Raw genomic sequence first — 72,089 nt, forward strand, 5'->3', positions numbered from 1 at the left:
CATATATACCACAGTTTTTCATATCTCTGTTTGTATATAAAGTAGGTTGACACCCAATTCGTGTCTTCATACATGTACTTAAGACAGTTGTTAAGGGTTGCTATCCGGTCTTTCTCAGGGACTGCTTCTGTAGTTTTTTTTCCTTCCTTAAATGTACACTATAGATCTGTTTCTTTGTGTGGGCATAATGATTTTTTTTTGAATTCTGGGCATTTGATTCTAACAAGCAGGTTCTCTCCCTTCCCCAGGTTTGCTGCTGTTTGTTTTGGTTTTGGTTCTTATGGACTGTCTCTGTGCTGATGATCAGTCTAAGATCTAAATTTAAGGTCTTCTTAGGTCTTTTCTGTGCCTGCACCTTTCCCTGCACGAGCATGTAACTTTCTATTTCTTCTCTCATATACAGCTGCTTTTAAAGGTCTTAGTCTTTAATGTCTAGCTCCCAAAAGGGGCTGATGAAGAAATGAAGGGGTGTGTGGGCACCGGTCCTGGAAGTCACTTCAGCCAGAGGAAGAGGGGCTTGCAACAGTGAGTGATGGTGTTGATAGGGTTAAAAAGTGGCTGGCAGCCTCTGCATCTGCCCCTGTGTGATGAGAAGCAGCCATTAGCCAAAATAGAGGAGCACTCAAGTCTTTAATCCTTTTATCATTTATTTGTCCAGTATAATCTAGAGTCTAACTGGAAGAAGCCTTGACTCCCCTCTTCTCTTTTACCCCATGGGAAACCGTGCTGGTGAAGGTCAGGTAGATCCTTGCAGATCTCCCTGAACGGGGGAGCCCTAACAAAAGTCTCCTGCTATTTCATGGAGAGGGGATGCTGGGGAGGGTGTGAGAGGGCTGGGCCTGAAAAGTGTTGAGGCCTGAGTGAGAGCAGAGCGTGGTGGGCCCCAGCAATATAGATGGAGAGAGAGAGAGAGAGAGAGAGAGAGAGAGAGAGAGAGAGAAGGGGAGAGGGAGAGGGAGGGAGAGACACACAAATAATTATCATCCCTTCTTGGCTGAAAGATTCATTAAGGCTGGGTTTTCTTTTGAAGAAAAGGAAATAAAAAGCACAGGAATTGGGCTGGGGTTGTGGATCAGCGGTAGAGCACTTGCCTAGCATGTGTGAGACACCAGGTTTCAATTCTCAGCAACATATAGAAATAAGCAAAATAAAGGTAACATTGACAACTAAAAAAAAAAAAAAAACAGAGGTAAATAAAAGGAAGCACAGTAATTTACCCAAAAAGTCAAGAAGGAAGAAAGATACATTAGGTAACAAATAGGAAAATAGTATTAAAATAGCACTTTTTTTCCGGCTGTTAAATATTTTATTTATTTATTTACTTATTTTTTTTAATAATATTTTATTGTTGGTTGTTCAAAACATTACATAGTTCTTAATATACCATATTTCACAGATTGATTCAAGTGGGTTATGAACTCCCATTTTTTACCCCGTATACAGATTGCTGTGTCACATCAGTTACATTTCCATTGATTTATAAATTGCCTTTCTAGTGACTGATGTATTCTGCTGTCTATCCCATTCTCCACTATCCCCCCTCCCCTCCCCTCCCCTCCCCTCCCCTTCTCTCTCTCCACCCCCTCTACTAAAAATCGTTTCTTCCACTTATATAATTTTTATCCTACTCCTCCTTTCCTCTTATATGTAATTGTGTATAACCCTGAGGCTCACCTTCCAATTCCATGCAATTTCCCTTAACGCTCCCTTTCCCTCCCGCCTATCATCCCTGTTTAATGTTAATCTTCTTCTCCAGCTCTTCCTCTCTACCCTGTCCTTGGTTACTCCCCTTATATCAAAGAAGACATTTGGCATTTGTTTTTTAGGAATTGGCTGGCTTCACTTAGCATAATCTGCTCTAATGCCATCCATTTCCCTCCAAATTCTATGATTTTGTCATTTCTTAATGCAGAGTAATACTCCATTGTGTATAGATGCCACATTTTTTTAATCCATTCATCTATTGAAGGGCTTCTGGGTTGGTTCCACAATCTTGCTATCGTGAATTGTGCTGCTATGAACATCGATGTAGCAGTATCCCTGTAGCATGCTCTTGTTAGGTCTTTAGGGAATAGACCGAGAAGGGGAATAGCTGGGTCAAATGGTGGTTCCATTCCCAGCTTTCCAAGAAATCTCCACACTGCTTTCCAAATTGGCTGCACCATTTTGCAGTCCCACCAACAATGAACAAGTGTACCCATTTCCCCGCATCCTCGCCAGCACTTGTTGTTGTTGGACTTCTTAATGGCTGCCAATCTTACTGGAGTGAGATGGTATCTTAGGGTGGTTTTGATTTGCATTTCTCTGACTGCTAGCGATGGTGAGCATTTTTTCATGTACTTGTTGATTGATTGTATGTCCTCCTCTGAGAAGTGTCTGTTCAGGTCCTTGGCCCATTTGTTGATTGGGTTATTTGTTATCTTATTATCTAATTTTTTGAGTTCTTTGTATACTCTGGATATTAGGGCTCTATCTGAAGTGTGTGGGGTAAAGATTTGTTCCCAGGATGTAGGCTCCCTGTTTATCTCTCTTATTGTTTCTTTTGTTGAGAAAAAACTTTTTAGTTTGAGTAAGTCCCATTTGTTGATTCTGGTTGTTAACTCTTGCGCTATGGGTGTCCTATTGAGGAATTCGGAGCCTGACCCCACAGTATGTAGATCATAGCCGACTTTCTCTTCTATCAGACACCATGTCTCTGATTTAATATTGAGCTCCTTAATCCATTTTGAGTTAACTTTTGTGCATGGCGAGAGAAAGGGATTCAGTTTCATTTTGATGCAAATGGATTTCCAGTTTTCCCAGCACCATTTGTTGAAGATGCTATCCTTCCTCCATTGCATGCTTTTAGCCCCTTTATCAAATATAAGATAGTTGTAGTTTTGTGGATTGGTTACTGTGTCTTCTATTCTGTACCATTGGTCCACCCGCCTGTTTTGGTACCAGTACCATGCTGTTTTTGCGACTATTGCTCTGTAGTATAGTTTGAAGTCTGGTATCGCTATACCACCTGATTCACACTTCCTGCTTAGCATTGTTTTTGCTATTCTGGGTCTTTTATTATTCCATATGAATTTCCTGATTGTTTTATCTATTTCTACAAGAAATGCTGTTGGGATTCTGATTGGGATAGCATTGAACTTATAGAGAACTTTTGGTAATATCGCCATTTTGATGATGTTAGTTCTGCCTATCCATGAACAGGGTATATTTTTCCATCTTCTGAGGTCTTCTTCTATGTCTCTTTTTAGGGTTCTGTAGTTTTCCTTGTATAGGTCTTTCACCTCTTTTGTTAGGTTGATTCCCAGGTATTTTATTTTTTGGGGGGATATTGTGAATGGAGTAGTTGTCCTCATTTCCGTTTCAGAGGATTTGTCGCTGATATACAGGAATGCATTTGATTTATGTGTGTTGATTTTATATCCTGCCACTTTGCTGAATTCATTTATTAACTCTAATAGTTTCTTTGTAGACCCTTTTGGGTCTGTTAGGTATAGAATCATATCATCTGCAAATAGTGATAATTTAAGTTCTTCTTTTCCTATTTTTATGCCTTTAATTTCTTTCGTCTGTCTAATTGCTCTGGCCAGTGTTTCGAGGACTATGTTGAACAGAAGTGGTGAGAGAGGGCATCCCTGTCTTGTACCAGATCTTAGAGGGAATGCCTTCAATTTTTCTCCATTCAGAATGATGCTGGCCTGTGGCTTATCATAGATTGCTTTAACAATGTTGAGGTATGATCCTGTTATCCCTAATTTTTCTAGAGTTTTGAACAAAAAGGGATGCTGTACTTTGTCGAATGCTTTTTCTGCATCTATCGAGATGATCATATGGTTCTTATTTTTAAGTCTATTGATGTGGTGTATAACATTTATTGATTTTCGTATATTGAACCAGCCTTGCATCCCAGGGATGAATCCTACTTGATCATGGTGTATAATTTTTTTGATGCGATTTTGAATCCGATTCGCCAGAATTTTATTGAGGATTTTTGCATCTAGGTTCATTAGAGATATTGGTCTGTAGTTTTCTTTCCTTGAAGTGTCTCTGTCTGGTTTAGGTATCAGGGTGATGTTGGCCTCGTAGAATGTCTTTGGAAGTTCTCCCTCTTTTTCTATTTCCTGAAATAGCTTGAAAAGTATTGGTGTTAGTTCCCCTTTAAAGGTTTTGTAAAACTCTGCTGTATACCCGTCCGGTCCTGGGCTTTTCTTAGTTGGTAGTCTTTTGATGGTTTCTTCTATTTCCTCTATTGTTATTGGTCTGTTTAGGCTGTCTATATCTTCCTGACTCAATCTGGGCAGATCATATGACTTAAGAAATTTATCGATACCTTCACTATCTTCTATTTTGTTGGAGTATAAGGATTCAAAGTAAGTTCTGATTATCTTCTGTATTTCTGAAGTGTCTGTTGTGATATTGCCTTTTTCATCCCGTATGCTAGTAATTTGGGTTCTCTCTCTTCTTCTCTTCGTTAGCATGGCTAAGGGTCTGTCGATCTTATTTATTTTTTCAAAGAACCAGCTTTTGGTTTTGTCAATTTTTTCAATTGTTTCTTTTGTTTCGATTTCATTAATTTCAGCTCTGATTTTAATTATTTCTTGCCTTCTACTTCTTTTGCTGTTGTTTTGCTCTTCTTTTTCTAGGATTTTGAGATGATATATGAGATCGTTTATTTGTTGGTTTTTTCTTTTTTTAAGGAATGCGCTCCAAGCAATGAATTTTCCTCTTAAAACTGCTTTCAATGTGTCCCATAGATTCCGATATGTTGTGTCTGTGATTTCATTTAACTCTAAGAAGTTTTTAATTTCCTCTTTAATGTCTTGTATAACCCATTGATCATTCAGTAACCTATTGTTCATTCTCCAAGTGATGCATGATTTTTCCTTCCTTCTTTTATCGTTGATTTTCAGTTTCATTCCATTATGATCAGATAAGATGCATGGTATTATTTCTACTCCTTTATATTGTCTAAGAGTTGCCCTGTGACATAATATATGATCTATTTTTGTGAAGGATCCATGTGCTGCTGAGAAAAAAGTGTAACTACTTGATGTTGGGTGGTATATTCTATATATGTCAATTAGGTCTAAGTTGTTAATTGTGTTGTTGAGTTCTATAGTTTCCTTATTTAACTTTTGTTTGGAAGATCTGTCCAGTGGTGAGAGAGGTGTGTTGAAGTCTCCCATGATTATTGTATGGTGGTCTATTAGACTCTTGTACTTGAGAAGAGTTTGCTTGATGAACATAGCTGCACCGTTGTTTGGGGCATATATATTTATGATTGTTATGTCTTGTTGGTGTATGGTTCCCTTGAGCAGTATGCAGTGTCCCTCTTTATCCTTTTTGATTAACTTTGGCTTGAAATCTATTTTGTTTGATATGAGTATGGACACTCCTGCTTGTTTCCGCATTCCATATGAGTGGAATGATTTTTCCCAGCCTTTCACTTTCAGTCTATGTATATGTTTTCCTATCAAATGCGTCTCCTGTAGGCAACATATTGTTGGATCTTGTTTTGTGATCCATTCGACTAGCCTGTGTCTCTTAATTGGTGAGTTTAAGCCATTAACATCTAGGGTTATTATTGAGATTTGGTTTGTTCCTCCAGTCATATTTGTTTATTTATGTTACTAAACCTGATAGTTTTCCTCCTTGATTACTTTCCCCCCTTTACTGTCCTACCTCCCACTGATGGTTGTCAATGTTATTTTCAGTTTCCTCTTCCTGTAATGTTTTGCCAAGGATTTTTTGGAGAGCTGGTTTTCTAGCTGCGAATTCTTTTAACTTTTGTTTATTGTGAAAGGTTTTAATTTCATCTTCCATCCTGAAGCTTAATTTCGCCGGATACACGATTCTTGGTTGGAGCCCATTTTCTTTCAGTGTTTGAAAAATGTTATTCCAGGATCTTCTAGCTTTCAGAGTCTGTGTTGAGAGATCAGCTGTTATCCTGATTGGTTTGCCCCTAAATGTAATCTGCTTTCTTTCTCTTGTAGCTTTTAAAATTCTCTCCTTATTCTGTATGTTGGGCATCTTCATTATAATGTGTCTAGGTGTGGATCTCTTATGATTTTGCACTTTCGGCGTCCTGTAGGCTTCTAGGATATGGGATTCTGTTTCATTCTTCAAGTCTGGGAAGTTTTCTCGAATTATTTCATTGAATAGATTGTTCATTCCTCTGGTTTGGAGCTCTGTGCCCTCCTGTATCCCAATGACTCTTAAGTTTGGTCTTTTAATATTATCCCATAATTCTTGAATGTTCTGTTCATGGTTTCTTAGCATTCTTGCTGAATTGTCTATGTTCTTCTCAAGTTGAAATACTTTGTCTTCATTGTCTGATGTTCTATCTTCTAAGTGATCTATTCTGCTGGTAGTATTGTCAATTGAGGTTTTAAGTTGGTTTATTGCTTCCTGCATTTCTAGGATTTCTATTTGTTTGTTTTTTATTACTTCTAACTCCCTGTGAAATTGATCTTTTACTTCCTGGATTTGTTTCTGTAGTTCCTTGTCAATATGATCTTTCATTGTCTGATTTTGCTGTCTCATGTCTTCCTTGAGAGTCCAGATCATCTGAAGCATGTATATCCTGAACTCTTTATCTGACATTCCATCTGTTGCAGCTATTACCTCTTCTAGAGTTGAGTTGACCTGCAATGCTTGTGGTCCTTTCTTTCCTTGTCTTTTCATATTGCTTGCGTTTCTTTCTGCTTGGTGGAACTGTTGTGTTTTTGAAATTTTTCCCCCTGTTTATTTATATTGCTCTTGTATAGTTGGGATATCTCTCTTGTAGGGCGGGTAGTGGTTGTGCTCCTCCTCTAATCAGGGTGATCTATCCACTACGCTGGTTGGTCGTAGGTCTGCCCGCCCTGCGGGCACGGGTGGCTGCTCTACTCTTCTCCCACTCCAATTGCGGTGACGTTCCTACCACGTCCTCGGATCGTTGGTCCTGATCCGGACGTGGGCAGCAGCTCTTCTCCACCCCTACTCCAATTGATGTGACGTGTCTACCACGCTGGTCGGCCTCCAAACCTGTTCCGCCGGTGGGTCTCAGATCTGCCCACCCTGCGGGCCTGGGCGGCAGTTCTGCTCAACCCCCACTCCCAGTGGGGGTACCTAACTGCCTCTCCAACGGGTCTCTGGGCTCCTTCCGGACGCTGACGGCGGCTCTGTTCAACCCCCACTCCAACCAGTGTGACGTGACTGCCTTGATGCTACTCGTCCACCACACTGGCAGGCTGCCGAGCCTGTCCTGCCAGTGGGACGTAGGACTGCCTACCCTGCAGGATCAGACGGCAGCTCTTCACTGCCTCCACTCCAAGTGGGTTGACTTGGCTACACTGCCGTCTGGTCGCTGGTCCTGTTCCAGGCGTGGGCGGCTACTCTCCTCGGCCCCAGCTGCAGTTGGGGTGTCGTGATACCACACCGGCGGGACCCTTAGCCTGCTCTGGGCGCAGGAAGCAGCTCCACTCTGCCCCCCGGGCCCCCGCAGCACCCAGCAGGACCCGGACCAAGAAGCAGACCCTGTAGGATCTCCAACCCTGAGCCTGAGCCGCTTCGGGAGCCAGGAGCCGGTCTCTCCGATCCCCGCCACGTTCTGCTAGGCGTAGGCTCCTCAGAGCAACCGCCGTGGGTTCCCCAAACCCAGGCCAAAGCAGTCCCGGGAGCCCAAGCCTGGCTGCACCAGACTCTCCCTGCTCGGTGCCCAGGCCTGGCCGCACCAGACTCTCCCTGCTTGGTGCACGCTCCGCTGTGGGCAGAGTCTAAGACGCACTTCCCACGGGTTCCCCAGCTTCAGGCCAAAACTGTTCCAGGAGACAGAGTCTCGCTGCCCCTCGTCGCAAGTTTCACTTGAGGCTGGCCTCAGCTCGCGGTCCCCGCAGGCTCCGCGGCCCTGGGCTCAAACCGCCACGGGAGCCAGAACCCAGCCTCTCCGATCCCTGCCTCACTCTGCTAGGTGCAGGCTCCACAGAGGAACCCCAGCCTCAGGCCCAGACGGCCCCGGGAGCCCGAGCTTGGCAGCTCCAATCTCTCCCAGCTCAGTGTACGCTCAGCCAGGGGCAGGGTCAAAGACACAGTTCCCTCGGGCTCCCTAGCCTCGGGCCAAACTGTTCCGGTAGCCCGAGCCACGCCGCCCCTCAGCGCACAGTCCCCCTGTAACTGGCCTCCGCCCGGAGTCCCCAACGGATCTCCCGCCCTGGACCAAAGCAACCCGGGGAACTAGAATCTGGCCGCTCAAAGTCCGGCGCCCGCCTTGCCAGGGGTGAAGCCTGAAGAGTATTCTCCTCAGGTATTCCTGTCCCGAGCCTGGGCGATCTGTCTGCGCGACGCAGGCAAATACCAGCCTGGAATCACCTGTTCCGTAGTTGAATGAGCTGAGATCAGTAGAAAACAGGGATGATTGCATCAGCTCTCCATGTTGGCGGCTGCTGTCTTCCTCCGTTTTCCGACCGGTGTCTGGTATCGAACTGGACCGGTTCTCTCCTCTGTTTCAAGGCTGGAACTCAGCACTCAGCACGGCCAGTGCGCCACTGGCAGGAGCCCCAGAATCCGCTTCGCTGCAATCCCGCTCTGGAACCTCGCCGCCGATCATCCAGGGCGCGTCCCAGACTTCATCTGCGGGGCTGCCGCCGACAGGCACTGCTTCTCTCCGTGCGGGGGAAATCGCCTGTGACCAAGCCCCTGCAGCCGAATCCTGCGCGCTGGAAGTCTGTTCTCTAGATTCTGGAGCACCTCAATTTCCCTGGGGATTCCCACCAAGGTAGCCTTCAGCCGTTTCACCACGTCTTTATCCCTCACAGTGGCGCAGTGCACTGGGGAGTTGTACTCCCTTCGCCGCCATCTTCCTAACCTCTATTTATTTACTTATTTTTGCAATTTATTTTTATTTTTTAAACATCTGACCATTTGAACATATGACTATAGCCCCTTGAAGCCTGGAAAGAGCCCAGGCAAGTGAGATACCTGAAGCTCAAGCTTATTAGCTTCCAGGTAAGCCCTTCCATGAGAGGAGAGAGGGAAGTGGGTGGGAGGCAGAGGTTCCATGGACATTGCCAATTACAATAGGCAGGCCTTTGGGGGGTCAAAATGAAAATACTCTCTCATATCTGTACAGTGACCCCTCAGTGTCCATAGGTTTGGTTCCTATATATATATATCTTGGTTCCATCCCCAAGATAAAATAGCACTATAATCTTGATGTTTCAGTAAAATCGTGAGAAAAAAAAACCAACTAAACTCAAACAGGATTTTAGTTCATAGAATTAGTTCATAATTGCTATATAATTATGTTTCCGAGAAGTCCATGTGATTCTATTTGTGATTGGTAAAATCATGGTGCCTCATCAACACACTTAAAAAAAAATGAAAGAAGAAGGGACTGATGGCATTCAACATCCAGATCCCACAGGTGGAGCACACACTGCAAATTTTGCTTTTAAGCATCTATGTTTTGGGAGTTCAGAGAATTCAGTGAGGGTTTAGGTTTATAATCACTTAAAAGAGAAGACACATGGAAAGGGAAACCAGGGGGAAAATCTCTGTTCATGAGGCTGTGAGCGATTTCCTTTATCCTGGTGTTCATCCAGACGTGTGTTTGATCTGGATTTAGTTCAATAGCTACTCTATAGATCTAAATAAATAAGGGATACTTTCAGGTTAGGAATGAGAGCCCATCTTTAGCACCACAGGGTTGTGGAAGTCATTCTCTTCACACACTAACATTTACATGGTTAATATAATTATCACTATTATTTTTTATTATTTCCAAATTAATAGAAAACCAGACGTTATTATTTTCCAAAGTGCTGTGTATCACAAAAGTTGTTGCTTCTAAAGTGGAGGAAACTGGAAATGTGTAATTTCCCTGCAGAGATAATCTGGTGGACTTGAAGAGACTGAAAACATCTGTGGGAACTCAGGTGATTTCTGTTATCAGGCATCATTTCCTGCTGGCCTTGACCTGTGAGAAAACTGTTTTTTAGTTGTTGTAAAAACTGCTTCTGTTGAATGAAATTGGCAAGAAAAGCTTTTATTCTCCCAGTTTTTTCTTGTGGTAAAATACACATGAACTCTACCATTTTATCTGTTTTTAATCATCTAATTCAGTAGTATTAGGTAATTCATATGGTTGAGCAACCATGATCCATCTCTAGAATTCTTTTTATCTTGCAAAAGTGAAACTCTGTACTCATGAAACCACTCCCCATTTTCCCTTCCTTTTCAGTCCATAGAAACTATCATTCTATTTTCTGTCTGTGATTTTGACTTGTCTAGGTACCTCGTCTAAGAGGAATCATACAGCATCTGCCTTTAAGTACTTATTTCACTTAGCATAATGTTCTCAAGTTTCATCTGTGTGGTAGCATGGGCCAGAATTTCCTTCTTTTATAAGGCTGAATAATATTTCACTGTATGTGTCTACTACATTTTGCTTATTCATATTCTGTTGATGGGCACTTGGGTTGCTTCTGGGTTTATGAATAGTGCTGCTATAAATGTGGGTGTACATACCTCCCTTCCAGATCCTTCTATTGGGTCTATACCCATAAGTGGAATTTTTGAAACATATGCTAATTCTTTTTTTAATTTATTTTTTAGTTGTAGTTGGACACAATACCTTTATTTTATTCATTTATTTTTATGTGGTGCTGAGGATTGAACCCAGGGTACCGCATATGTAAGGTGAGTGCTCTACCACTGAGCCACAACCCCAGCCCTGAAACATATGCTAATTCTATTTGTAATTTTTTGAGGAATAGTTTTCCACAATAGCCACATCATTTCACATTCTTCAAACACAGTTCACAAGGTTTCTAAGTTATCCATATCCTTGCCAATACTTGTTACTTATTTATTTAAATGCAATCATCATACTGGGTGTGCAGTGATATCTCACTGCAGTTTTGATTTGTATCATCTATCTTATAGACCTTCTATCAATGTATTTATGTATTTAGCTAATACATATAAAACTTTTAGAATAAGGCCTGTCAAATGGTAAGTACCCAGAACATTTTATCTAGACTAAATGTTCATCTTCCATATAATGACATTTATTTCACTGGCCAATCAGCAAATATCTTTATTTAAAAAACAATGCCTTTATAATCTTAGCCACATGTTTACATATATATGTACACATGTAGTAAATGCCACAGCACTAAGCCCTGATGAATCCAAATTTTAAAAGTTTAGAGTAAAAAGGGTTATTTTAAGTTTATCTTTGGGGAATATATATACCCCTTCCCAATTCCCTCTTTTTGCTTTAGTAAGTACATTTTAAATAGTTTGATGAGCTCTTTCAACTATGCCTTGTCCCTGTGGATTGTATGGGATTCCTGTTATATGAGTAATGCCAAATGATGTGCAAAATTGTCTAAAAGAGGTAGAAGTATAACCAGGGGCATTATCTGTTTTTAACTGTTTTGGAACGCCCACAATGGCAATGTGCCAACTGGCAGAGTCCCTGAGCTTTTCTTTTCTATTCTTTTTAAATCGTCACCATGATGGTTCCATTGTGATATATTTAACAACTCCTCCTTAAAAAGCCATGGGCTACATTTTTGTATTGTATCAACGTATGCCCTGACTGCTCTTGATTTTACTGGGAGGCCTCCTTCCTCTAACAATTTACTTAACACTCTTTCAGTTTGTTTTTTACTAATTTCTGATCCCATATTTCTATTATAACTATAATACAACCCAACAAGATAACGCCAAACAAAACCAAAACAGAATGAAACAAAAATGGAACAACAAAAAATCATTATAATAGCCTTTCTATCCTCCTGAAATGTCCATCTGTCCTTTCTCCCTATCTGTTCCTCAGACACAGATAGTTTTTCCTCAGATGTGAGCGGCTTTCCTTCCATCTTACACATCTCCAGGGACAGGCAACTTAAAACAAAAGAGAAACAAAACAAAAGAAGAATCTTAAAATGGCTACACATCCTCTCGCCCTGCCCTCAGGGGCGGAGAGTTTACCTTATCACTTACCCTCAGTTGTTCCCCATACGGGCCACCAAATGCCAAAGTCTGGCTGGGCACAATTCACAAGCCACTTATCAAGCAGAAACAAACTTTATTCTTAGAACACACACACACACACACACACACACACACACACACACACCACATCACACGAGCTCTTCAGGAATTCCCTCAGAGCCCAACTGCCACCACCGGCTTTCCACAAGCCCCTCAACCCCTCCCTCCTGCTCTTGAGGCCTATTGGCTGGTCACGAGGGCGGAGCCAAAAGAGTACCCCAATGAGCAGCTCTGTGGTCTGAAAGGGTGGGGAAACAGCACAAGGAGCATCACCACAGAGGGGCCAATCAACTGGCAGCTGGAAGTTTGCTGGGGCCGCTGTGAGCCAATCATAATAATTATATTATTATAATAATATAATAATAATTATATTATTATTAATATAAATTAACAATAAAAATTATGTTAGTAAAAATAACTGAAGAAGGCTGGTGTTGAAAATGTTTAACAGATAAAAGAATATTTAGATAATTTCCATCTCAAGTTTAGCAAATTAATTTCTCCAAATGTCTTTGCACTTGCTTTTCAATAATATTTTAAAAGTCACTTTTTTATTTTCTGACAAAATTACGTCACTTGGAATTTTGTCCAAAATATAATTGATATTAACTGAAGATGTTACAGATTCTAACCAGTGGCTTTGCCAGATAAAAGAAAAATATAGTGTTTCTTTTGTAAATGTTTACCATTGAGCAAGCTGTGTATACTTTTAATGAATGATGTAGATATTAAACACCTATTGGATGCAAGACACAGTGTTATAAATTTGGAAAGAAGCAATCCTTCCCCTTAAAGAACTTTCAATCCATTAGATGCTGTAAAGCATATTTATAAAGAGACCTAATACCACAATTTAACAGACTGTGACTTTCAGATGACAGGTATAGACAGCAGGTGTCCAGGTCAGTGTGACTGTGACTGGGATATCAGGGAAAGCTTCCCATGAGAGGAAGAGTCAGTGCATCTTTTTTGGGTAAGTCGTACTCAAGTCAGGGTGGGATGAACTATTAGTTTTCTGTTGCTGTTACAAAAATACCTGAGAAAACCAACTTAAAAGGAGAAAAGATTTATTTTGCCTTGTGATTTCAGAGATTTTAGTCCAAGGTCACTTGGCTCCATTGCTTTGGGCCTGTTTGCAAGGCAAAACTCGTGTCAGGGCACATGGTGGAGCAAACTGGCTCACTTACTAGCAGCCAGAAGGGAGGTTGGGGGTTGGGGAGAAAAAGAGGTGGGAGTCCCAATATACCCTTCAAGGTCATGCCCCCAGTGACTGACTTTCTCTAACTAGTGCTCACTAGTGCTCACCTCCTAAAGTTTCTACTTCCTCTGTGTTAGAAAACTTTTCATCATGAAGACAAAATACATGAGAAAAACAACCTAACGGAGGAAAAAGTTATTGTGGCTGATGGTTTTAGAGTTTTCAATCTGTGTTTGAAACAGCCATTCACTTCATGATGGTTGGGAAGGAGAGAGGTAGGGGGAGGACCTGCGCAAGGTGCTAGGGACAAGAAATTTCTTCCAAGTGATGCCCACAGTGACCCACTTCCTCCAACTAGGCTCCACCTCCTACAGTTACCAACATCTCCCACTAATGTGATCAAATTATTGATACATCAATGAATTAACCCATGGACAAGGTCAGAGCCCTCATGATCCAGTGACTTCCCCAAAGCCCTGCTTCTGAATATTGCTTCACTGGGGACAAAGCCTTTGGCTTATGAACCTTTGGGGGACATATAAAGGGGTCTATTCCAAGGACACATACAGGCAAGAGGTATAAATGCCCTAAGCATATTTAGGCATTAGTTGAGCTGGAAGAGAGGATTTTGTAGTAAAACAGAAAGAAAAAGGCTAAAAATAATAACCCAAAGATATTGTGGGACCCTTGAAAATAAAAAATTGAAGGTTCAATTATAAAAAAAGAAACTTAAGACATCATGTCAATTAACCAAAGATTGATTAGATAAACAGTCGTAACAGTGTTAGACTTTACTGTATTTGCTTAAAGACTGAGGGGTAGTAGTATTAATTCATAAATGTAATGCCTGACTCAATGTTCATACTTCAAGAGCTGTATCGAGTTTTTGCTTTCTTAGTTTCTTCTTTGTGAGCCAAAGCTTAGCTGTAACTTCAGGGTCCTTTGGTTTCAGCCAGAGTGCCTGCTGAGGCTGAAAATCAGAATGCAAGTATATTAAAGGAAAACATGACGAAAAGGTAAAATCAATAATCCTACTCCTCTGCCTTAGCCAGCATGGTGCATCAAACTGTACGGTGGTGTGAGTCAAATACATTCTTCATTCTTCTTGACTTTCTCATTGAGAAATGAGGTAGCCCTGACGAAACAGTTTTCTTCCATTTCCTATTTATGCCTTGGTGACAACAAAATGTCCCTGCTCACTTTGCAGAAAGGTCATGTGATGCTTTGGAATGAAAAGAAGATTTGGGGCCAGTTTTGGCTTCATCTGGACCACTTCAGCAGCCTCCTCAGAGGTCCCTGGGGCCCACTCTGCCCCACTACCCACTGACCACACCACAACCAGACAGCTCTTCAAAGCACAGTGCTGGCTGTGTTTCTCTTTAAAAACACTAAACAAAATAAGGAACAAAATCCTTGGTTTGGCTCAAGGGGTCTAGTCCTTACCCAGTTCTGCATCTGTATCTCACACAGTACCTCTGCTGCCTCCTGCCTGTCTCCAACAGGACACTCGCTGCTGCCGTGGGGCCTCTTATGTGATGTTTCAGTGCGAACTATTCATCACTCAGCTCCTGCACATCTCTCCACGGGAACACCACCCTCCCAGACCGCCCAGGTCCCTTGATTGCATGCTATTTAGGGACATGTCACCCTATGACATCAGTGAGCACAGCTGTGATCCTACATTTGTTTCGTATCTGTCTCCTTCTCTGGACAATATGCGCCATGAGAAGAAGGCAGTGTTTTCCATCTTCTCATTCAATTCCTGGTCCCCACAGAGTGTCTCGTACACAAGACCTTCAGAATGTTTGTTGATCCGAATCACAGATTTACTGGTGGTGTGACTTTTAAAGAGATAAATGATAACAGCTCTATGGAAAGCTGTTCACTGTTTTGCAGGAGTGCCATCAATATTCAGTGTATCACTCTGAGGTTCGCAAAGCACACTGTGCACAAATGTTGGTCTTTATTTATTATAGAGATCGCTGAGAACAAGATGAGATAATACCATGCAAAATCTTTAGCTTGAAGATGAGCTAAAAAGATCCTACCATTTAGAAAGGAAACCTAAGATTGATGGTATTTTGGTGACATAATTTGCCAACTGACAATATTTAGGTGCCTCAGCCTTTGCAATGTGCAAATTTATGAATTATTTATCCTCACATCTTTGTCTACTTTTGAGTCCAAACATAACACCAAAGAGAGGCTTTCTTGTTATGGTGTCCCTGCTTGTGGTAGATTGCGGGCAAGAGGCAGTAGCATTCAAGCTATCCAGTCTCCTGTGATGTCGCTCTTTTTGTCTGAACCATCATAACCCCAAACCTGAGTCTGCAAAACCACATGAACCTTGGCTTAGAAGATAGTTTGTTATTCCTTATTAAATAAAGCATCCCTGCATAGGAACATTGGGAAAATGCCTTGGGAGCACCATATTACATTATAGTATAATGTTTTATATATTTTTTACTATATATATATATATATACACATATATATATATATATATATACCAACATTATACATATTAATATAAGTACACACATTTTATACAGTGCATTTCTTTTGTTCTCCTCTTAAAAAGCCTTCAGTTTGTAGGTAGTGCACACATCTAGGGTTACATATGCTTTAGTTTACAGTGTGTGTGTGTGTGTGTGCGCACGCGCACACGTGCTCATGTGCACACATGCACCTGTGTGCATCCATCGACAGCTAGCAAGGATGGCCAAAAGAAACCCACATAGATGATTTCTTCTTTTAAATAAACTGTTGACTAAGTATGACAAATCATGACCCAGAGCCACAGAGCTGAATGGTTTAGGTTTTCCACACAATTGTGTAAGAGAAGCTTCACAGATTGCATTTCTAAGGAGAAGAGTTGTTTTGTGAATTTTTTTTTAGATAAACTATATACTTTTCTGGTCACTGTGATCTTGGTAAATGGATGTGATGGGGGGGGGGTCACATGAATCTCACCCCATTTTGAGGTCATCGAAGCCTTCCCTGCTTTTCGTGCCAGGCTCCCTCTTCCTCCTCTCTCCTCCTTTGTTGGTGTGCTTCTCATCAGTGCCAGGTGGAACTCCTGTGGGCAGGCTGAGGAGCTCAGCTTCCTGGTGAATGGCACGGCCTCTTGACCCCATCAGTGTTGTAACAGCACTCCCAAGGGTGGCACTGTCGTCCTTTGTGCCCCCGGCAGTGCACCAAATTCTAAGAACAAAGCGTCACACTTCATTTTTTTAAAAAGTACTTTTCCAAAGGTCTAAATTTAAATTTAAGGAGGAATTTTATTCTTGAGCTAAGAAAAAAATTTTAAAAATATTCTCATGCCTATTCCTTTATACACTAATGCCTCCCTCTAACTGAACCACACACGATATGGAACCAGAGCCAAGGGACAGTCCCATCAACCGGGAGAGACTTGTCCTCTCTACACACTTTCATCTGCTCCACTTGTAAAGTTACTAGTTTCCATGGAAATTAATTCCACTTTTGACTTCATTAACTTCATTTCATAACAAGTCATTAATTAAGATACCATTTAAATGTCTAATCTATTATTCTTTTAATTTTTTTTAGTTGTAAATGGACACAATACCTTTATTTATTTATTTATTTGGTACTGGGGATTGAACTCAGGGGTACTCAATCCCTGAGCCACATCCTCAGCCCCATTTTGTATTTTACTAGAGACAGGGTCTCACCGAGTTGCTTAGTGCCTCACTTTTGCTGAGGTGGGTTTTGAACTCACAATCCTCCTGCCTCAGATTCCCAAGCATCTGGGATTACAGGTGTGGGCCACTGTCCCCAGGTTATTTATTTATTTTTTATGTGGTGCTGAGGATAAAACCCAGTGCCTCACATATGCTAGGCAACTGCTCTACTACTGATTTATAACCCCAGCCCCATATTATTCTTTTTGAGAAAGAAATTGGTACCATTCAAGCTGAGTATATTAGTACATATCCTACAAACACATCTCTTCCAATTAATGGAAAAGTAAGCTGGGCACAGTAACCCCAGCTACTTAGGAGGCTAAGAACTCTTTCAAAGGAAGGAAGGAAGGAAGGAAGGAAGGAAGGAAGGAAGGAAGGAAGGAAGGGAGGGAGGGAGGGAGGGAGGGAGGGAGGAAGGGAATGAGGGAGGGAGGGAGGGAGGAAGGGAATGAGGGAGGGAGGAAGGGAGGAAAATATAGCACAATGGTAGAACACCCCTGAATTCAATCCCCAGTACCCACCCTGCAAAGTGGATGGGCAATGCTAGGGTCTCTGAGCAACTGTCAAAACAAAAGAGAGATACTTTACCATTTGTACCATGTTCTCCCCCAGTGACCTGCAGAGTCTGCCCAGGTTTGCCATGACCCTGTGGTGGCTTGGGTTAGGCTGGATGGCCAGATGATTATGCATTATTATAATACATAAAAATTAACACCTATTGCTTGCTTTTTGAGGTGTTTTAGTAAACATTTGTGTGGGCCAATCCTAGCTTATTATGATATTTTGAGATGATCCAGAACATTTATTTATTCAAATATCTCTGCATCCTATAATATAAATTAAGGAATTGAATATTATGCAATGGAAATCATCCTGTAGCAATTTCTCAGGGACTTCAGGGACTTTTTTTGTTTCTTTTTAAGACTGTAGCTATTTTTCATTGAGACATACATTAATGATTTTAGCCAAAGTATGAAACAATGCCAGTCTCCTTAGTAATTTTTTTTTGTTTTGGAAAATAGAATTATCTTTTAATAATCATGCATTCTTTGTGTCTATATATAATGGGTTCTTTATGCCATTTTTTAAATGCATAAATAAATATTTTAAAAGTTCCAAGTTTTACTTTATACTGCAATAGGTATTGATAGTTGTACTTAACCTAATCGAAAGTCCCTTGGGTTCTCTGTAATTGTGTTGCAGGGTCCTGAGACTAAAAGGAGTTTGAGAAGTTTCCTTCTAGACTCTAGGCTTGTGGGCAGAGGCGGTGTCAGTCTTATTCACTGCTCTCACCTCTGTGGGAAATCTATGGAAAATGGCTGACAGTGTCTGTTGAAAGAGTGAATAAATGAGTGGACAACATTGGAAATGGACCTAACAAAGCATTCTTGACAGAGGCAATACTCTGATAAGAAAGGATCAGAATCAAGTAAGGATTTTAAGAGAATAGTGAACAAAATTAAGTGTGCAGAGCAGACTAGCATACTGGCTTAAGACTTAGGGAAATAGGCAGCTCTGAGCTCCCATTCTGGCTGCCGTCTTTACTAGCGAAGTCACTTTGGGCAAATCAGTTATTCTGACCTGTAGCTTGTTAGCTGCGTGAACTAGTACAAGTCACTACATCTCTGTGCCCCTATTTCCTTCATAGTAGAGCACTATGAAGTACTGTCCAACGCAGCAGCCACAAGCCACAGGTGGCTAATGAGCAATTGACATGTGGCTAGTGCAACCGAGAAACTAATTTTTCAATTTTATTTAATTTTAACTGCTTGAAGATGAAATTAAAAATTTTTAATTGAAACAGTTTTGGCAATGTGGATGAGAACAGAAAAGGAAATTATTTTTTATATTGATTCAGTTATTAGAAATCTTCTAAGTATGTTATGTATCCTACAAACACATCTCTTCCAATTAATTGAAAAGTAAGCTGGGCACAGTAACCCCTGCTATTTAGGAGGCTAAGAACTGTTTCAAAAGAAGGAAGGAAGGAAAGAAGGGAGGGACGAAGTAAGGGAGGGACGGAGAAAAAGGGAGGGAGGGAATATATAGTCTACTTTTTTTTTTTACAACACATTTTATGAAATCTAAATACAGGCTCAAGTGTTTTCAATGAAAATTTAGCATCCAAATTGTAGACACAAAATATGCAGAGTGCTTCAATGACTTCATATTGAAACCATTGATTGAGAGGGCATTTTGTGTTCCTGGAAGAGTGCTGGTGGGTGACAGAACTGAAAACCATGAATGTGAAATATTTTATATTTCATGTATACATTTTATATTGATTACATGCTCTCTGACAAAATATTTTTATCTAATTAATGTAATTAATTTGTTTTTATTGTAGTTACACATAGTAGTTGTGTTCATCCCGACAAAGTCATAGATGCATGGAATCCAATTTCAGTTCATGGTCCACCCTTTCCCCTCTCTCTCCCTCTCCTGTCCCATTCTCCTTCCTCTACTCTACTAGACTTCCTTTGCTCATCTACTAATTTATATTTGGTTGATTCTTATGAAAAAAGATGAAGTTCCCTGTGGTATATTTATATATGTATGTAACATAATTTTTAAAGAACTCCCTCTGCATTTCCTCCCCTTGCTCATTCTTTCACATTGCTTCTTCTTTTTAATATTTTTTAGTTTTTTATAGATGGACACAAAACTTTCTTTTATTTATTTATTTTAATGTGGTGCTGAGGCTCGAACTCTGTGTCTTCCACATGCACAGTGAGCACTCTACCGCTGAGCTACAACCCCAGCCCTCACTCTGCTTCTTGGTCTCCTTCTTCTACATTACTGATCTTCCTTTTATCTTTAAGTTATCCTATCCTTCCTTCTCTTATTTTTACTTTTTAATGTGGCTTTTAAATATAAATTATATCTGTGGCACACATTATATTTCTGTTGGACAATGGTTTAGCACATTGTAAGCACTGTATGAAGTATTAATGATCATGGCTTTATCATTAGCTATGTTATAGAAATAATGTTTACCTTACAAAATCTTAAAAAGATAAAATCAGAGATTATGTAAAGCTCTTAGCACAGTGTGGGGCATGTAGGAAGGGCTCAGAGCATGGTAGCTGGCATTGGTAAATAGAGAGGGCCCCATGTGTTCCTGGAATAGAGCTGGTGGGTGACAGCACTGAAAGCCAAGTGGGGGTGTGAAATGCAGAAAGTTTTGAAAACCATCCTGAGAAATTGGGGCTTAACTCTCTATGCAATGGAGAGCCACTAATGCACCCGATCCAAGGTGTGTTTTAGATAACTCTGACAATGTGTGTCCTCAGAGCGGGGATGTGGGTTTTGAGAACAGTTCTCAGTCATTTGGAGCTAAGTCTGCTGAGCAGGTAGGATGATTGAGCTGGGAGATGCTGTCTGGAGTCCCAAACCAAATCTCAGTTATGAAGAGTCTGGCTTCGTGGGAAGCTTGTAATCCAGCCTCACAGGAGAGCCCCGTTGCCTCCCTCGGCAGCTGTGAGGGTTCACCAGAACTCTTTCTGGAGCCTTGGTGCCTGAGTCCAGCTGAGCATCTACCCTGACCTCTCCAGCAGGGCTGACTCAATGCAGTGCTTATGCGGAAGCTCAGATCTGGTCAGGTCTTTAGTCATGCCCAGGCTCCTCTGCTTTGTAGGTGGGCTGACCCAGTAACTCATCATTGACCTGGCACGTGGTTTCAGAGGACTCAGGCCACGGTCAGCTGTCTCCAAGGCAGAGACATCATGGTAGAAGGGCAGAGTGGAGGAAAATGTCTCAGTTATGGCAGCTGGTGTTGAGAGCCATCTGTGGACTGTGTGGACTACTCTGGCATCGTAACCTAGTAAATAGGAGAATCTGGTGTCTGGGAACTTCCAGTGGAAATTTCCTCTGGCCAAGACCACCCAAACACATGTGACCCTATTCAAGCTCTGCCCCAGGTCCCACACAGCAGCAGAGATGGGGTGACCCCCCTGCTGCAGCCACACAGCCTCTCAGAGATGGGTGTGACCTGCCAAGATGCCAGTCAACCTGCTGACTGTAAGACATCAGCAGCAAGGCTCCACCCCTGAAGCCTTACCCCTGCCTTTGATGTACCCTCTTAAATAAACCATGGGAGCTATTTTCTAATTGTCCAGCTCCAGCTCCTGTGTGGGCTGGGCCTATCAGGTGCTCCAAATTTCCTTTGAAACTATTTTCTTTTTCTGACTGTGTGTCTTTTGTTCTTCACTGATTATTTCTGACTTATCTTCTCTGGTGGCTTACGCCCTCTGCAGGCAGGAAGAAGGACCCCTTATGGAGGCGCTGGCTGCCTCCCCATAAGCTGGGAAGTAGAAAGCATCAGGGACTTTCTGATTTGCTACACTGAAACAGCATTTGAAGATATTGCTTTAAATCAGTGTATATTAGGACTTGAACATTTTTGGAGGACAGGATACCAGGGATTGAACTCAGGGACACTCAACCACTGAGCCACATCCCCAGCCCTGTTTGGTATTTATTTAGAGACAGTCTCACTGAGTTGCTTAGTGCCTTGCCATTGCTGAGGCTGGCTTTGAACTTTGGATCCCCCTGCCTCAGCCTCCTGAGCCACTGGGATTACAGGTGTGCACCACCACACCTGGCAGGACTTGAACATTTTTAAGATATAATTTTATCTTAGTGTTACTTACATGAACAGGGCATTTTACCATGAAATAATAACATTATTTCTCTGTATTTGTCTAGTGTAATCTATGGACTAATACACTTGCTTTTGTGATGTCATATTATCACAGCAAGTATTTCAAAAATCATGTGCTACCTAAAACTCCTTTGACTTATAAGAGAAACAAATTGCAAAATGATGACTTTATAGACAGAAACGAAAACTCCCAGATGTGAAGGATCCTGACGAAGATCTGAGGGCAAGAGGGGGTTGGAGTGAGAAATAAGTCTCCAAGGCCCAGGGAACTTTCTCTAAAGTGGCTTCCTAGCTAGATTCTAACCTTGGGTAACTGGACTTGGTAGACATTTTCCCCAAAGGAATGATTCTTTGCACAGTGATTTTGTCAGGCAGGCTGTCTTAGAACCCACATTTGACTGGCGGGAGGCAAAAGTACCTTATAGACAACTCTATATGCAACAGACGTCAAGGGAGGAATTGGGGACACTTTTTAAGTATGAACAGATCAAAGCCAAGATAAAACATATTGCTGGAAAAATAAACAGAGAGTGGATAGTGGGTTGGAAGTTTGATGGTTATTGAAGTGAAGAAATCATTTTCTTAAGGTCTACTCTAGTTTTTATTTACTTAATCTGTGTCGCTCCTAATTTGGATTATGTTACTTTTATAGATTAGTAAGTAAGATTATCTAGAAATTTTATATGCATGAATAAAAGCAGATTTTTAAGGCAGGTCATTTCAAATGAATTCATAATATAATTTATATTCTAGAAAACAGACAACTCTCAAATATACAAAGAGAAACTTCTTTGAGCTTGCTTTGGCTGAGGCTGGCATCGTAAGACCCACGTTTCTTTAACAGACTCAGTTAGCAGAAGCTGACTCCCCGTTACAGGGGTATCTGCTCTTCATTTCACTGGGGGCGCCCGCCTGTAGACATTTGAACGTGCGGCTGCTGGCGTTGGCTATGCTTGGCGCAGGTGCCCAACTCACTGTTGAATGAACCACACAAGCAACAAAGCATGGTTGTCCTCCCCCTCATCAGGTTGCCATGCTATTTCCCTACCTCCCCCCTTCTTAAGAGCTTTTATACAGCCTGAAAAAAAGTGCTTGACAACACTCCATCTCTTTCATTCCTAATTTGATTCCCTTCTGTAGATCTTCACATATTAAGCTGAGAACACGCCCCGGCTGCTAATTCATTTCTGGTCACAATCCAGCAGGGATCAAGAGCAGCCTATTAACTTTCACAGCCACTTTCAATCACAGCCTCAGGGTTCACTTTCTGTTCATTAATTCACTTTCAGTTTTTTTTCTTTTCTTGGTGCTGGGGATTGAACCCAGGGTTATGCACATGAATTCACTTTTGAAAAAGAAGTTTTGAATCCATTCAAGTGAGTGGTTTGGGGTAGCCCCGGTTTAACCTGGTCTACACAGCTCTGCTCCATAGTTTTTCAATCAGGCTATGGCAGGACAGTGTCCCCTGGCACAGTGACTGACAACTCCATGCTACGTCTTGGTGCCACCTGAGACCATCACTTGCACCTTGTTGTAGTTTGGATACAAGGAATCCCCCCATAGCTCCTGTGTTAACGCAAGACTGTTTGGAGGTAAATGATTGGAATGTGAATGCTGTAGCCTCATCAGTGCATTCCAGTTTGAATGGACTGAGTGGTAACTGGAGGAAGGTTGGTGTGGCTGGAGGAGGTGTGTTGCTAAAGCCATGCCCTGGAAGGGTTCATTTTCCCCAGGACCTCTTTCTCCACCTCTTTCTGCTTCCCAGTTGACTTGAACTGAGGAGATTCCCTCTGCCATGATCTTCGACTTCATTTTAGTGCTGTCCTGCCGACCATGGACGGAACCTCTGAAACCATGAGCCCAAAGAAACATTTCTTTCTCCAAGTTGTTCTTGTTAGATATTTTGGTCACAGTGATGAGAAGCTGGCTAATATACATCCACAACCCAAATTGGTAAAACCAGGTGCCCTGCAGAGGGCTACTGTAATTCTTCTTTTTTTTAATTTTTAATATTTATTTTTTAGTTTTTGGCGGACACAACATCTTTGTTGGTATGTGGTGCTGAGGATTGAACCCGGGCCGCACGCATGCCAGGAGAGCACGATACCGCTTGAGCCACATCCCCAGCCCTAATTCTTCTTTAAAAGAAAATTGTGCTCTGTGGGAGTGGGCTGCAGCTCCTCACAGTGACTCATGCCCCCCCTGTACCTACTGGTTAAATACAACACAAGAACCATTATTGTTAAGCTTTCAGATTTCAAATGACTAAGATCACCTTTGTATTATAGTGGGTAGGATTGAATTAATAGTTTTAAACTATGGAGGTTCAACCCTGATTAAAGAACTTTATGACTCCATAGTATAAGCTCTGAAGGTCAAGTACAAGCTGGTGATGCAGCACATGTCCCATGGCAATATTTTCCTCAAGATTCACTGAGTGTGGACATTTTTCATAATTGTACGACTACTTGCTACTATGAAGTATTCAACCAGAAAAATGGAAAGGGAATGTGGAGTGATATTTACATTAACAATTTCTCAGAGATAACACCTTTAACTTGTGGATAAAAATGTGTCAGAAATTTGCATCAGGTGCTGTCAAGATCCAAATGTCATCCCATCGTACTGCACCTGTTATCACTAACTCCAGGGGCACATGTACCCCAGAGGTGCTTGAAAAATCATCTGTAAAGACCTGAGATTTCAAGAGCATCATTTAAGCTGAGGACTGAGAGTTGAAAGGGTTTTTCTTGAAAAGATAGGTTCAGATCATTTCCCTCACATTGTAACTTTCAGAAGTCAAACATAACAGTAAACAACAGTGATCCAAAGTACAATTACTAAGTTTAATTTTATTTTTTCCCCAAGTTTATTTTTTTTCCACTTAAGATAGGCCACCACATTGTAGTCTTTCACCCAAATGCTCTGCTTCCACTTCTGGGTATCCAACAGAAATCAGATCTGGATTTCAATTTTAAAAGTTCAAAAAGATAATGAAGGAATTCCATTAAGAACAAATAATCTTTTCAGCAACTTCATCCCCCAGAATAGGCTCAAAACTCCAGTCAGTGGGCACTGTTATCAGAAACTGGCCTTCTTCCCTTTCTTTCATGATTCTGAATTTCAGGGAATAAAGTTTCACTTTTTAAATCCACAAAGAAGAGGCACTATAAAAGGGAAATACCTGGTATGTATCTTGTTTGCAGAAAGCTTATTTTTGCCTTCTCTAGGAAGGTAATGCATTATTTTAAAGTAATCTACTTATTGAAATTCAATTTCAAGCTGTTCTTGTATTTAATTCATCAAGTTAGAAAGTTCTGGACTAAACCTGGCCATTTGTGGTTTCTCTTTTGACACTGTGAGCTCAGGAGGAAAAGAAGATGAAACACACATAGCAATTGTGTAATTCAGAATGCATGTGAGCTGGAGGTCAGCCCTGACAGTGGTCCCTTTGTGGCATGTCAGAATCCCTGCTGGCCACTAATTCACATGCATTGTCCTGAGGACAGCAAGTTGGGGGACAGTGTTCCTCTCTGTGGTTACACATTTGCAGTGGGGTAAAAGTGAGTTCATACCTGTAATCCCAGAGACTTGGGAAGCTGAGATAGGAGGATGGGGGCCAGCCTCAGGAATTTAGTGAGACCCTCAGCAACTTAGTGAGACCCTATCTCAAAATAAAAAATAAAAAAGTACTGGTTGTGGCTCAGTGCTAAAGCACTCCTGTATCCGCCCCTCCCCCCAAAAAAATACTTCCTCTCATGTGAGATAATCACCCACTCAGGCACACTTTTTATCTTGAGAAAGAAAAAGTGAAAAAAAAAAAGATTTTCTGAAGAACGTGAAGAACCCTTGAAGGTTATTTTCTTCCTTGACACAATAATACAATTGGAAAACTGTCCTTGAGATGCAAGTAACAATGGCTTTGAAGAAAAATAGGCATTTATTAATGGATGGTCTACAATCACAAATTCCTACTTTCTAGAAGCCAAAGGGTGTGGCATTCCAAGTGACCAAGCAGCCACAGAAGAGGAGATGGAGTCCTAGGGTGCCATCTCTGGAAACCTGACTAGTGTCCTGATAACATGGTCACCTTCCTCTTCTGCTTCCTAGAAATCTTTCCACTCCAGCCTCTGAGTGAGCGCATCCCTTGAGTGAGCTCTCCCAAAGCCAGGTGACTTTCTGAGGTATGGCACTTCTATTAAGTTGAGGACTAATGGTGTTTAGGCTAGTGCTAATTATTTTTTTTAAGAAATGTGCAATTAAAAAAAAATAAAGCAGTTGGGCACATACCTTTAATCCCAGTCGCTTGGGAAGCTAAGTCAGGAGGATCTTAAATTTCAAAGCAGCCTCAGCAACTTAGCAAGACTCTGTCTCAAAATAAAAAATTAAAAAAATTCTGCAACCTGTACACTCAGAAAAATGAGAAATTATATCCCATCTGATTCAAATGTATGATATGTCAAGATCATTGTACTGTCATGTATAACTAATTAAAACAAATTTTAAAAATAAATAAATAAAAATTAAAAAAAGGGCTGGGGATGTGACTCAGTGGTTAATTGCCCCTGGGTCCAATCCCTGGTACCAAAAACAAACAAACAAAAATTAAAACAAAACAAAACAAAATACAAAAATCAAAAATAAAAAGGCCAGGGATCTAGCTCAGTGGTAAAGTACCTCTGGGTTCAATCCTCAGTAACCAATAAATAAATAAAGAAAACAGACCTCTTTGTAGTCAAGAAAACAACCTCCCACTCATCTTCATCGGTGTGAACATCTTATGAGACAGTTTTCAGTATCTGCTCCCTTTCACATAGAATTGAAATTTGGCATCCTCTCCACCCACCTACCCAGCAAATGTCCCTCCCTCCTCCACCCCCCGCCCCAACCTCACATTTTAGGTTTTTTCTCAGCATCTAGCAGGATGAGATCAACATAATACAGTGACAATCTAAGCAAGAGAGAAATATGCCTTCAAGAGAAAATGCCAAGAATTCCCACTTTTTAAAGAAAAGTGTGACATGAGTCAGAAGCCACAGGCACAGAGGTACGTACTGTTAGGAGACCGTGAAGATGGAGACATAGAAGCAGAAAACCGCAGAGCAGGTAATTAGTCACAGCTTCCTATTTTTGCAGACTCACCCTCATCTCGTCCATGTTTGCCTGCATTATCTACACTTGTAGGAACACTGACCTTCTTTCTATTCCTGAAATCCTTAAGGTAAGGTACTTTATTTTGACTTGTCCATGCACATATAGTGGCATGAGATAAAATATCTAAAGGGCTGGACTTGTAGAAGAAGAGAAATTGACATTGGATTCTCTAGTTTAGGTCTCCAACACAAATTTAGATTTTATTGGTCCAATATTCTTTTTATTTGTGTGCTGGGTGAGGATGTTCGTAAATGCACGAAAAGAAAATATTTAATTAGATGTGCTATTAAGTGAATTGGTCTAGTTTTTCCAATTGTTCACAAACCCAAGGTAGCAATAATTTATAGGCAGACAGAATCATGAAAATCTATTTATTTATTTATTTTATTGCTTGAGACTATAACCTGGGGCAGAACTAGGCAGCTTATAACGTTTGTGGGCTCGTAAATATTTACAAGTCCATCTTTGATGCTGGGTAATGACCAGTTTTCTGAGCTAAAGGAGGATCAGAGGAAAATCAGCAAGTCAAAAACCACCCTCTCCCAAACCCAAGAGACCATCTTCCACTCTCAGTTGAAAAAATAAATCTCTTTGCTGCTTTACACGGTGGTGCTGTCTTCTTCTGTTGGACAAGATTTTCAGTTTCTCTTCTGTAGCACTCTGTCATTCTCTTTCATTACCTCCTTCTCCTTATTTCTCTACTTCTCACCCCACCCCCTTACCTATCATTTACAAGACCTTTCGCAATTACTAAACTCTGTGTTCATCTGCAAAATGAGAAGATTGCAAATATTCGTTTAAGGTCCATCTTTTGACATGATTCTCTCTATTCATTCCCTTATACAATTTGCCTATTTGTTTTGTTTATTATCTCCATAAAAAAAATGTTCTAGATGTTTATTGCTAGTTCCAATTTCCCTCAACTCTGAACCATCAAGATGCCATTATAATACAAAGGTCCCATTAATATTCAGACTTAAATGTTGACCACTGAGAGTGAGAGTGGAAATTGATATCCTTTTTTGGAAGTAAATTAATGTCTTAAGAGCCATGAAATATATTCCTACATATTGAGTCAGGCATTCTAATTTTAAGAATCCATCATAAGAAAATAATTCAAAATATATTTTGGGAAAACCAAAAGCATAAATGTTGTCTCCCTCCCAAAATTGAAGGGAAGCTAAATGACCAATAGCAAGGGAGTTAGGTAACTCCTGATACATTGATTTGATAAATACCAAAATATTATTGAAATAGTTAACTTCCATGTTGATGTATGAAAAATATGTGCAATCTTACATATAACATAACATAGGGGCATGTGAGCTGAACCACCTACAAAGTTTCTGAAGAAAATACACCAAAATGACAATAACTGTTCAGACCCATGACCATGCATGAGTTTTTAAAAATTTTTCTTTCCAAGCTCAATTATACTTTTTATACCATTTGTGTAATTGGAAAGAAAGGTTAATTCTAAAAGCTGATCTTATTTCCTTATTTTCTACAACTTTGCCTCTCTATGGCTTCCCCACCTCCATCAGTGGCCATGTGTCTTCTCAGACCTCTAAGTGCTCTGCTCTCGAGTTCATAATTTCTTTTCTTTATTTTTGCCTCTTATACTCAAACTATCCCCAAGTGCAATGAAATATTCTACAACAGATTCATTCCATCACCATGTTCTCTGCCCATGTCTGAGCTCTTAGCAACTGTAGTTAAAATGCACTTACTAGCCCTCAAATATCCTGAATGTTTCCTCTCCCACAAACCTACCTGTGTTCCCTTTTTATCTACCAATTTCAGATTTGGACCCCCGTTGTTGGTTTTACTGCTCTGTCCTTTTAATCTACTTCAACTTTGCAGCCTCATTACAAATCTTCAAACCACATTCTCTACCTTTGCCAAACTGCTCTTCTTTCTAGGGTCCGCTGCTTTGTACTCATTGGTCTTCCTGGTTCCTCCCTCAAAACCCACTCCAAGTTCATATTAATTATCATGTCCATGTTTGGGGATGCTTTACTTCATGTATTTTTAATCTTTATTTGCATGAACTTTCTAAGCATTTGTTTTAATTGGCTTTGTGTTGCTGTGACCAAAAGACCTGATAAGAGGATCAGTGAGGAGGAAAAGTTTATTTTGGTTCATGGTTTTAGAAGTCCATGGTCAACTGACTCCATAGCTCTGGAGTTGAGGCAGAACATTATGGCTGAAGGGCCTGATGGAGGAAAGCAGATCATGGCAACAGGAAGCAGAGAGCAATCTCTGCTCACCAGGGACAAAATATAATCGCCAAATGTATGTCCCCAGTGACTCCTTCCTCCAGCCACAGCCTGACTATAGTTATTACTGAGTTAATTCATATTAATGGATAAATCTGCAATTAGGTTACACCTCTCATCATCTAATTATTTCATTAGATTATAAGCATTCTTGCATTGTCTCATATGTGAGATTTGGGGGGACATCTCATATCTAAACCACAATAGCATCCTAGTGAGATTCAAATAGGATACTATATTTGAAAAGTATTACATAAATATTAGGCAGTATGTTGGTATAGCATAATACTTAAAGAATCATGGTTAATAGTATTGGTACTGGGGATTGAACCCAGGGGTGCCTAATCACTGATCCACATCCCCAACCCTTTTTTTAAATTATTTTTTAGTTGTAGTTGGACACAATAGTTTATTTATTTATTTTTATGTGGTGCTGAGGATTGGACCCAGGGCCTCATATGTGCTAGGTGACAGGGCCTCATATGTGCTAGGCGAGCACTCTGCTACTGAGCCACAACCTCAGCCTCTATCCCCAGCTCTTTTTCTATATTTTAGTTGGAGCCAGGGTCTCACTAATTTGCTTAGGGCCTGACTAAATGGCTGAGGCTGGCTTTGAACTTTCGATCCTCTTGCCTTAGCTTACTAAGCTGCTGTGATTACAGGTGTGTGCCAACACGCTCAGCTTGGCTAATTTTTTTTCTAACTTTTAAATAATTGGAAAGATAGATTCTAGATGTAACAGACTATCAGTTTCCGGAAAAATACTAGAAAGGATCAAGACACTGAAGGCAAGGAATGATGGTCAGTAGGAGCAAGGAGCAACAGGGCATTCTGGACTCATTTTGGGAGAACTGATTAGCCTTGACCAGGGGAATACTTTCAGTGAAGTATTCGATAAAAACCTTTGACAAACTTGTGGACTGAGAAATGTGAGCTGGATGATAATGGTTATGTAAATCCATAGGTGGTTGAAAAACTGTAATAAAAATCTTGATTAAGATAGAGATCAACTTGGAAAGAAGGTTTTGCAGATATATAAGGGTACTTATCTGTCAGGTGTTGACCTCTTCAGCATTTTAGTCAATCAAGTACTCAGAAGGTATTCTTGTCAAATTTGTCTTATTAATATAGTTAAAAAGGATTATTTATAATGAATCTCCTTGCTGCTGAATAATGAGTCAATTCAACTTTTCACTAATGGCTTCTCTGGGCCTGCCATGTGTATCTAAAGCACACTATAGAAAATCAGCACACGAAGAGGAAATAAGAAAAGTTGGAAAGGCGGGAGGCTGTTCTGTATCATTGGCCTTAAAGTAAATAACCTGAATGAATGCAAGAAAAAAGAGAAATCCCCCAAACCCTAAAAATTTAGACTAATGTCAAGAAGATAAAGTGCAGATCAATATAAATTCTTCAGTTCAGGTTTAAGAAATTAGGTGTATAACTACTGGATGGATGACGCTTGGTTTAACAAAAGTTCATATGAACAAAAAATCTTCAGAGGTTTCATTTGGTTGCATCTCATATTTTCCTCCAAGGTGAGACACATAGTCATATGGAGGAAAAGCATAAAAAAGTAATTTGGGGATCGGATGACAGATTTAGGGTCCAGAGCAAGGGATGTAGATAATCTCACTTCACTCAACATATTGAACAAGAGTTCAGACAGACACTAGTATGGCAATATGTAAAAATGTGGATGTGTAACCGATGTGATTCTGCAATCTGTATATGGGATAAAAATGGGAGTTCATAACACACTTGAATCAAATGTATGAAATATTATATGTCAAGAACTATGCAATGTTTTGAACAACTAATAATAAAAAAAGAAGAAAAAAAAAGAGTCCAGAAAACCCTACTTAACTCTGGGTTAAATATTTAAAGGTAGGGGCGGAATAGACAATCCAAAAGTAATACAAGCAAAGTGACCAGAAAGAGATATGGAAGGAAACCAGGGCAAATGAGGAAGAAGAGAAAAGATGTGGGTGTTCAGCTAAAAAAGGAGAGCATACAACAAAGTCATGATAACTGTGCTGTATATATTACACTCTCAGGTGAAAGAGGGACAAGGGCCACCGGATAGACCACTGTCTGAAAACAAGGCTCCCATGTACTGTAGGTACCCTGAAATGAGTGGCTGAACTATGTGGTGTCACCCTGAAATGAAGAATGAGTCAAATCAATTGCTGCTGAAGAATGAGTCTAATTAATTTTTCTTTAAGAGCTTCTCTGTGCCTGGCCTGTGTAATTAAAACACACTGTGGAAATCAGCACATGAAGCGGAAATAAGGAAAGCTGGAAAGGGGAGTGAGTGGGCTGCTCTGTATCCTTGGTTCTGAAATAAACAGCTGAAGTGAGAACTTCTCGATTTTTCAACTACATTCACAGATCTCATGGCATTTGAGAGTCACATATGAAAGACTGGCAAAGGAGTGTGACCTTTGGATTTAGACAAAGATCTAATCTTGATAATATACTGTTTTTCTTAATAATCATTCACAAAGCCAACTATGTGAAATCCAGAATGTCTCATCTATGTACGTTGGTGGTTTATTTAGGTGAAATCTATCTGATTATTGATTAAAAAAAAAAAACATGGCACCTGCCATTTATAAACACAAATGAAGTAAAAAAATGAGTATTTTTATTCATTTTGGGATATTTTTAACTTCTATGTCCAATTTAAAAAATTGTTAAGAGTAAGAATAAATGTTGAAACACAGTAGAGATAGATTTAAATAAATTCAAGGTCATTAAACATCTCAGTCATTTTCAAATAGTGAACTTGGAGCTTGTTAATCTTGGGTGACAGATCATTTCAAGGCTAAGATTCATTTTTGTCCTCTTCAAAATAAACGCAATTAAAACTTCAGGGTATTATTAAGAAGGTAAAATGTCTTTTCAAGAGTAATATTAGTGTATTATTTATAGAGGAACACCAATGATTTCAACTATCCATTAAAAGTATTGACAGGTAGTCAATGTTGGGGGCCACTAAAAGCTATTAAACTGAAAAGACATTAAAGATCATTCAGTATATTTTTCATGTTTGGAAACAGGTCAAGTCCTTGGCCAGGCTTGTGCTGCTGGTTACTGGGGCAGGATGGAGGGAGGCTTGTGTCTCTAGAACTAAGGCCTCCTCGTTCACAGCCAAATGCTCTCTATATTTCCCCACTGGGTAACCAAAACCCAAAGTAAGTGAAGTCAAGAGCTACTGTGTAGAGGACATGGTTTGTGCAATGTACCATGCCAAGTCCTGGCAGGAGAGAACACAGCAATTTTCTTAAGGAGACTCAGAGCCTTAGCTGGAGACAAGCCTGAAAACCCAAAAATCAATACAAGGCAGAGTCCAGTCAAAGCAGTTCTATGAATGTATCCAGGTTGTTAATGATCTGTCTTGAAAAAGGAGTAACATTTAGAACAGGAAGGGTGGACAACATATTCTGCATATTTTTTCTTTATTTTTATTTTTATTTTTTAAGCCGCTCATGTGAGAATAGGGCAGCTGAGGGTTCTGAGTTAGGTTCCCTGGTGAGCATGTGTAGAGGAGCTAAACAGGGTCTGAAGCTGATGCTGAGTTCAAACGTCATTGTTGACACATACCCCAGCAAAGGCTGAGGAGTAAAAGGCAATAAAACTCTATAAATGATGTTGTTTTTTCCTGATAGATTTTGCTGCCAAATTAGATCATGCGTGACCACCAGACAGTCAAGGTAAGGGGAGGGTCCTTTGATGCAAAGGAACAACCCAGGGCTGGGTGAGCTACGGACTATGGATGAATAGAGCCTGACTGTCTTCAGAAAACCTGTGTCTAACACAAATAGATGGGTGAGAACTCGTGATATCATAGAGCATGATAAAAATTAGTTTGTTTATTTAAACATACATTAAATTCACTCACCATAGCCATGGGAAAATGCACTGAAATATCTATTTGCTTCCTGGTGAATTCTCCATGATTAACTAAATGCAAATTTACCTCTAAGTAAATGACCTGAAGTATAGAATTATTCCTTAGATACAAGCCAATTGATTCATTAGATAGAAACCATTAGGTAATGGTTTCTATAGGGAATCTGGCAAAAGGTGATGAATTTGATTTTAAAGACATTCTATCCGCCACAAGCATTATAAAGAAGCTGTTGTTTGTTACAGTTATCAATAAAACTATGTATCAATTTGGAGAAGACTACTGACTTACTTAAAAATGTTAATAGCAGGAAGGTAGGGAAGCAAGGCATTGAAAAGGAATATTAAATCATTTGGAAATAAGTTAAAGAGAAGAAAGGGATTCAAGATAATCTCTAGGCAGAGCAGAGCTGCCGCCCGCGCCTGCAAGGTAGGCAGACCTGCGATTGACTGGAGGAACAGGCCCAGAAGCCTGCCGGCATGGTAGACACGTCACCCCAATTGGAGTAGGGGCAGAGCGGAGCCACCGCCCGTGCCCGCAAGGTAGGCAGACCTGCGACTGACCGGAGGAACAGGCCCAGCGGCCTGCTGGCATGGTAGACATGTCACCCCAATGGGAGTAGGGGCAGAGCAGAGCCGCCGCCCGCGCCCGGAACAGGCCCAGCGGCCCTTTGGCGTGGTAGAAATGTCACCCTAATTGGAGTAAGGGCAGAGCAGAGCCTCCGCCTGCGCCTGCAAGGTAGGCAGACCTGCAACCCACCGGCAGAACAGACCCAGGGGTCCGCGGGCGTGGTAGACACGTCATACCAATTGGAGGAGGGGCAGAGCAGAGCTGCCGCCCACGCCTGCAAGGTAGGCAGACCTGCGACCGACCAGCAGAACAGACCCAGCAGCCCGTCAGCATGGTAGACAGATCACCCCAATTGGAGGAGGAGCACAGCCGCCACCTGCCCCTGCAATGGAGATTTTTCAACTATACAAGAGCAATATAAATATATAGGGGAAAATTTTCAAAAACACAATAGTTTCACCAAGCAGAAAGAAACGCAAGCAGTATGAAAAGACAAGGAAAGAAAGGACCACAAGCAATGCAGGTCAACTCAACTTTAGAACAGGTAATAGTTGCAGCAGATGGAATGTCAGATAAAGAATTCAGGATATACATGCTTCAGATAATCTGGAGTCTCAAGGAAGACATTAGACAACAAAATCAGACAATGAAAGATCACTTCGACAATGAATTACATAAACAAATCCAAGAAGCAAAAGATCCACTATACAGGGAGTTAGAGGTTATTAAAAACAAACAAACAGAAATCCTAGAAATGCAGGAAGCAATCAACCAACTTAAAAACTCAATTGAGAATACTACCAGCAGAGTAGAACACTTAGAAGATAGTACATCAGACAATGAAGACAAAGTATTTCAACTTGAAAAGAACATAGACAGCTCAGCAAGTCTGCTAAGAAACCATGAGCAGAACATCCAAGAAATATGGGATAACATTAAAAGACCAAACTTAAGAGTCATTGGGATACAGGAAGGCACAGAGCTCCAAACCAAAGGAATGAGCAATCTATTCAATGAAATAATATGAGAAAACGTCTCAGACTTGAAGAATAAGACAGAATCCCAAATCCTAGAAGCCTACAGGACACCGAATGTGCAAAATCATAAGAGATCCACACCTAGACACATTATAATGAAGATGCCCAACATACAGAATAAGGAGAGAATTTTAAAAGCTACAAGAGAAAGGAAGCAGATTACATTTAGGGGTAAACCAATCAGGATAACAGCTGATCTTTCAACACAGACTCTGAAAGCTAGAAGATGCTGGAATAACATATTTCAAACACTGAAAGAAAATGGGTTCCAACCAAGAATCCTGTATCCAGCGAAATTAAGCTTCAGGATGGAAGATGAAAGGAAAACCTTCCATGATAAACAAAAGTTAAAAGAATTTGCAGCTAGAAAACCAACTCTTCAAAACATCCTCAGCAAAACATTACAGGAAGAGGAAATGGAAAATGACAATGAAAACCAACAGTAGGAGGTAGGACAGGAAAGGGGGGAAAAATAATCAAAGAGGAAAACAAACCATGTTTAGTAACATAAATAAACAAATATGGCTGGAAGAACAACCCATATCTCAATAATAACCCTAAATGTTAATGGCTTAAACTCACCAATTAAGATACACAGGCTAGTAGAATGGATCACAAAACAAGACCCAACAATATGCTGCCTACAGGAGACGCATTTGATAGGAAAAGACATACATAGACTGAAGGTGAAAGGTTGGGAAAAATCATATCACTCATATGGACTTCAGAAACAAGCAGGAGTGTCCATACTCATATCTAATAAAATAGATTTCAAGCCAAAGTTAATCAAAAGGGATAAAGAGGGACACTACATACTGCTCAAGGGAAACATACACCAACAAGACATAACAATCATAAATATATATGCCGCAAACAATGGTGCAGCTATGTTCATCAAGCAAACTCTTCTCAAGTTCAAGAGTCTAATAGACCCCCATACAATAATCATGGGAGACTTCAACACACCTCTGTCACCACTGGACAGATCTTCCAAACAAAAGTTGAATAAGGAAACTATAGAACTCAATAACACAATTAATAACCTAGACTTAATTGACATATATAGAATATACCCCCCAACATCAAGTAGTTACACTTTTTTTCTCAGCAGCACTTGGATCCTTCTCAAAAATAGATCATATATTATGTCACAGGGCAACACTTAGACAATATAAAGGAGTACAGACAATACCATGCATCTTATCTAATCATAATGGAATGAAACTGAAAATCAACGATAAAAGAAGGAAGGAAAAATCATGCATCACTTGGAGAATAAACAATAGGTTACTGAATGATCAATGGGTTATAGAAGACATCAAGGAGGAAATTTAAAAAATTCTTAGAGATAAATGAAAACACAGACACAACATATCAGAATCTATGGGACACATTGAAATCAGTTCTAAGAGGAAAATTCATTGCTTGGTGTTCATTCCTTAAAAAAAGAAAAAACCAACAAATGAATGATCCCATACTTCATCTCAAAATCCTAGAAAAAGAAGAGCAAAACAACAGCAAAAGGAGTAGAAGGCTGAAATTAATGAAATCTAAACAAAAGAAACAATTGAAAAAATTGACAAAACTAAAAGTTGGCTCTTTGAAAAAATAAATAAAATCGACAGACCCTTAGCCATGCTAACGAAGAGAAGAAGAGAGAGAACTCAAATTACTAGCATACGGGATGAAAAAGGCAATATCACAACAGACACTTCAGAAATACAGAAGATAATCAGAAATTATTTTGAATCCTTATACTCCAATAAAATAGAAGATAGTGAAGGCATCGAGAAATTTCTTAAGTCATATGATCTACCCAGATTGAGTCAGGAGGATATAGTCAACCTATACAGACCAATATCAATTGAGGAAATAGAAGAAACTATCAGAGACTACCAACTAAGAAAAGCCCAGGACCGGATGGGTATACAGCAGAGTTTTACAAAACCTTTAAAGAGGAACTAATACCAATACTTTTCAAGCTATTTCAGGAAATAGAAAAAGAGGGAGAACTTCCAAATTTATTTTACGAGGCCAACATCACCCTGATTCCTAAACCAGACAAAGACACTTCAAAGAAAGAAAACTACAGACCAATATCTCTAATGAACCTAGATGCAAAAATCCTCAATAAAATTCTGGCGAATCGGATTCAAAAACATATCAAAAAAAATTGTGCACCATGATCAAGTAGGATTCATCCCTGGGATGCAAGGCTGGTTCAATATACGGAAATCAATAAATGTTATTCACCATATCAATAGACTTAAAAATAAGAACCATATAATCATCTCGATAGATGTGGAAAAAGCATTCGACAAAGTACAGCATCCTTTTATGTTCAAAACTCTAGAAAAACTAGGGATAACAGGAACATACCTCAACATTGTAAAAGCAATTTATGCTAAGCCTCAGGCTAGCATCATTCTGAATGGAGAAAAATTGAAGGCATTCCCTCTAAAATCTGGAACAACACAGGGATGCCCTCTATCACCACTTCTGTTCAACATAGTTCTCTAAACACTGGCCAGAGCAATTAGACAGATGAAAGAAATTAAAGGCATAAAAATAGGAAAAGAAGAACTTAAATTATCACTATTTGCAGGTGACATGATTCTATACCTAGCAGACCCAAAAGGGTCTACAAAGAAACTATTAGAGCTAATAAATGAATTTAGCAAAGTGGCAGGATATAAAATCAACACGCATAAATCAAAGGCATTTCTGTATATCAGCAACAAATCCTCAGAAATGGAAATGAGGACAACCACTCCATTCACAATATCCTCAAAAAAAATAAAATATTTGGGAATCAACCTAACAAAAGAGGTGAAAGATTTATACAATGAAAACTACAGAACCCTAAAGAGAGAAATAGAAGAAGATCTTAGAAGATGGAAAAATATACCCTGTTCATGGATAGGCAGAACTAACATCATCAAAATGGCGTTATTACCAAAAGTTCTCTATAGGTTCAATGCAATGCTAATCAAAATCCCAATGGCATTTCTTGTAGAAATAGAGAAAGCAATCATGAAATTCATATGGAAAAATAAAAGACCCAGAATAGCAAAAACAATTCTAAGCAGGAAGTGTGAATCAAGTGGTATAGCAATACCAGACTACAAACTATACTACAGAGCAATAGTAACAAAAACAGCATGGTACGGGTACCAAAACAGGTGGGTGGACCAATGGTACAGAATAGAGGACACAGAAACCAATCCACAAAACTACAACTATCTTATATTTGATAAAGGGGCTAAAAGCATGCAATGGAGGAAGGATAGCATCTTCAACAAATGGTGTTGGGAAAACTGGAAATCCATATGCAACAAAATGAAACTGAATCCCTTTCTCGCGCCATGGACAAAAGTTAACTCAAATTGGATCAAGGAGCTTGATATCAAATCAGAGACACGGCGTCTGATAGAAGAAAGAGTTGGCTACGATCTACATACTGTGGGGTCGGGCTCCAATTTCCTCAATAGGACACCCATAGCACAAGAGTTAATAACAAGAATCAACAAATGGGACTTACTCAAACTAAAAAGTTTTTTCTCAGCAAAAGAAACAACAACAGAGGTAGATAGGGAGCCTACATCCTGGGAACAAATCTTTACTCCTCACACTTCAGATAGACCCCTAATATCCAGAGTATACAAAGAACTCAAAAAATTAGACAATAAGATAACAAATAACCCAATCAACAAATGGGCCAAGGACCTGAACAGACACTTCTCAGAGGAGGACATACAATCAAACAACAAGTACATGAAAAAATGCTCACCATCTCTAGCAGTCAGAGAAATGCAAATTAAAGCCACCCTAAGATACCATCTCACTCCAGTAAGATTGGCAGCCATTATGAAGTCAAAGAACAATAAGTGTTGGCGAGGATGTGGGGAAAAGGGTACACTTGTACATTGCTGGTGGGACTGCAAATTGGTACAGCCAATTTGGAAAGCAGTATGGAGATTTCTTGGAAAGCTGGGAATGGAACCACCATTTGACCCAGCTATTCCCCTTCTCGGTCTATTCCCTAAAGACCTAAAAACAGCATGCTACAGGGATACTGCTACATCAATGTTCATAGCAGCACAATTCACAATAGCAAGACTGTGGAACCAACCTAGATGCCCTTCAATAGACAAATGGATAAAAAAAATGTGGCATTTATACACAATGGAGTATTACTCTGCATTAAAAAATGACAAAATCATAGAATTTGCAGGGAAATGGATGGCATTAGAGCAGATTATGCTAAGTGAAGCCAGCCAATCCCTAAAAAAGAAATGCCAAATGTCTTCTTTGATATAAGGAGAGTAACTAAGAACAGAGTAGGGATGAAGAGCATGAGAAGAAGATTAACATTACACAGGGATGAGAGGTGGGAGGGAAAGGGAGAGAGAAGGGAAATTACATGGAAATGAAAGAAGACTCTCAGGGTTATACAAAATTGCATACAAGAGGAAGTGAGGGGAAAGGGAAAAATAATACAAGGGGGAGAAATGAACTACAGTAGAGGGGGTAGAGAGAGAAGAGGGGAGGGGAGGGGAGGGAAGGGCGATAGTAGAGGATAGGAAAGGCAGCAGAATACAACAGACACTAGTATGGCAATATGTAAATCAATGGAAGTGTAACTGATGTGATTCTGCAATCTCTATACGGGGTAAAAATGGGAGTTCATAACCCACTTGAATCAAAGTGTGAAATATGATATGTCAAGAACTATGTAATGTTTTGAACAACCAACAATTAAAAAAAAGAAAAAAAAAGATAATCTCTATTTCTGGACACCAGGAATTGTTGTCTGTCAGGAGCACATCCTCATAGCCCTCTGTGATCTTCCGAGAGGCATTAAGATGCAGCTTCTTTCCTTTAATTAATTAAGCTGATGCTGAGTTAATACATCTCACGTCCCTCAGCAAAGACTGGTGAGTGAATGTGCTTGTGAGAAATCTAGGCTTATAATTTTTGTCAAGAACAAAGCTAACATAGTTATAAACAAAGTGTCAGTTATGGACTGAATTCTCCTAGAATTCATATGTTGAAGCCCTAACCCCCAATGTGACCATATTTGGAGATGAAGTCATTAAAGTAGTAACTGAGGTCAAATCAGGTCATCGGGGTGGGGCCCTAATCCAATAGGTCTGGAGCCTTATAAGAATAGGAAGCAATCTTTCTCCACTTTTAAACAGAAGGAGGGCTCATGAGGATACAGAATGTAGTCCTCTATCAGGAAGGAAGAGAAGCCTCACCAGGAACCAACCCTGTGAGCATCTTAACTTTGGGCCTCTGGTCTCCAGAACTATGAGAAAACATGTTTGTTGTTTAAGTAATCCAGTCTGGTAGTTGGTTGAGGCAGCCCAAGTAGACTAATACCATACCCAATATAAGTTACAAAATAAAGCTCAGAGTGTGAAAGTGTGAAAATCTTTGCAATGCTCATTTATAATATTGACAGTTAAATTTTAAAAATTGTGTGAAGTTGAATGAGAATAATCACTTGCTTGGCCGATAATGAAGCTGAATTTGAAGGCACACCTGCAAACCCTGGCTCGAATTTAATGGAATCTTTCAGTAAGGTGATAGTTTCTTCATTTTTCTTCTGGGATTCACAGATTATGAAGAAGGGGGAAATATCTTTATGAACATTTTGCTTGAACACTTGGGGAATAGTTTAAAATCTCATTTGTTTTAGCAAAGATTTATTGTGGATTTTCACTCAAAATCAAACAAGCTAGACTTTGTCAAGGAGCTAACAGATTTTCTGCCTCTGAATTTTCAGTAGAGGGAATGTTAAGACTTAAGTAGTTCTGCAGGTAATTCTCTGGTTTTTCTACCTGCATACCTGCAATGCTGCTTGAGCATTTTGTTCAGAAGTGCACAAGTTGTTCAAAGGACCTTCAACAAGCACTTTCCAGAGCACAGGAGCCAGTTTTACAATGCTCTGGAGGATGATTTGGACTCTGGGTATATGCCATCCTACTGCAAGCTGTGCTCCAATGGGGGCTGAGGCCCCTGCCAGGGAAAGGCCTGGATATACACCAAAGATGGAGGAATTTAATACACAAGGATTTCAAGCCATAAGCAGTATCAGCAGAAAGGAAAGGCTGGCTATTAACATCATATTTTTATTGGAAGAAGCTGGTTCTGTTTTCAACTGCTAGCTCAGGGGTCTGAAGGTCCTCAAAGTGAGCACTTTTTTGGTGAAGATTTTCTTTTGTTGGTGCCACAGGAAGCCATCACACTATCCAAACATGAATGTCTTTACAGCCAAAACACACAGGAATCAATCTGCTGTGCTATTAACTAAACTTCAGAAATTCTGTTTGAGTCCTGCTCAGTGCTGGGCACTGTCCTTGGCACAGAGATGAATGAGGGGTGCAGTTCTCTGAGCCAGAGGATGCACCTAGCCTGTGCCCGCTGTTTATGGTCAGCATTTACTGAGCATTGCTGTGTGCAAGAATGCTCCTGTCCTTTTCTGTTAAATGATTCATTTAAATCTCTGACCAGGATCTTATGAACTGTGTATTAAAGTGTATGATTGGGCTAGGGCTATAGCTCAGTGGTAGAGTGCTTGCCAAAATGTGTGAGACACTGGGTTCGATCCTCAGTCCCACATAGAAACAAATAAAGGTATTATATTCATCTACAACTAAAATAAATAAATAAATAAAGTGTATGATTGTTATTGCACCCATTTTTCCTGTGTGACAGATTGGGATGCAGCTCAGGGCAATGACTCATGTGCTCACATAACAGCCCCCTGGCTCCAGGTACAGTGCCTGCATTGCCCACACCTGTCCATCTTAAGAAACCCACTTTTTTTCCTAGGACTCATTGCCCCGAATGTGGCCCATCAATGCCCAAATCAATGCCATCATGGAGGGGGCTTGTTACAAAGGCAGAGTCTCAGCCTATGCTGACCTGAAATAAGGTTTCTACAAGGTCCTTAGAGGCCATTTGCATGCTGGGTTTCATGAGAACTGTTCCGTGAAATATCAAAGGCAGCTGAGTGTGGCACCTGCTACAAGACCCTAATGGCTCATTTCTGTGCAGGTTGAAGTTCTCTGGAAGAAAAACTAATTTTGACTCCATGAGTTTTCATTATGAAGTGGTTTTTTTTAAATTTTTTTTTAATATTTATTTTTTTTAGTTTTCGGCGGACACAACATCTTTGTTGGTATGTGGTGCTGAGGATCGAACCCTGGCCGCACGCATGCCAGGCGAGCGCGCTATCGCTTGAGCCACATCCCCAGCCCCAATTATGAAGTGTTTGAAGCAGCTCATTCAAAGCAATTTCATCTGGAAGGCAGTGTGCTATTAAGCACCTTGAAAAATTATGTTTCCCACAATGACTTTACACTTAATGATATAACTTAGCAAATATTTTATCACAGTGACCGTATGCTTAATGATGCAGTTTAGCAAATTTTTATTGTTGTCTGTTCTGGGCCAGGCACTGTGTGAAGACAGGTCTTAGTGATTTCCCACGGGAGGTGCCATTCTCACTACTCCCCGCTTATTATAACTCATCCCATTCCTGTTTTTAAAGTCACATGTTTGTAATAGCGTTGAATCTAGAACTTCTTTTTGTTTTCAAATATATAATGCATTATTACTAACTAAAGTCCCCATGCTATATAATAGTTCTGCACTTTTTAAAAATGCAGCTTTTTTGTTTATTTATTCATGTGGTCAAACAACATCTAATTCATTCCAAACCCTGAACACCTTTGGGTGATCAAAGCACCATAGAAACCTATTGTGTGTGTGTGTGTGTGTGTGTGTGTGTGTGTGTGTATTTTTAGATGTGTAGATTTGCGCTTTTACACAAAATTATATCCTGAAGCTGTACTTTAATGAGGATATGTTTTTAAAGAGGATTTTAAAATATCTTGATCATTTTACTACTGGTTTTATAGCTGGAAGGACTCCACTTCTGAGATTTCTTGTCTTTATCATTAACTTGGAATTCTCCCTGTGTCTCAAGGAAAGACATTAATTTAGGAAAATTTATTTATGTCCCACAGGATATGGCATCTCCATCATAAAGGGACTTAGATGCTATTTCACATCCGCCAAGGAAAATGGTTTTCAGTATTTCTTTTTTTCACTTTAAATGGAGGTTTGTGGGACTCTTTATACCAGGCTGCATAGAATAACTGGTAGTTAAAATAGTGAATTTTTTTTTTTGGAAGCGGGTAGATACCAGGGATTGAACTCAGTGGCACTCCACCTCTGAGCCATAACCCCAGCCCTATTTTGTCTTTTATTTAGACACTGGGTCTCACTGAGCTGCTTAGTGACTCACTTTTTCGAGGCTGGCTTTGAACTAGTGATCCTCCTGCCTCAGCCTCCCAAGTCACTGGTATTACAGGCATGTGCCACTGTGCCTGGTGTGAATTTAAATACCTTGAATCCTCTATTAAATATCAAAGTTACACACTGGGAACTCTGCTTCATATGGAAAAACCACACCTCCCAAGTACCCTTGAGGGATGTCATTCCCAGAAAAGACATCTTGTTGGGTAATTTGGTTTTATATGGAAATATTAAAAGATGCCAAGACTTCAAACCATAAGACTTCTTATGTCTGTGCTCTAGGAAAATGCTACTTATTCTTGGAATTGTTTGGGGATAGTTACTGAAGGTTCAGGCTAACCTGTTCGTTGTATCTTTTTAAAATTTTTTTTTGCAGTGGCAGAGCAGCAAGGGCTACATTGAAAGCAAAAAGTGGACCACTGTACATTTCCCCACTGTCAATTTATACATTCCATTTCTATGAAAAATGGGCAATAGCATGTCCAAGTTGCTTCCTGCTGAAAGAGGGCAAAGTTGGGAGAAGTAACCCAAAATCCTTGCTCTCTATTATGTGGGGCTTGGACAGTTAAGGACATTCATCATCAGAGCAGTTCAAAGGTCCACAGCTGCAGATGGCAGGTGACTGGACAAGGCATACGTAGGGCAAGGATCATGCTAAGGTAAGAATAAACTAGACAGCAAAGTATTACTTTTTTGTAAATGATTAGCACAAAAGCAATTAGTATTGCAGCCAGTCTCTAAAAACCATAAAGACAGTAACTCATGTCAGTGAAAAACAGATCAAGTTTATCAATGTAGCAGGTTAGGAAGATTTGTAGGTCTATGAAGTCTGGCTCAAATCAACTCAGGACAAACTTGCGATTCTAGAGTCCTTTGTGAGCATAATTAATAGGCACTCACATGCAAGAACGCTTCCTTCATAGCCTCTAGCTTTATTTAGTTTTGGTAGGGTTGGGTTATCTTGAAGGACTCTGGCTTTCTCTTATGCACCCTGGAAACTAGGGCAAGTTAGTGTTATCTGTGGAAAGTTTCTCTTTCGCACATAAACCAGGACAGTTGCTCTGTGGGATGCTGGTCGTACAAGCAAAATAAGCAAGCCAATTCTCATGATAGCATTGCTTCTGCAGCCTCACATATAAAACCCTTCTCTCAGTGGGGTTTGGAAAGGAACTTAGGGCACTGTGGAAAGGATATGTGTCACTTGTCCAACCAGCCACCACTGGACAAAATGCCACGAGAGAGAGGAGGTGCTTCTTGGCAAGACAGTGAGGTGTGGAGGTGCTATTGATCAGCCTATCACACTGGACATTCCTCATAAGCATTTTTCAATAAAACCATAGGCCTCCTATTCTGTCTCTGGGTATTTTGGGACTCATGGCAACCTGACTCACTCTCCTGTTACAACTGGGCTGTGGATGTGAAAATCCTAAAGATCATCTCACTTAAGACCAAACAACAATAAAACCCAACAACAACAACAGCAATAACAAATGCAAACATTGGGCATCCTGTATATTTCCTTGTTTGTTAAATAACCCTCCAGTGATGTGCTAGACTAATGATGGAGGTTCCTCAACTTTCTTACACCTTAGGATCACCTGAAGAACTTAAAAACCCTAAGGATCAGGTCACACCACGTATTAACTGAGTGCCTTGGGTGAGAGCCAGGCATCAATGTTTTTAAGGGGATCCCTAAATTATCTTCTTGTGTAACAATGCTTGGGAACCACTATCAGTAACTGGCCGAGTTGTCCTAACAAGAGTCTTTGAAAGGGTGCCGCAGCCCGGCTGGCTGGGCAAACTAACTGCGGGGGTGACAAGGAACTTGTGTAGATTGATACAGCAGGAGTGGGAGCCGTTTATTGTAGGACAGGAGGGGTATATATACATTCCACACAGCCTATCTTAATTAACATAAACTAGATACAGCAGTCAACCAATAAGGAATCTCCACACTTAATGGCTCCCTGGCGTTACTTCACAAACCCCTCCCTCTGGCAAAATGCCAGGCGCCATCTTGACTTGTTTACAGACCCTAACAAAAGGGCATTTAAGAAACCCTAGGTGAAGGAGAACTACAGAATTCATGAATTTAGCAAACCTCTTGGTAGCAGTAAACTTCCTGTTAACCACAGTGTGAGTCTGAACTTCTGGGCGGGACTCTTAATTTCTATTCCTTTGTGGGAGTCTCCTTGCTTTATTTATTTAGGTTCTTAAACAATGTCTGTCTCATCTGAAAAAAGGGTATGGCTTTCTTTTATTTTTTCTTACAGTCTGAATTATGCATAAAGACTAGACATTAAGACCTCTTGTAAAAAATTGAATTTTGAGAGTTAAATTGTAGCATGTCTCTTATCAGCCTGAATAAACACTTGTGTACCCTGAGAAGAAAATTGGATTATGTTCTGTGTATTCTCATGTATGTTAAAAATGTCGCAATAACTTGCCAAAAAAGCATCTGTTGTTCTGTTGAAATGGCTTTTAATTTTTCTCCACACAATTTGTTGCAGCAACCTTCTCAGCTTTTGTCCATTTAAGGGAAGAGAGATGCACCTGAAAATGTAATTTAACAATAATTCTGAGTTAGTAGATTAGGTGTGGGCATATTGGAACTGATAAATCCAAGTTTGGTTAATGAGGACCCATAATAGGCAAGTTAATTATGGTGTAAGAGACTTAGTATTCATGCTGATCAATGGAAATGAGATTCACAGGAGTTTCAGAATTCTCATTTCCAGTTCAGAGTTTGTCACTTATTGGTGGTGAAAGCTCAGTCAGTCCACTGAAACTCCCTGATCCATGACTCCTCATCAGAAAATTATCAGGATAGAAGGATCCAAGGGTCTTTTTCTTTCCTCTAATGTAGCAGAATACAACAGTTACTAATAGGGCATTATGTAAAAATGTGGATGTGTAACCGATGTGATTCTGCGATCTGTATATGGGGTAAAATTGGGAGTTCATAACCAACTTGAATCTAATGTATGAAATATGATATGTCAAGAGTTTTGTAATGTTTTGAACAACCAATAAAAAAAACTAAAAAAATATAAATAAAATATAAATAAATAAAATTATATAAAATGCTGTTTTCCAAATTCATCCCTGGGAAATACAGTGGGAATATAACATCTAGTTTGGGGTGGGGTTTCTTCTAAATAGACTTCACACACATGCCATAAAAACTTTCTGGAGGTTTTACATTCATATTATATGGTAGAGATAAAAGAAACTTCTTTCAGCTCAAATCAAAGGAAGTCAGTTGTTTCCCCCTTGCCTGGATAATCAGTCTGCAGGATCAGAGTTAGGTCATTGCAGCAACCCTGTGACTGCCTGGGAGCCAGACTTGCATGGTGTGTTGAGAAAAGGTTTTTTTCCTAGTTTCTGGCATTCTGGTAGAGTGCATTTCTCTCTCCCTCAGTGGGGATGGAGGAGTAGTATCTAAACATTCTTACTCTGTATAAAGAAGAGCAGAAATGGAGATTATTTATATGAGAGGCCTCACACGGGTTCTGGAAGTTTAACCCTCTCTCCATTTGTTCCTTTGAAATCTCTTACATTAGCTCTCTGATGCGACCACTTCTGATTGCTTGCCACCTCTGGTGTGCTTCTGTATATGCAGAGCCAGTTTTGTTAGGAGTGACTGGGTTTGGGCGAGGTGGAGAGTTAGTCCCAAACCTAACTCTTCTCAAAATGTGTGCAAATATTTGTGCCAAACTATCTCATGATTTCACAGAAAGCTCTTGCACATCAACAGAGACCATGTGACTAAAATTATCCTTAATGTTTGCCTTAGTCTGAATGCTTTCTTCCCTCCAAATTGATATGTTGAAATCCTAACTCTCAAGGTGATGGCATTAGGAGGTGGGTTCTTTAGGAAGTGATTAGGTCATGGGGTAGACTCCTCATGGGTGAGATTAGTGTTACAAAAAAGGACCAGGGAGAGCTGGAGGTATAGCTCAGTAGTACAGCACTTGCCTAGCATGCATCAGGTCCTGGATTTGATTCCAAGTACCGTGTTTAAAAAAAAAGTGGGGGGTGGGAGAGGGCAAAGATGAAGGGAGCTTGTTTGCCTTTTCCACCATGTGAGGACCCAGCAGGAAAGTGCTGTCTATGAACCAGAAAGTGGGCCCTCAACTTGATAGTGGATTTCCCAGCCTCCAGAACAGTGAGAAATGAATTTCTGTTGTTTATAAGTAACCTAGTTTATGGTGTTTTGTTAGAGTAGCCTGAACAGATCAAGAAAATAGTCAGATTATAGCACTGGGGTTCGATCCTCAGCACCACATTAAAAAAATAAATACACAAAGCTAGAAAGCTTAATTGATACTAAAAAAATAATAAAAGACAAGCCCATTAAAAGGGGGGCAAAAGATATGCACTTCTTTTGATGAAGAAAGATGAGTGACCAATAATCACATGAAAAGATGTTCAGTGTCATTACTCACTAGAGAAATGCCAAACTACAGTGACATAACACTTTATCCCCTTCAGGGTGGCTGTAAAAAAAACATGGACAAGGAACTAGTGTTGAAGGTGGTGTGAGAAATTGGAACACTCACACAATGTTGGGAAAAATGTAAAATGGTACAGTCATTTTGGAAAACAGTTAGGTAGCAGAAACACATGTCCAATCAAAAGCTTTTACATGAATGCTTTTACATATTTACAGTATTAAAAGCAGCATTTTTTATAGTAGCAAAAAAGGGGAAACAATCCAATGTCCATTTACAGATGAATGGGTAAAAACTGTGGCATAGCCATACAACGGAATATTAAATAACATTCCATAATAAGAGATACACTTTGGGTACATGCTACGATATGGTTGAATGCAGAAAATGTGTTGAGAATAAGAGGACAGATGTACATTGTTATTTCACTTACATGAAATATTCAAAATAGACCAAACCATAGAGACAGAAAGTCGATTACTGCAAAGGCTGGGGAGGTGGCTCAGTGGTGGAGCATTTGCCTAGAGTTCATAAGGCCCTGGGTTCCATCGTCAGTGCTATAAAACAAAACAAAACAAAAAACCCAGAAAGTATTTGTGCTTATCAGGGGCTACAGGAAGAAAAATAGGAATGACAGCTAATGAGTATAGGACTTTTTTCCTGGGCAATAAAAACATTCTAGTGTAAGGTAATGGATATGGTTGCACAATTTTGTGAATATACTAAAAACCAATAGATTATTCTCTTTAAAAAAGTAAAACTAGTGGAAATTCACATATGCACAACACTGTGTAGCTTTCAAGGAGACACAAATACTGAAGATACCTTAAGTATATAACAGTGAGTGGTCTTGGGGTGAAAGGGATAAATAAAATAAAATAGGAATAGGAAAAAATCCCATTTAAAAAAACTGAAAGGAGAATACATTAGAGATGGCCGGGGATGGAATTGGAGGCAGGATTTAACGACAAAATGGAAGTCTGACAGTCTTTTATCCAGTGATGAAATTTTTCTGTATTCTGATTTTTGTGGTTGTTTTGAAAATTTATATTTTTAAAAACTGCATATAGTAGTACATCAGAAGAAAAAGTCATTTTAAAAAACTGAATGCAATGTTTAAAAACAGTGTGTTGTGGTATTTGTTTCATATTTTATTTTATTTTAATTTTGTGAAAAAGATTTAATAACTAGCACTGGAAAGCTTTATCATCTGTTGTTTTTTTTTATTGGTTGTTCAAAACATTACAAAGCTAATGACATATCATCTTTCATACATTTGATTCAAGTGGGTTATGAACTCCCATTTTTACCCCAAATACAAATTGCAGAATCACATTGGTTACACATTCACATTTTTACATAATGCCGTATTAGTGACTGTTGTATTCTGCCACCTTTCCTACCCCTTACTATCCCCCCTCCTCTCCCCTCCCATCTTCCCTCTCTACCTCATCTGCTGTTGTTCAGTTCTCTCCCTTGTTTTTTTTCCCTCCCCCTTTCCCCTCACAACCTCTTATATGTAATTTTGTTTTATATTTTATTTTAACTTCTCCATTTGTTCATAAAAATGTGTTAACTTTTCTCTGTGAGCAAACTCCTTTATTTTATTATTATTTTTTTTTTACCAAGCCATGCATTTGTCAATTTGTTGGTTATTTCTCAGTTTAGTACATGAAAGGTGTGCTGCATAAATATCATTCAGGCTTTTGTAGACAGAATTTCAGAGATGGATAAACCTTTCCTATTATTTTCCTACTGAACCAGAAAGGTGTTGATTTCTTTGACTGTAGAAACTACCTTAAAATGTTTCCAGCATCAGGCTTGAATATAATCACTTGCTACTAAAAGAGAAAAAAAAAAGAAAAAAGAAACCAAAACAAATGGAGCTTGTGTTAAAAAACAGAAGCTTATGTTGTAAAAGATCTTCCACTCATAATAGTCCCTCTTACTCTCTGATCTCCACCACGGGTGTTATAAGGAGATTACTACTTGTGTCATGCAACATTTTCTGAATTTATTCTGGGTTGTTTTTCAGAGCCTCACCTGTGTAGGTGATTTCTGCTGCACATCATGTAATTTCAGTTCTCCCTCTAATGCTCTTTTTAAGGCAGCGCATACCACCAGGGTCTCACTATAGCTGCTCTCTCTGGATCCCCCACTGGAGGTGATGTCACATGTTTCTTCTGAGCCTGTGCAAAAGTGAGCTTTAGATCAGAATAAATCTTTTTGTGCTAATATGATCAAAAAGAGGATAGTTTATTTCAGTAGTGACATTGGGTTTTCATTTTTGTTTCAATTGACTTTGTATTTTGTTTTCAATTATTGATGATTATCTAGGGACCAGAATGTTTAAAAACCCCCAATAAAAGTATATAAATATTTATTTTTGGTCCACATTACAATCAGGGTAGTTGTTACTTAGATAATGAGAATAGCCTTTTATGAATTTTTTTGGTCTCCCCACCCTCAGTTTTCTGTTTTTTTTTTAACTGACATATGTTTTTTCTATTTCTTTGAAGATGGGCTTTCTGATTTTCAAGTATGGTTTTCCAATGTCCAGTTTACATCATAACACTGTAGAGAAGTAGCTTCCTCTGTTTGCTTTCACCCTTTGAGAGCTGGCTCTCTGTAACAACCATGTTCTTTGCCCCAGCACAGAGGTAAGATGGGACCCACTGATTTGTACATAAAACATCTAGGATCCCTTTCCTTTAGAAGCTTGTCTAAGAGAAAAATGGTAGAGGGATTTTGTTTTTTATATACTACCAGGTATGTGTCTCAAAAACTGCATGAAAAATGGGAAAATCTGAAACTATTTTGAGTACATCAGGGGACCACCTTACTACCAAGTCAAAGTTTTGGATAATTCTTTTTTAAAAGGGAGAATTAATCTCTAATTACTTCCTTATTTTGGACTTTTGTAAACTAGGGTCTTTTATAGCAAGGCTGATTTTGATGTTTAGGACACTGAAAAGTGTTTTTTAAAGTAATGTTAATAGGCTAACGTGATGAATTTGTGTGTGTGTGGTTTTTTTTTTTTGTAGCTTTAATTTGTGACAAATTTTGAGAAGCTAAATTAATCTAGGTTTTGAGAATCAAAAATCCATTTCAGACTTTCTTATTCTTTTTGGCTTTATATGGGGACAAATTTTTCGGGGAAAGTTTAGGATGAAGAGGGTTCATAGAGTCTCATCATTAGGAGAGGGAGGAGACATAGGGAAACAGAGCCCAGGGGAGGCTGAGACATGCAGAAGTGTCCTTGGGTGCTCCAGGTCAGTGATATTAAAAACACCTCAGCTGTGGAACCCATCCTTCAAAGAAATCATACTCAGAAGCCTAATACATTGAGATATAAGCCAAGCTGCTCGGTTGAAGCAATATAGGAAGAGCCTGGCACCCTACTGATCAAGGGCCATTTCTGCCATGGAGTTTAATGTGTGTCACTGATTAAAGGTTCAGACCAACTGCTCCTGTAACCTGGGGCTTCCATGTGCCAGCTGTGTGACTTGGATCAGCTGCACCACCACTGTGAGCCTTGGGGCCTTGATCTGTGAAATGCAGGTTAACTCGACCTTGAAGGTTCCTGTAAGGTTTAAGAAATGGAGAGAGACTGTGTTTGGCAGACTGTCTGCATGTGATAAGATCCAGTGAATGTTTAAACCACCAGTTAGCATCCCACCTAACCTAAAATTTTCATCTAGAAAATCACTAATGGATTTCACTACTGTGTCACTGGAAGTGACTCCAGAAGAAAGCATGAAAAGGGAATTAATACCTCTGAAGGGAAGAGGAACCTGCTGTTTCTTCTCTGGGCTTCTTTAACTGACACTTGGGTTTAGGAATTGAGATTTCTAGATAACAAGCACAGATTGTCAGAGCTGGAGCGATACAAGAGCACCCACTCAACAGTCTCTTTGACTCATGTGCAACCTGAGTGACAGAGAGGTTGCCCAATGCCCAAGGCTGACCAATTGCAGGACACTGATTATTCACATTCCTTTACTATGAGAAACTTTTGTAAAAATTGGAAGCAAGAATTCACTGCACAATGATATAAGGAAAACTTCTGGGGTGAAGAAAATGTTCTCTAGCTTGTTGGGGATGTGAGTTTCATATTTTTCTCAAAATTCAAAAAACTGTTCATTTAAGATCTGTGCAATCTACTGTATGTAAATTGTCTCAGCTAAAGAAATTGGAAAGTGTTATGTTGAAATGTATCCGTTGAAATCCATGTGTTTTAATTATTCTTTTTCGGGGGAAAGGGTCATTTCTGGGATTGAAATAGGAGGCACTTAACCACTGAGCCACATCCCCAGCCCTATTTTGTATTTTATTTAGAGACAGGCTCTCACTGAGTTGCTTAATGCCTTGCTTTTGTTGAGGCTGGCTTTGACTCCCTATCCTGCCTCAGCCTCCTAAGCCCTGTGTTTTAATTCTTAACCTCCAATACTTCAAGAATGTGGCCTTATTTGGATATAGGGTTTTAATAGAAGTAATTGAGATAAAATAAGATAATTAGGGTTGGCCTGAGTCCAATATGCCTGGCGGCCTTATATAGAGGAAAACTTGAATGTAAAGAATTATAGAGGGAAGATGACCATTTACAAGCTACTGAGAGAGGTCTGGAACAGATCTTTATCTCACACCCTCAGAATCAACACCATAATCTCAGCCTTTTAGCACCCAGAATTGTGAGGTGATAAATATCTGGCTTTCATGTTACCCCGTTTATTGTTCTTTGTTGTGGCAGTCCTAGTAAACCATGCTGAAAGAAAGGAGAGATTTTGGTCCCAGGCCAATACTAATCAATAACACTTAAAACTTGAAGCATACAATGCCTATGTTATAGGCATTAAACTGAGCACTTAATATGCATTATCATAATTATCAAATATAACATTAACAACACAATTAATTATAACATTAGAGGTGGATACTGTTATTTACTTTCTCCTATTTTATTTGCTAATCTCTTTCTAGCTTCTTCAGCTGGAGTCTTGTGATTTTTCAAATATTTTTTTCTAATATTTCAATATGACTGTAAGTATCTCTGTAATTGCTGCTTTAGTTACATATCATAGGATTTAATCTCTTCTGTGTCTCATTCAATTAAAAATATTTTCTAATTTCTGTTGTGAATTATTTTACTCCTGGGTTATTTAGTGAATATTGTTTTGATTATGCTATGGTTTGGATGTGAATGCCTTTCAAAGGTCCATGTGTTAAAGGGTTAAATTTCATTCTTCTACATATGGATTTCCAGTTTTCCTATCACCATTTATTAAAAAGGCTGTCTTTTCTCCAACAAATATTTTTGGCACCTTTTTCTAGTATCAGATAATTGTACTTATGTGGTTTTGTCTCTGTCTTCTATTTCATTGATCTTCATTTCTGTTTGCAGCCAGTTCATGCTGTTTTTGTTAAGAAAGCTCTGTACTATAATTTGAGGTCCCATATTGTGATGCCTCCTGCTTTGCTTTTCTCACTAAAGATTGCTATGGTTCTAGGCTCTTATTCTACCAAATGAATTTCATAATTGCTTTTCCTAATTCTGTGAAGATTATTATTGGGTTTGATGGGAATTGCATTGAATCTGTATAGGGCTTTTGGTAGTATGGCCATTTTGACAATATTAATTCTATCCATGAACAAGGAAGGTCTTTCCATCTTCTAAATCCTTCAGTTTCTTTAGGGTTCTGTATTTTTTGTTGTTGGTCCTTCACCTCTTTTCCAGATTGATTTCTAAGTATTTTATTTTTTGAGGCAATTGTGAATGCATTAGTCTTCCTAATTAAGCCAATGCTTTGTTCATTGAATTTTTGTATTTTTTTAATTCTCAATTTCATCAATTTTGGCTCTGATTTTAATTATTTCTTCTAATGATTTTGGTGTTGGTTTGTTCTTTATCTAGGCTCTTGAGATGTGATGTTAGATTATTTATTATCTTTCTATTTTTTTAATGTCTGAGCTCAATGCAATGAACTTTCCAATTAGAACTGCCTTCACAGTGCCCAAGAGATTCTGATGTTTTATCACTATTCTCATTTACTTCTAAGAATTTTTTTTGTTTCTCCCCTAATTTCTTCTGTTATCCATTTGCCATTCAAAAGTATATTATTTATCTCCAGGTGTTAGATTGGTTTCTGTTTTTATTTTATTGTTCATTTCTAATTTTATTCCATTATGATTTGATAGAATGCAAGGTATTATCTCTTGTGTTTGCTAAGATTTGCTTTATGACTTAAAATATGGTCTACTTTAGAAAATTTATGTGCTTCTAAGAAGAAAGTGAATTCAGTCATTGCTGGATGAAATATTCTATAGGTTAGGTCCATATTGTTAACTGTATATTTTAGTTCTATAGAATCTTTACTTGGTTTTTGTCTGAATGATTTAACCAGTGTTGAGAAAGATGTGTTAAAGTCACCCAGTAGTAATATGTTGTGGTCTATTTGATTTTTAATATTGAGAAGGATTTGATGTATGTAGATGCTCTGTTGTTTGGAGCAAAAATATTTATAATAATTATATCTTGTTGATGTATAATTCCCTCAAGCAGTATGAAATGATCTTCTTTGTCTCCTGATTAATTTGGCTTGAAGTCCACTTTATCTGATATAAGAATAGTTACCCCTACTTGTTTGAGTCCTTCATGAATGTATGATTTTTTTCACATCCTTCTGCCATCAGTCTGTGGATATCTTTCCCTGTGAGGTGAATCTATTACAGAAAGCATATTGTTGGGCCTTATGTTTTAATCCAATCTGACAAACTATATATTTTGAGGGTGTGTGTAGGGTACTGGGGATTGAACCCATGTGAGCTTAACCACTGAGCCACATCCCCAGACCTTTTAATTTTTTAAAAAATTTTGAGACAGGGTCTCACTAAATTGTTTAGGGCCTTGCTAAGTTGCTGAGACTGGCTTTGAACTTGTGATCATCCTGATTCAGCCTCCTGAGTTGTTGGGATTACAGGTGTGTGCCATTTTGTCCAGCTCAATCTACATATTTTTATTGAAGAGTATAGACCATTTACATTCCATGTTACTATTGAGATAATTTTATTTCCTGCTATTTTGGTTTACTTCTAATGTCCAAACTGGACTTGATTCTCCTTTAATTGACTATTCTTTCAGTGTAATTCTTCCTTTTGCTGGGTTTCATTTTTAGTTTTTACTTCATGAAATATTTTATTGAGTATGTTTTATAGTACAGGCTTTCTGGTTATGAATTCTTTTAGCTTCTGTTTATCATGGAAAGTTTTTCTTTCATCTTCAGTTCTGAAGCTTAATTTTGCTGGGTATAGTATTCTTGGTTTGTATCCACTTTCTTTCGAGTGTGGTATCTATTATTCCAAGCCCTCCTGGATTTTATGGTCTGAGCTGAGAATTTAATTGAAATCCAGATTGATTTACCTCTAAATATGACCAGCTGTTTTTCTCTTGTGGCTTTTAAAATTTTATCCTTATCTATATGTTAGGCATTTTCATTAAAATGTGACTTGGAGTGGCTCTATTGTAATCTTGTACATTTGGAGTCCTAAATGCTTCTTGTATTCGAATTTCCATGTCATTTTTAAGTGTGGAACTTTTTCTGATATTATTTCATCAAAAAGATTGTGCATCTCTTTAGCTTGTATTTAGAGCCTTCATCTATGAGTGATTCTTAAATTTGGCCTCTTATTACTATGCTAGATTTCTTGAATATTCTGTTCATGATCTCTTAGCATCTTTTCTTTATGGTCAACATTATTTTCAAGATTATACTTTGAGGCCTGAAAATTTTGTCTTCAAAGTGTCCTAATCCATTGGTAATGCTATCCATCAAATATTTAATTTGGCTTATTGAGTCTTTCATTTCCAGGATTTCTGGCTGGTTCTTTTTTAGAATATGTCTTTATTGAGGTGATCTTTCACTTCCTATACTTTCTCTATAAGGGGAGATTTCTAATGAACATGCCTCATTTCCCTGATTCTTTTAATTGAGTCATTCCTTTCTCAACCCATTTCCTGATTTTGGAGTTGTTTCAAGTCATCATTCAAGAACATAAAAGCATTGGATTTCAAAGCATCCAGGAAAGTTTATGAGCATGTAGGGGTGGGAAAATGAGCTCTCTGACAGGGGAGACTGCTGACATTTCATATAATTGACAAAGATGTCTGGCCTCTGTCAGAAATATTTATAGAAAGGAATAATGGCATTCTTATTTCACTAGAAGAATTGGGGGGGGGGGACCCTTCTTACAGCTTTGCTTTTACCCACAGCACACTCTGTGAACAATTATCTTCTGGCCTCAATACAAGTGTGTCTATTGCAGCCATCACAGGAAAAGATAGGATGTTGCAAAGGATGCTCCCTTATAAAACAGGAGACTCCAGGCTACAGATTTCTTAACAACCTCTTCATGTTAGTTCAAAAGAAATCCCAATTTGAATGGATAGATTTAATGGTGGGGGTGGAGTACAAAGAGTCACAAAACCATTTCAAGAATTAATGATTAGTTTATATACAGTTACTTGTCCAATCTTAAGAATATAGGTAAAAATTTTATCACCATTTTATAGATACTTATCAATTTTTATATAAAATTGAATTAACTAAAAATATAAGTGAAAACATTCTAAATGAACTTAAAATATTCTCATCTTTTAAAAAAAACTTAAATGAACTTATTTGTAATAGTCCATTTAATAAGTTTTAAATATTTATATTTTCTCATTTTCTCCTGACAACAATTATGAGGTTTTTGGATCAGAGGTAGATTATTTACTTATAGAATATCCTTGTGTTGGTTTGTAGTCCCTAATTCCTGTTTTGGGGCAATGCAATAGGAATAGATGTCATCCCACAATCAGAGATATAGAGTGAGCCTGTAATACAGGGGAGAAGCCCCCAAATTATAAACCTGGGTGTCTAGATTAGGATTGCTGCACAGGTTCCCTCCTCTCTGGAGAGAGGAAGAGAAATTTTATCTTTTGGAAGCAGAAATTCCCTAGGTGTTACAGATCTTTGGAATATATACATAGGCTAGGAATTTATTACCCTTTGAATTGTGAATAAATGGCTTGAAGGGAGATAGACTTATAAATCTCTTAGGAGTAATTCACAATCTCCAGCTTTGACTGCATGGCTATTTTCAATCATTCTTTAACCCAGGTTGCCAGTAATGTTTGGGCAGGAAACCATAATTCTGCAGAACAAGAAAATATTAGTTGTTTCTTTACACTATACAATGTATTTTGATAGAACTATATCTTCCTTTCATGGACAAATGATCATTTTATCCAAAGGCTGGTAGCATAACAGAGTCAGAGAAGATAGTGGTGAAAAGTAACTGGATTATGAAAGTCCTAAATGTTAAAAGTTGGGATATGTGGATAGACAACAGGCAATCAATGAATATATCTGGTAATTTGAATTTTAAAAAGAGTAGAAAAAACGTGGTGTCAGATATAGAAGAAACAAACTACATGAGAACAGAAATGAAGAATGTGAGACTTTAAAAAATAGTGGGGGTCAGGGCTTGTAGGAGTGAGAGTGGGAAGGGTGGGAATATTAAGATTCAATGGTGTCAAGTTCATTTTAGGAAAACAAGGAGAGCTGAGGCCTGAGAGAACCACCTTAGGATTTTTCTTTAGATAGCATCATTCAGAGCTTTTATTAAGAATGTGAGAGTGTCTGCTCCTAGGTGTGTATGGAACATAAAAGGTGGCAGGAAAGGAGAATGCAGATGGGAAAAAAAGGAACAAATTGCTGTAAATCCATAGGAGATTGATTCTAACTTTTTAGAAAAGAACTATGACTTTTTAAAACAACTGGTAACAGTGATCTGGAAGATAAAACAAACATAAGCTATTTTGAAGTGTCATTAACCAACACACTTGAGTTTCACAAGTAAGTCTTAGCTGGGTCATCTGTGTAGGTATTTTTCCCTCTGGTTATATTAATAACTTTTCAACCACATCATTTCCAGTTTGGTTTCTTGTTAACGTCCATCACATTTGTTAATTACTTTCTACTGATTTATTACTTCACCCTGGAATCGATGCCCCTGTCTTGAGCTGGTGTCTAGTGCCCACTGCGGCTGGAATATGGCTTTGATGTGTTCTCCCCTCACCTGGCAGAACCTAATATGGACCAAAAGGGCTACCTGTTAAAGCAGCAGACCAGATGCACATTTGGGGTGTATCATTAGTTACTGTGTTAGTCACTGTTCTAAGCATCTCTCAGGTGATCTCATAGTTAGGATCCAAAAGCACCAACTCCAGATTTAGAGTCCAAAGGAGTCAAGCAGTTTCTAGTCAGAAATCACTCCAAGAACATAAAATAATGCAAAAACCCCAGCGATTGGACATTTCCATTCACCTATCTGGAGACTTTCTCCAAAACACAGGTCAGTTAAACATACTGTAATGTCCCCATAGGGCCAGTATGCCAGTCACCAGCCTGTGATGCTCTTGGGAGTCTTTAGGAGGTGGGGCCTAGTGGAAGGAAGATAGGTAATTGGGGGTGTATTTGGGAGGGGATATTGGGACATGGGCCCCTTCCTGTCTGTCTTTGTTTCTGGCCAGGATGAGCACTTCTTTTACCATAAGCTTCCACTATGATGTGCTGCGCTGCCACAGGCCCAAAATAACAAGGTCAACTGACCAGGAACTGAAAGCCAAAATAGATCTTCTCTCCAGTTGACTTATCTCAGGTAGTTGTTATGATAAAAGAGAGCTGACTAACATACTTTGGGAGAAACATCTGAACATCATATTCCCTTCTTGAAAATTCCCAAGATATATGATCATATATTTATGACTCTCATAACAAAGTAGCCTACTTATCTTTGCTTAACTCAGCATTTCCTGAGTTTGTTTGACCATTAATTTTCCACTGGCCTCACTCAGAACTTCTTTTTCCAGAAAGACACTTTGGGAAATGCTGCCCTTGACTGAGGAGAGAGAGAATCAATTCAGGTAAATGTTGCATCTACCCAATGCTTGAAGGTCCTAACACAGCTCTCAGGAGAGGTGATGGCATCACAGCTGCAGGAATGTGCAGAAGAAAGGGCTCTTGGATTCACAAGGCTTCTAAATGTGTCCCTTAAGGAGACTCCCTAGATTGAAAGAACCAGTGATGTTGTGGGTGGAGCTGGAGTCTCTCACCAGCAATCCCAGGTGGTTCAGGGCACTCTCATGGTGAGCTATGACATTAAACATTAGAAATTGTAAGCCATGATTGTTCAAACGCCTTTAGATTTGGCATAGTTTGTTCATCATTTTCCCCTCCCCCAGGCATTTCATGGCTGACATAAAACACTGAATTCTTCCTTTGCCTTTTCTTCACAAAGGGAGTGACTGTGCTGTTCTTTTTGTCTACTTTTAAAAAATAGCACTCTAAATTTGCTTAAAAACTTGCAGCTGGAGGTAGACGTATTTGGCAGGAAATCACAGATCTGATACATGTTCATATAACTAACTCTTAGGTAATGCAAAATTTTGAAATGTTTACAAAGCTAGCATGATTAAATAACTTTCTACCCTTTGTGGGCTTATAAAGGTCCTTTCATGTTTTATTTATTCTGTACCAGGGATTGAACCCTGGGACGCTTAACCACTGACCTACATCCCCAAACCTTTGTAAGTATTTTATTTAGAAACAGGGTCTCACTGAGTTTATTAGGGCCTCGCTGAGTTGCTGAGGCTGGTTTTGAACTTCTGATCCTCCTGCCTCAGCCTTCTGAGTCCCTGGGACTACAGGCATGCGCCACTACACCTAGCTCCAAGTTCTTTTGGTAGACACTGCACATAAGGTGCTGTTTCTGGCCTGGTAGATTTGCTGACAACCTACTCATGTAGTGCCTTCTATTTACAGAAGACCGTGGAATTATTTGGTTGAAATAGGCAGGTTTACATAAACATTTTAGTGACATCAGCAAAGCTTTGTCACTAAGAAGTATCAAAATGTACACAATTTGCACACATAAAAAGAAATCATGCCTCTAAAATGGTCCTTCGACTGGATTCTTCAACTGGATTCACCATTTGTCTCTCTCCCGCTTCTGCCACAAGGGTCTACTTTGTCTGATGTAGTTCACAGCATGAAAATCCTGGCAAATCACATACAAATAAAAATCTTAAATGATGCCCACTTATATGAAAAGAAAAGGAAAAAGGAAAGTCGACATGCAAAGAAGTTCTGGAAAAAAATCAGAAAAGAAAATTGGTGTTGATATAGGAAACAAGGGATCAGCGCACTTCCTAAATCATAACGAAGCCAAATTAGCACAGCAACATAATTTAGATGTTTCTGCTGTATTTAGAGTGGACATTTGACAAGTTAATAGGTTCCTTCCATCTCTGTCACCCAACAAATAAAACTCTGGCTTTGGCTTTGAATGTGGAAAAAGTTGAGATAGTGTCCGAGTAATAAAAACATGATCTGTGCTTGTCAAATCCCTTGACTGGTGGAAACCTTGCTTGTCCTCTGTTCTGCCCTATCTGAGAAGATCAATTTCATTTTGGAGCAGAAAATCCTATTGAAGGGCCAAGGAAGACGAGCTGCATTACTTCAAAGGCCCCATGACAGCTGAGAAAGCTGTTTCAAGAGAGATTATTGAGGCAGCCGCACAGGGAAGCAGCTGTGATTAGTCCTGCTCCTTCTCTGCAGACCCCTCTGATGGGCAAAGACCATATATCCCCAAGAACCCTGTGAGTGGTTGTCAGGAGCTGTCACATAAGAGCTGAGCACCCCCTGGCTTTGAGCAATAGAAATGTGGAGACTGGCTTCCCTCACCAGGAAGCAAGTGGATCCCAATCTCTGCTCAGCAGAGGAGCAAAGCTTTGGGAGTGGGCATTACCAATGGAGCGGGCTGCCTTCTTGTTCCTTTGTAATCCTACCCCTTATCTTTTTTGGGTAGAATGTTCCATGGAACCTTCCCTTGTGTGCCCCCTATATAGGAATAGGGAATCCAGGTGGCTTGCTCTTTCCAAGGGACCCCTAAGGTTGCAGAGCCATCACCCGACCCTAAGGAAAAAGGTGCTTTCTGTGTCTGTAATTATTTCATGCCAACCCAGATTCAACTGGGTGACCCTGAATGATCTAGTCACATGTTGTGGCAAGTGGTAACTGAGGAACAAAAAAACCCAGTACTGCCTCTGAGAGGAGCCTAAGGATATTGTAACTTTAATGAGGTTAAAAAAAAAAAAACTGTGATGCATCTGTGGGGGACCAAAAAAATAAATTCTCTGTTCTTTATGTGCCTAAGAGCAGTCCTGGGCATCTCAGATGTAAGAATTTGACGTGATTACAAAAGAGCATATATTGGCCAGGATTTATTGACTCAAACCGAGTTCCTGACCTCTGATAGAGGTGTCCAGTGAACATGGAGAGGGCAATTCCCATGCTCACTCTAATGTCAAGCAGAAATAGCATACTTGGGACATTTCCTCTTTTTATTACAGAAGAGGTGATTTCTTAAAACTTGATCTTATTTCTCTGGATTTGGGGTTTCTTAAAATAAACATCCAAAAGTACTGGATACTAACTATGGGAAAGATCTGAGCAGTTCCCTAAGGTCTTCCATAGGGGACTCACCCGTCCGCTTTGTCCAGGGGCTGCCTTCTCAGCCCAGCTTCCTGGATTTTATGTTCACTTATGATCCCATGGCCATCGTGACAGTCATGTTCACTAACCACAGAATGGTTTTTCTCAGTTTATTCTAAGATTTTTATTTGTTTCAGTTTTACATAACAGTAGAATACTTTTATGCACTTTGATATATCCTATATAGATGGGATATAATTTCTCATTTTTCTGAGTGTACATATTACAGAATCACATAGTTATGCAGTCGTGTATATACGTAAAGTAATAACGTCTGTTCACTTCTACTATCCTTCCTATCCCCACATCCCCTCCCCTTCCCTCTCTTCACTTCCCTCTACCTAATCTAAGGTAACTTTATTCTTCTCTAGTTTTTTTTTTCCTTTTTGATCAGAAACCAGAAACAAATTCACTCTGAGCTTTCCAAACCAGGAACAAATATCCACAAGGAGGAAGGAAAGAAGGGGAAAGAGAGAGAATCCTAAGGAAAGAAAATATAAGCTAGGTGAGAAGAGCTTATTATACATTGTGTTCAGAGTAAGGACTTTGTTGTCACAAATAGCCCTGAACTAGCATTGGCTTGTTTGCATTCTTTGTAACTTACTGAGTCTGTTTCCAAACCTTGTCCTCCATCCTGATAATGCATAGACATTTTGTTTTTATTCCTAGTAATAGAATAGGTCTGAAAGTAATATCCTCTTTCTCAAGGTAACAATTTCTATAGGCTTCCCCCAACCACAGGCAAGAACTACATAATTTATGAAACAAAGCTGAATTTATTAAAAATATTCAACAACCAGAAAAAGATAGAATTTGATTTCTTACAAATTTAGTTGTATAAGACATAGGCTTTTATTTCTTATTCACCACATGCCTATGGAAGGATAAAACCATCTTTGTGTCTTTCCTTTTTAATTAAACATGAGTTTCAGTTATATTGGAGACTGAGGTCTTCAGAAAAGCCAAAGGAGGATTATCTCTCCTGGAAAAAATGAATAATTCAAGAGATGTGTTTGTTTTCATGTCAATTGTCAGAATAAACTTAAGCATATCTTGAAGCTGACGTCTACAGGTATGTTATACAAAGTTCTGTTCATAGTTTTTTTTTTTTCTTGTTTAAAGAAACTTAGAGTCCCCTTAGTATAAAAAATTACATACTTTGCCAGCATGGTGGTACACATCTTTAATCCCAGCAATTCAGGAGGCTGAGGAAGGAGGATTGTAAGTTTGAGGACAGCCTCAGCAATAGCAAAACCCTGTATCAAAACAAAATAAACCAAACAAAAAAATAAAAATAAAAAGGGCTGGGTATGTGGTTCAGTGGTGAAGCACCTCTGGGTTCAATCCCCAATAGTCCCCTCCCTGCCAAAAAAAACAACAACAAAAAATCCAACCAACCCAACAGAATCAAACCAGACTTCACTGAATAGGAAAAGCCTAGCGAGTTTTAGCCCACTTTTAAAATTAAATTATTTATTTATTCTAATTTGTTATATACAATGGCAGAATGTAGTTCATTTCATATTACACATATAGAGTACAATTTTTCAAGTCACTCATGTACACAAAGTATTTTCACACCATTCATGTCTTCATCAACTTAGGGTAATGATGTCTAACATTCCACCACCATTTCTACCCCCTTGCCCCCTCCTCTTCCCTCCCTCCCCTTTGCCCTATCTAAAGTTCCTCCATTCCTCCCATTCCCCCTCCCACCATCGCCATTATGAGTCAGCATCCTCATATAATAGAAAACATTTGGCCTTTGGTTTTTTGGGATTGCTTACTTCACTTAGCATTCTATTCTCCAACTCCATCCATTTACCTGCAAATGCCATGATTTTGTTCTCTTTTAATTTTAACCCACTTTCAAAGACCTGGTATAAATGAACACTTCATTCAATGAGATAACATTTCATTGCTCTTGCCATGTTTTAGAATTATTTTTTCATATAAGAGAAATGTAAAATTTTTACTACAGGAGCATGTGCAGTGTATGCAAGTAATAAACCTTACTTTTTCCACTTTGAAACGCAAACATAAGTACATAGAGAAATAAATAGTTTGAGCTGCGTGGAAAAGGAAGAGGCAGGAAAGACATTGTCATGGAAAATCTCTAATTTATTGATAATTATATTCAAATATTGGAAGGCTTAAATATTTGATAAATACAACACATATTTATATACTTAAGAGACTCTTATTCTACATCTAACAGCATTTCATTAAGTAAAAGCCAGTAGACAAGAAAATTCCTTCCTTCCTTCCTAACCATTGTATTTACTAAGAGAAAAATGGAATACAAGAATAATCTAAAATAGTGGTAATGATATTTTCCATTGGTCTTGTGCTTTGCAGCTTATAGAATAATTCCCCAGATATTATATCATTTAATTTCCCCCAAATTATAAGTTATTTTTAATTTTTTTTACTACATATATTTAAGATATATCAGATAAAATACATATACTTTATTTCATTAAAGTGAAATAAATTAACATATCCATCTTATGTAGTTACTGTTTTTTTTTCCTCCTTGGCAAGATCAGCTATCATGCACTCATTTAGCAACAATCCTGAGTACAATGTGCTGTTCTTAACCAAGTCCTCATATTGTACACTAGATCTTTAGATCTGTTCATCCTACAAACCTGCTGCTTTGTATCATTTGATCTGAATCTCTTCTTTCCTTCATTCCCTTCACTCTAAAAGCACTGTTTTCTGCATTGTATATTTGACCTTTTCATTTAAAAAAAAAAAAAGATTCTATGCATAACTGGGATTGTGCAATATTTTTATTTTTGTGTCTGGCTTATTTCCTTTGGCATAATGTCCTCTAGGCTCAAGTTAAAATGATAATTTTACTTACATTATAGTTGAGGAAGATAATTCTTGGAGAAACTGAGTAAATTATGAATCATACCAAACAAAATGACTAGTACCTCAGAAGCTGGGTCTTATATTGTAAAGAGGCAGATGATTCTGGCTAATCTGTTTTCTCAAACAGTATGAACAATGACTTCAGTACAACATTAACTAAAACCCAGTGAGCTATAGTCATGCAACTCAAAGGTCAGATAGCAGATAATGTATGTATATATGTTGTTACAAATTGATCTTCAATGTGGAATAATTTCTGCTTTTTCCTGTTGACCAATCCCCTCAGCTATAATATTTTGGCAAATGGTAAAAAGTAAAACAGTTCTAAAGAAGCTGAATTATCTAAATCTCTTCTCTAACTGAAAAGAGAAGCTTCCTATCACACAAAATGAGCATTATATCTTGAAACTACAGCCTAATAGAAAGCCCATAGAGAACCAACAATAGTTAATGAACAAGCTTTGGCTTATCAGGTGTTCTATAAAAATTAAAGCACAACATGCTTTTGATTGTGATATTTTTAAGCTCTATCTTTCAGGCTACCCAGAGATTACTAATTGATGAAATTTATATAACTAAAGTTAGATTTATTTTTTATTTCAAGCATTTCCTTTATAGAATATTCACAATCTGTTCGAAAGTCATGGATGTCATCAATTCTTCATTTTTCAAGTGATTTGTAAGTAATGTTGGTGTTCAAGTAAAATTGCATTATGTGCTTGGTTTGCAATTTCCCTTGATTTACTTGCCTGGTTTTCATTCTCAGATTTTTTTGGAGGTTAACTATGCATAAGGTCAAATGTTTATTTTCCATTTGCTATTGAGAATATGAGAGAATGACATAACTGTGAAAAAATTTCACTCATAAAACTTTAATTTTTAGGACTAATTGCCCACTGGAAGCTCAACTTCAGGGTGCTGTACCATGTTCACCCTTTCTTGCTGGGTGCAGGTTTCTTTCTTTATCTTCAGGGAACAATATCACCCAACCTCAGCTGAACTCGGCTCATGTTATACCATGGGTGATCCAGAAAATCCTCTCTCCTGTTGACTTGGCAAAGTGATTTAAAGGAAAGCTAAGGCCACAGAGGCAGGAAATGAGTCCTTTAAACAGTCGACTGTTGTGATAGTTAAGTCTTAAGTGCTAGAAAGTAGGGAATTTATTTATCCAAATTGTTTTTTAAAGATACTATCATATTTTCCTGCCCTGGTAAAGAAAATATTGTGAATATAATTTAACCTTTTCTTGTTCTGGGGGCAGGGTGTGTGGGAAGAGGCTTTGGTTGAAGTGGAAAGAGAACTTCATATGCAGCCTAGGCTCTATTAGGATTAGGAATGCTCTAGCTGGGTGGTTTGGATTTGTGTTTATGCCTTAGTTGTTTTCTCTGTGAAAGTGGAGCCAATAGCACATCCTACTAGGCTGCTGGGGAACCATAGAGATGGCCTATCTAAAAGTACCTATAGCCACCCCTGCTACCTTCTATCTAATAAAAGTGGTTGATTTTCTTCTGCAGCACTCTTCCTATAACTGATGTGTTTTAGGGTTCTTGGGTCTTTCATGTAGAGATGGAGGGGAATCCATGCAGCTGCAGGACCTCCGAGTGCTGACTCGGTTGTTTGCACAGACCTAATGAACCCATGCCAGGACAAAGCATCTAGCTCTTTCTCTCCCATGGCTTTCCCATCTACCAAAAAATGATTTTCTTCATTGATGTTAACAGCCTTCAACTTGCTCCCATCAGTCAAAATATCAACCATTATTTTTCCATCACTAACAGAGTGAACTCAAATCATCCCGCCCCCCTCTGTTTCCACCATACTGTGCATTCTTGAGTGTGAAGGATGGGGGAATCTCTCTATTTAAAAAATGTAGGGATGTTCTTTGCCAAGAATGCCTTCCAAGTGTGTTAATAGTTTCTCATCCTCAGCAAATGATCACATGGACCCCAAATTAAGTTTTCTCCATGTCTTTCCCTCAGACTCAGGATCAAAAGGACAATAGATATATACAAGTAAAAATGGGGCTGCAGTAATGAACCCCAACTCTTTAGTTGGGGGGTCCCTCCTAGGGCCTCATATTGAGGAAAAGTGGAACTGGACAACAAAGGTGAAGGAAAGAGAAGATGTAGGTGAAGGCAGAGTAGGCAGAAAACCCCAGGATCCTACGTAGAATACAGACAGGGAGCTCTGTGCAGTTAGAAAAAGCTCTGGAAACTAATTTCACATAAACATCATGATAGTGTGGTGGGGGTGAATCCCACGTGAAACAATTATGTATATACAAATACTAAATATGTTTTATCTATAAAGAATTATAACCTATAATAATTACATTTATAGAAAATTATGTATTCTTACATATAATATATAATATTACTTAGATGGAAAATAACATCTATAGATAATGAAAACATACCAGAAAGATGTACATCAACCCAAATAAACACTGTAACCTATTATTTCAAAACGAACTAAAAATAATACAAGTCATGAAGAGCATAAAATCGGAATTGAAAAGGTACAGAAATAGGTGACTGTATTTGGGAAAGAATTAGAAATAAACAAAAGTAAAAAAAAACAACAACCCACATCTGTTTAGAAGTGAAGACTTCAAGAAACATAAGAAGTAGTAACAGATAATGCTTTAGGAAGAGAGAAGCAAAATCTTAGAGATTAAAGATTTTCGCCCAGATAACTTATATGTTCAAAAATGGCCTTAATAGTGCATGATAGTCAGTATTCATTCAGGCCTACTATGTGCCTGGGACAGTCCTGTGGGTGGGATGTGAACCTGAACATCCTCCTGCTAGACCGCCGTCCAGCAGAGGGCGACACAGTGTCAATACAGCAAGAAGCGAGTGTGTTGGGGGCCTGAGCGTCCTGGAGGAGGCCAGATCAGGGCAGAGGGAGGGAAGTGCTGCAGCTGGAAATGGGGGCCTCCTGGAGAAGGCGGCAGAGGCGGGAGGAAGTCTGGGGTGCAGTGGGGTGCGTGTTTTTGTGGGATGGGAGTGGGGGTGGGAGGATGGTCAAGCAGGGCAGATATTGGGGGAAGAGCGCCTGGGGCAGTGGGAACAGCAGGAGCCCAGCCCTGGTGGCACTGTGCCAGCTGTTCCAGCAGCAGCCAAGCCCTGCGGCTGGAGGCTGGGCCTAGGGAGCTTGGAGTTTCAGGAACAGCGAGGGCAGGGGCCCACTGGACAGTCGCTTCCAGTAGGGACAGGGTGGGGCAGCTCTGAGACCAGGAGGGACTTGAACCCGGATCCAGGTATCCCCACATGGCCCTGGTGAGAACTCTGGGACGGAAGACAAAGGTGGCGGCAGAAGACAGTGGGAGTCACCACAGATATCCAGGCCTGGGAGGGAGCACGGCTGGGCAGACCCGTGGGCAGGTGCCACCTGCAAGAGCAGCTAAGCTGACAGCGCCTGGCGCTGCTCTAAGGGCTCAACAGGAACCAACTGGAAAATTCTCACAAGAACTCTGTGACCCAGGCACTGGCTGTCTCCATTTTAAGGATCTAACCAACATCCTGAGGCAAAATTGCCTCACTGACTCAGAGCTTTAAACTGTTTTCATTTTTTAAAATGGGCAAAAATGGTAGGAAGCAAAAAAAATTTTTTTGAATAAAAATTATATTACTTTGATTTTAAAGTGTATCTACTCATGTGATCACAATGTGATTTTTAAAAAAAGTGCGTGTTTTTAATACACACAATGGTGCTTCTCTGATTTAGTGAGCAAAACTATCAGACTTCACATTGTATAGTGAAAATGCACTTTAATCAGGAGGACACACAAATGATGCCAAGTTTCCAACTGAGAAATCATAAAGGGTATTCAGGGCTCTAAATGTGAGCACCAATATAGTAACCACTCCAGCAGAGGAACAATCTCCACCTGTTAAACCCGGCAACAAGTGGTGCTGGAATTTTGATTCCTTCCAGAAACTCATGGCAGCTGGCACCAACACCATCTGTAGTTATGACTTATTTTAAAAGTTCACTCAAAATAAGCTGTGTAAATAGCGTTTTTTCCTATCCAGTGGGTCCTTTTTTCTTACTTAACAAATGTTAAAACTACACACATTTATTAAGCATGCTTTCATAGGAAATGTAATTATCTTATTGAATACACATAGCATCTCATCAAAAAGTACTTGTAGTGGCAGTTAGCATGTGTTGTATTTCATTATAGCTCCAATGTTTCTTTACTATTCACCCATTTATTTCTTTTTTGAAATAAAATTTTTTTGTTACTAAAAAAAAAATCCAAGTCTTTCAGAATTTCCTTTGTAAGTTTCAGTTGTCTATACAAGAAGGATAATTGAGTACTAGACCAATGAACATTATTATCTTAACATGTCTGTGAATTAGTGTTATGGTTTGGATCTGGATTGTCTCCCTTAGCTCCTGTTGGAGGCTTTGTCCTCAATTAGTGGTACTACTGGGAAGTGGTAGAAACCTTAGAAGATGGAGTCTAGTTGGAAGAGGTTGGTTACTGGGGGCATGTCTGTGAAGGGTGTTTTGTCCTTGGGCTTTCCCTCTCTGCTTCTTGGCTGTCATGAGGTGAGCGACTTTGCTCCCCAACACCTTCCCTACCATGATGCTCTACTCACCTAGAGGCCCAGAAACAACAGAGCCAAGCAACCATGGACTGAGACTGTGAGCCAAAATAAATCTTTCCTTCTCTAATTTTTTTCCCTCAGGTGTATTGTCACAGTGATGAAAAGCTAATACATAATTCTTAATAAAAACAATGTCAGCTCCTTCCTTTACCACATTTTAGCAAATTAAAAAGTGGGATAGGGTCTCATTTGTGTAGAATCACTAAGAGCATAGCCATTTCTTTTTTAGTTATACCAAAATAGAAAGCAATATGATCAGGAACTTTATTCCTATTTGAGCACTTTTCTTTCCCCTCAGATTTTCTGTTTAAAATATCACTAACAGACATATTAGTAGCATACAGGCCACTCTAAAGGTCCCACAGCTGCTCAGGTGCACCCACGGCTCCCAGAGAGCAGTGTAATATATCTCCTGTTTGAATGCAATATTGGTGTGGGGGAAGAAAATCAATTATAGTTGACTTACCATATATTTTATGCAGAAACTGTGCATGTGAAGAAGAAAATAGCTGCCTGGGTGACTGAGGGTTTCAGACCTTTTATTAGGATGGAATTCTGCACATACTTGACTTCCAAACACCTGGAGCACATTAACATTCCCATATTTGGAAGTCAAATATGTGCAGAATTCCATCCTAATAAAAGGTCTGAAACCCTCAGTCACCCAGGCAGCTATTTATTTTCTTCACATGCACAGTTTCTGCATAAAATATATGGTAAGTCAACTATAATCTCACAATACTTGGTGCAATGGGGCATTGAGGGAGTGAAGAGGTAGGAAGGACATCTAGGTGAAAGATCAAAGTTCAGTGGCTGATAGGGTCACATTCTGATGACATTGGAGAGACCAGCCTGACTCACTGGGCAGTAGCAAACTTTATGCAATGTTCCTGAATACAGGATATTTGGAATTGAACCCAGGACTTAACCCCACATCCACGACCTTTGCCTAGCATGCTTATCAACCAGCTGAAAATAACCAAAAATTGTCATACAGGAAGTCTGAATAATAGTAGAAACTTTTATAGTAGCTTGACTGTAGTAGATTTTATATTTTACCTATAGTAGATATATTTCACCTTTATAGAAACTTAAAAAAAAATCTCTACTTAAAAGAGTCAAATACACTAGACATTGTAAACAAAACTAACCAACCTGGTTTCAGCACCATAATGAAAATACAAATAACCAGGACAGAAGCAGACCTCAAATGGATCAGCAAGCTCTCCTTTATTCAGCAGTGGGGTCAATCAATCAGGCATTGGAAGGGCTCATTTTCTAGGTATGAAAATGGCCCACAGGTTACAGAAGGAGTCTGAGTTTATAGTGTAAAATGAGGGTGAATTAATCTTTGGAAACTGTAGACATGCTGATGGGACAGTCAGGTAACTACTTGTGCAGGTTGAAATTTTAACTCAGGAAGGCAGTTGTAAAAAGTTTGAGACTCATTGTTACTGGGAGAGAGAGGAGCTCAGATCCCGAGGGATGAGGACTCAAATGCCACCCACTGCCTTTCTTCTTCCTCTGGGATTCATTGTTTCCCAGAGCTTCACTATTTGCTTTTCTCCTTCCAGGACTCATTGGCAGTGGGAAAGTGTAAAAGTCCAGGGCTCAGTTTCCGTATTTGCCTGCTCTCTTTGGGGACTTTTGCTCATGGAAAAGGATTTACTCAGAGAGGTTTAATGTTTGGCTAATATTCCTCCCCCCTCCTGAGCTATGCTATCTTTCCATTGTTTCCTGGGAGTCTTGTAGGAATATTATTTTCCATAACCCTTCAAACATTCTCCAATCCCTCTGTGACACTTACTGAGTTATATCCCATGAGCACCCCCATGCAGCCTTTGGTAAACCTGGGCATCTGGGCTCCCACAATTGAGTTGTTGGATCAACAAGAGTCAGTTGTATTTATTCGCAATTTTCATAAATTTTGAATTGTCACATAATTTAGTAAAATATTCTATAAATGAGTAAAATCTGTGACAACAGTTGTCATTTCTATGAAAACCAAATACGTTACCATGGTTAAAATACTAACATTGATAAAAAATATAAAACTGCTATTCAATTAGATATTGAGACACTGTAAAAGACCACAGGGGGGAAATCATAAAAATCATGGATTTTCTGCCTATCTTGCTTTGCAAATATCTTTAAAATCTTACTCCACTTTAAAGCTATCCAAACTGATAGTAATTAAAGAGGATGAATTTTAGATATGGCTTATTTGTGACAATGATGAATAGGTGTTCTAAGTGGTATTAAAAGGCATTGACCTGACTTTAAAATAATGGATGAATAAATGTACATTTGTATGCTTTAGGTTAAAGTAAAATGCTCAAGGTTATATATAATTTACTTTGTGATTCTCTACTTTAACTTTTTAATTAATCCACTGTCTATTGTCCTATTAGAAGTTCACTAAGTGGCATTTTCTTCATTTGCTCTAAGCAGGGTCACCATGTCAACTTCTGGGCTTCATGGATAAGGACATTTCTTGGGTGATCCTGTGCCTGAAGAGCTGAATTGTGGGTGGTCTCTGGACTTTCTTCTACCATCACATGAAGTGGAATGGCAGGAACCTTCCTTGAGGTAACTGAGGGGTCAGAAAGCTTTGGAGCCAGATGGTAGATATGCCAGTGGTATTCTGATTTTTCATTTATAATTTTAAACTGTATTGGACCTGGGACTACCACTAGTGTTTGTTGAATAAGACTTAAGGGAAGTGTATTTTTTAAACACTTTTATGATTCATGTTATAACTGAAACTATAACTTTAAATGCAGTATTCTTTTAGGGCAGGGTTTCCCACACTATATAAATATATTTAAATGAGCTCCAACTAAAAGGAAGGCAACAAAGGTAATTTGGTAATATTGTAAACATAAAATAAAAAATTAAAAGGATTATGTTGAACTAGTTTGAGAAATATAAGAGAGCCAAAAAGTGATTAGCTGGCAATAAATACATTTGATTGACTAACTTGTGGCTCAGAGTTTGTCTGGGTCTGATAAAAGCAATTTCATTTTGGTCTTATCAACTTGCACACAAGCGTTGGAACCTGTTGGGGAAATATATTCAGACAATGCAAACTTTTATTGAGATTTGGTTGAAATATTTGCATGTAAGGGATTGTTTGTACCTAGGACCCAGGCAGTTATTAAATAGGAGCTTGAGAAAAATCTCAAAGGAGTGAAAGCTGGCAGGGAGTGTGGTAAGTTAGAGATTAACCTAAGTGTTTCTATGTACACAAGTTAGCTACCATTGTTATTATGTCTTGACAATAATGCTACCTGGGATAAACTGAGAATTTACTTACAGGAACAAGAGATCTGCCTTATGATGGTAGAAATGATTTTTTAAAAGTTTATTTTTATCCATAAAAAGTTCTATCTTCATGTAAAGAGGGCTTAGCAAGGTGTAGTTTGCAAAAACAACATAGGCACAAAGATCATCATCATCTTAATGTATTTCAAGCCTTTCTATTACTGCACTAATATGAGTGCTTTTTATTTTTTATTGGCATCGATCCTTCTTGCTTGATTAGCAGCTACTATAATTTATCTTTCAAATGAGTGCTAGGTAAATGGATGGTCCCCTGGAAATGTGAAAAGATTGCAGTGCTGTTCTGTGATGGCAAAGAGGGTAAT

This window comes from Spermophilus citellus (assembly GCF_964194105.1).
Source record: "Spermophilus citellus genome assembly, chromosome: 10".
NCBI lineage: Eukaryota > Metazoa > Chordata > Mammalia > Rodentia > Sciuridae > Spermophilus > Spermophilus citellus.